The sequence below is a fragment of the Spinacia oleracea genome, chromosome 4 (genome assembly GCF_020520425.1).
Source record: "Spinacia oleracea cultivar Varoflay chromosome 4, BTI_SOV_V1, whole genome shotgun sequence".
NCBI lineage: Eukaryota > Viridiplantae > Streptophyta > Magnoliopsida > Caryophyllales > Amaranthaceae > Spinacia > Spinacia oleracea.
This window is the reverse complement of record NC_079490.1, coordinates 183,932,729-184,004,817: the sequence shown is the minus strand read 5'-3', so window position 1 is coordinate 184,004,817 and position 72,089 is coordinate 183,932,729. Positions and strand designations below refer to the sequence as shown.

The following is a 72,089-nucleotide window of genomic DNA, read 5'->3' as shown; positions in this document are numbered from 1 at the left end:
GAGCCCGGAATGATCTTCCATTCATCCGTCTCCTACCTTGGTTAAAGTTATTCCTCCTCTGAAGTAGATTGTGTAACATTTAAAACTAAGTAAATATAACAAAATATACATTAAATGATAGAAATGTTCAGACCTAAAGAACCTACAATAAAATATAAATTATTCATCCATGGAAACTAGTGATAACAAAATAATTACGGCCTGTTTGGTAGCCGGTAATAAATAGTGGAATGGGAATAAATCTAAGTGTTATTTGACAAGAAAAATAACATCATAATATCCATGGTAATGAAACCTTATCTCAAACTTTATGTTTTTCTTCACAAATTTGCAATCTCACCCAATACCACCAAAAAATAGTAATGGATGGTAATATAACTTTTTGAAGAAAACATAGATAATTTTAAGTGAACTAGCATTACCATGGGATGAATATTGATTTTCCTTACAAATTTACGTACAAATTCATTCTCATTTACACTATTTATGACCGACTACCAAAAGAGCTGTTAGTGCTTGGCAAAACACGACTTTTTTAATTGAATGAAAACTGAAAGTATGCAAAGACAAAGACAAAGATATCTTAACTTAGTCCAAAATGCATGAACCACTTGTCAGAAAGCTCCAAAGAGAGAAAGGATTACATAAATTCAAAAGCCGATTTCTTCAATTCTTATTACTATATAAGCATATTGATTTGTAACAGCTACAAAGTAAGATCTGTATTATTGCGAAATGACTGGCTCATGCTCAAATAGTCAAATGAAATGATCAACCTGACAATTCACAAATAAGCCTACAGTGGACATGAACATATGTAGGGCGATTGAAGGGTTAACTAAAAGAAAGGGCTGCACTTGCCCACGATCAAAGGTACTATGGAAATTGTTCACGTAAAACACAACCATCTACCAGCCGAAACGAAAAATGGCCGGTGAGTCCTGACTAATACCCATGATCACGGCAACTACATCACCCTACAACCCGCAATAAAGCAAGACAAAACATACACCAGATAAATTATCCACAAACAAAATATATTTATTCCTTTGATTCTAAACCACCACGATTTCATTCTTTCAACAAAAAATAAAAGGATTCCAAATTGAAAATACAGTAACACAAAAAACCGAATCAAACTAAGGCTAATTTACTCATTTCAACTGATAATTCACCAAATCAAAACACTATCGAATAATCCAAATGCAGAATTACACTAAAAACATAAGATCAAGAGAGAGAAAAGACAAATACCCTGCGATTATTCGGGAAATTATCATTGCCCGAAATCTTCGAAAAATTGTTCTGAACCGACTGATCATTCTTCAGACGAAAAGAAGAGGGGATAAATTCCTCAGCCAAAGGATTCAACTTTGATAAAATGTCGGCAAGCTCGTTAATATTCTTCTGAAATTCGGATTTCGAATCAGAAGAACTCTTATTAGTGTCAGTCTCAGAGTTCTGGGTAGGTGAGTTGCAATTTTTAGTGAACTGATCATCAGAATTCACAACATTTTGTGCAACAGCAGCCATTAAAATTGCAAATTAACAAAACCCCAGATAAAATTAGATGATAATTCGAAAAGGGTATTGAAGAAATTACAAATTCAACAACAACAAAAAATTACACCCCCGAAAAAAAAAAAATTGTGTTAGAGATAGAGGAGGTTGGATTCCTTTTTTCCTCTATTTTATTCTTGAAAAATCAAAGGAATTAGATTACAATAAAAAGAGACAATGAGCCATTTTAAGGAGAAGATGGTTGATGATGTTGATGATGATGATGATCAGAAAAAAAGGAATTTTAAGTTAGAGAGAAAAAGGAGGGGGAGAGTGAAGAAAAGATTCTAGGGTTTTTGGAGGAAGAAAAATGTTAGAAATTAAAAATAAAAAATAAAAAAGGGGGGGTTTTAATTAAATGTGGTTAATGTAATTGTAATTGTTGTTGCTGCTGGTGAATGGTGATGTTGTTGGTGGGGGCTGTTTGTGAAGGGGGAGAAACAGGTGGCTTTGGTGTTGGTCACACTCACAGACTATAGAGTTGAGAGACCAGGAGAGAGAAAGGTTGGATATCAGCCTCCTACTAGTACACTGTGGTGAGTGACTGAGTGGTGGTGACGTAGTATTTTACTTGCGACTTCAGACCAGCCTCCGTTTTGTTTTCTGGTGCACCGGAGTTGAGGTTGTCGCACTTTGTAGTGGGGTTCGTTCGTTGTCGTTTTGAGTTTTTTTTTTTTTTTTGGATCTGATTGGTTTAAAATGCGGGATAAGAATCTGGAAGCATGAAAAAAATTTATAGGATTTCACTTTGATAGTTGTTTACATCACTAGATTGTATGTCTAATGTAGTAAGTCGGTAACTATCTACTTCCTCCATTTTTTTTTAATTGCATCATATGAGATTTCACACTTGCCCATGCAATGTTTTAATCACTAATATCTCTCATTATACATTTTAAAAAATTATAAAAATTTGATAATTTGAAAGTATATTTTAAGACGAATCTAACAAGATCTCACATGAATATATTTTTCCTTACATATAAATTACAAAAAATAACTATATAAGAATATGTGAATAGTGTTAAAACCAAGATGGTGCAATTATTAAAAAATGGAGGAAGTATTACTTTGTATTTGTTGTTTTTTGTATTATAATCCGTATGTGATAAGCAGAACGCGCAGTAAAATCTAAATGAGTTCTTAAGCAAAATGCAAGGCAATAAATTAGTTAAATGTTGGTTCGGTCACTAATTCAGTTCACCATACAAAGTTTTCGGGTAGGGGTTCCATTACTACTGCCACAATATTTTCTGGGTTTGTAGTTACGTTTTTTTTTTTTTTTCTCTTTTATGATCCATGCATTTTCTTTCCTCCCATTACGTATCATTATCAATCAATCAATCATTCATCAATCTATCTATCTATTACTATATACTAAAAGACACACCATGAATGACAAGTGTCACGTCCTGGTGAATCCTTGCTATTTTTTTGGCTTTTTTCGTACTGTTTTTTTCTGTCAAAAAAATTTCGCCATATTTCAAAGAATGTTATCATTCTTTTCTTTTTTTGTATAGAAAATGATTCCTTCTATAATTGATATTTTTTTATCAAAGTTTTATCAATATATCTTTTGTAATTTCCTGTTTATTTCTTATTCTTTCCTTCTATATAAAATAATACAAGTATATATGAAAAAATAAATTATGATTTCATGTACTATGGCAAGGATAAAAAATAATATACTTATACTGATTTGAAGAATATATATGTTACGAATGGAAAAAAATCACAATTTTTTACTGTTTCTATAATATACATGGTAAGCTATTATGAAAACTCCGTAATAGCAAAATAGTATTTTGATTTTCATTAAAAAAAAATCAAAAAAGATCATTATACTCTTGGTCTATAATAGTCTATATATATACTAAAACAGAAGCCCCTAAAACCTAAGATGACACATGTCACTCTCACAATAAAAAAAAATCCCGCTCTTTTTTCTTTCCCTAAATAAATCGATTGGATTGTGTAATCTTTTTTTATTTATGACAACATTATCTTATTATTTTATTTACAATCACATAAGATATAAACTAAATTTAGATATTGCGTGATATTCCTACAGAAAATATACCAAATTCTAAAACTATAGATAATAAAATCTTTGTAATTTCCTTCTAAATCTTTAATTGTATTATTAATCAAATAATCATAATAAAGAAATAGCAAATGAACATCATTATAAGTGAAATTTATCCTAATATCCATTAAAAAGTTTATTTATATCTATATTACACTGAAATCATCATTATTGATGCTACTTATCTACTCCATACATATATTATCTATTTATTAGACTAAATCATATGTTTTCAATTGCTGTAATGAAACTTCAATATTTAGGGAAAGCTAGATGATTGCATAATTATGTAATTATGAATTGATAAAATTATAATTACTAAAATAAATATGGTAGCAAAAAGATCCTCAGTGGCAAGACTAGAAATATTATTATTTAGGAGAAAATACTATGCCGAACAAATTTGTTGAGCGGTTAGTGTGTGATTATTGTTAAGAGTTTATAAGCCAAGTTGTTAAGAGTCTAAGTTTGTTGTTAAGAGTCAAACAAACTAGATTAGATAATCCATTTTTGATTGGATATATAGCGGAAATGTATATAAGGGTTATTTACATTTGACTTGTGCATCGAGATTGAAGATATATTTTAAGAAACGAGAAGTTACAAATGCCTTTTTGTTTAGATTTTGTTATATTATTAGGATGCGTATTGTTTTTTTTTTGTTTTATTATCTCTCTCTAATCTAACCTTCATTTTGGAGGAAAAAGGTAAAATTGAAAATGTGCAGAGCACATAAAAGCTTCTTGAAACCCATTTTTATATCATGTATTGGTCAATAAATCAAATATTTAATTTCAATAAACTCCGTATGAAGTTCTATCTTTAAAAAAATTCTTAAAAGTGAATAAAATAAAATAAGTAATGCGATAATAAATTTGTTTATCTTCTAAAGGAAAAAACGGCCTCCATGCAAAATTCGAGAATTACAATTTTTAACATAGTCTTATCAATTTTTTAGTTATTAATTATATGAACATGTTAACTATAACATGTTTAATAAGGTTAGAGTCAGTTATAGATAAGGACCGTACAAAAAGGTGAGCTTGGGAGCGTTTTGAGTTAATAATTAAAAGTTAAAAACCTTTAAGACTAGCGATAATCCACTAATAAAATCAAATTTACCATTTTTTCTAACATTAACAAATTTTAATTAGCATGATCGAAAAAGATTTTGCATAATATTTGAGAGTTTAACATTTAAGCATACTCAAGAGAGCTAAATAAGACTCAAGATGCGCACACGTACATAATTACTTCGTTCGACCCTTTTTATTCTTTAAGCTTGGTATCATGGACACGAATTAACGAATTGAATAATAAAAATGGAAATAGATTCTTTTTTTCTTTAAAAGAATGCAGAATTTACTTTCATTATTATTGTCCATGTGATCGACAAGTAGCCACTTACTTATTTTGTGGTTGGATTAAGTAAAAGGGAGCTTGAAGAATTCGATGAATCAAAGTATTGGATGAATTAAAAGAAAATGATTCACTGAAATAAAAAGGATAATTAAACACGTGTTTTTTGTGATGAACAAGGATTGAAATGATAATACCTATTTCTCTTATATTTCATTCCTCTTAAAAAAAATTATCTATTCTACATAGTTTTCACTTTTCAGGGGACAACATATTGATTATTTCTTCAAGGGTAATACATGGAAGGTTGAAAACTATTGAAACATTTATTTTACAACCTATATAAGGTCCTTACATTTAGATCTAGTGTTTTATTATGGTACTTATGAAAATTTTGTATGTCTTCTCCGCTTAATCTCCATGCCATACAAAAAGGCCAGTAAAATAAGATAAATGTAACAGGTATATAATATTCCTAGCTCCAATTCTAAATTATTGTTTTCGTTACTAGAACGTGTATATTGCATACAATAATATTTCGTATATTATTTTGAGGTAGTGGTTAGTATTATAACATATTAATAAATATTAATTGACCATGTAAAAGAATCTATTAAGGCCCTATTTAGTTCACCTTACTTTACCTGATCTGATATGGTCTGATCTGATCTGATCTGAACTTATTTTTTCTGATCTGATCTAATCTGAACTTATTTTTTCTGATCTGAACTTATTTTTTCTGATCTGATCTGGTCTGATCTGATCTGATCTGATTCTTCATAATTAAGTTTAAACAAAAATCTACATTTATTAATGTTAAACGACTTATGTGTAAAATAAATGTTACACAAATTTATAATATTGTTATTATTTATTTGACTTTGCTCATGATTTAACTATTCCTCATATTAGATAAACCTATACATGATCTAGATAGATCGGTTATGATCTAGACATATAAGTTCTGATCTGGATATGATCTGTATAGATCGGTTTAGATCTAGACATGATTTGTACAGATCAGTTTTGATCTGGACATGACCAGTTCTGATCTGGACATGACCAGTTCTGATCTGGACATGACCAGTTCTGATCTGGACATGATCTGTACAAATCAGCTCTGTTCTGGACATGATCTGTACAGATCAGTTCTGATCAGGACATGATCTGTACAGATCAGTTCTGATCAGGACATGATCTGTACAGATCAGTTCTGATCAGGACATGATCCCTGTACAGATCATGTCTGATCAGGACATGATCTGTACAGATTAGTTCTGATCAGGACATGATCTGTACAGATCAGTTCTAATCTGTACATGATCTGTAAAGATCAGTTCTGATCTGGACATGATCTGTACAGATCAGTTTTGATCTGGACATGATCTTTGCAGACCAGTTCCGATCTGATCATAATCTGTACAAAACAATTCTAATATGGACATGATATTTGCAGATCAATTCTGATCTGAACATCATTTGTACAAAGTCGATATTTAGACCAATTATAATTTGGACATATCGATTTTGATCTGGACATGATCTGTAAAAATCGGTTTTGATCTTAACATATTGGTTCTGTAAGGATCGGTTCTGATGTAGACAAGATCTTTGCAGATTTGAACATGATCTGGACATGATCTGTACAAATTACTTATGATCTGGATATTTGATCCTATCAGTTCTAGTCTGGATATATAATGGTTCTGATCTATAAAAATCAGTTCTGATATAGACATTGTTAGGTTATGATACATATGACATATACATAGATCATGCGGAAAAACCATTAACCCAGGAAACATATTATTTACACATAATCATATAGCATAATTAGATGCATACTCTTTGTTGCGTGCCTTCCCTAGCTGCGCCCGAACCGAACAAGAACAAGTCTTTTAGGACTCCAAGTGTCGTCCCTCCGTAGAAAGTCCACAGCACGTCCGGATCCGCCTTAAGATTGACCAACTAGAATCGCCCTTAAGGTACTCAGAAAATTCGGCACTTTTGAGCAAGATGTGTGTTTGATTTTCTCTCAAAAACTCACTTTTGAATACTTGAAAACTTGTGTATAAATTATGAGCCCTAGGCCTTTATTTATAGAGTTATGGAAAAGGAATCGTAATCCTAGTAGGATGCGAATTAATTGGAATTAGAATTCTACACGAATTCTACTTAATCAATTTATCCAATAGGAATAGACATTTAATCATACACTGACTCTTGCAGATTCAGGAATCTCGCATGAGCTGAAACTCACACACACACGGCAGCCACAAGGGCTGCCCATGCGCGTGCGAGCAGCAGCCCGCGCAGCACGGCCCACGCATGTGCGGCCTTGTGCGCGCTGGGCTGTGGCGTGCGTGCTTGCTGGGCGATGGCCTGGCTTCGTGCTGGGCCTTCGTCCGGCAGGCCTCGTCCGATGCTAATTCGTACGATACGCTTCCGATTAAATTTCCATTTCCGGAATCTATTTCCGATACGAACAATATTTAATATTTCCGATTCCGGAATTAATTTCCGTTTCGAACAAATATTTAATATTTCCGTTTCCGGAATTATTTTCCGATTCCGGTAATATTTCCGATTCTGACAATATTTCCGTTTCCGGCAATATTTCCGATTCTGGTAATATTTCCATTTCCAATAATATTTTCCGATACGTACCATGTTTCCGTTTCCGGCAACATCTACGACTTGGATAATATTCATATTTCCGATACGATCCATATTTCCGTTTCCGGCAATATCATCGTTTCCGGAGTATTCATTTCTTGCCTGTGACGATCTTAGCTCCCACTGAAACCAAGATCCGTCGTTTCCGAATATTCATAGATGGAGTATTTAATGCCATTAAATACTTGATCCGTTTACGTACTATTTGTGTGACCCTACGGGTTCAGTCAAGAGTAAGCTGTGGATTAATATCATTAATTCCACTTGAACTGAAGCGGCCTCTAGCTAGGCATTCAGCTCACTTGATCTCACTGAATTATTAACTTGTTAATTAATACTGAACCGCATTTATTAGACTTGACATAGAATGCATACTTGGACCAAGGGCATTATTTCCTTCAGTCTCCCACTTGTCCTTAGGGACAAGTGTGCATTTCCTAATTCCTTTGTCGCTCGATGCTTGCTCTTGAACATAAGGTAAGAGTTGTCATCCTTATTATGTCCAGAGGTGTTCCTCGGTTTCAGAGTTCAACTGATCAAATAAACAGATAATCATAGCCTATGATTCATCCGAGCACGGCCATGCATTTCACAGTTTCTAGCTCTCCGAGTGGCCTTGTACAACTTTTAAGCATCTCATCCCGATTTATGGGAGGACAATCCCAATCTTGCGATCTTGAGATTAGACTTCGTTTGATAGGTGATTACCTGAGCGTTGCCTTTATAGCCTCCTTTTACGGTGCGACGGTTGGTCAACGTCAAAGCAACCAGTTCTCAAACAAGTAATCTCAAATCACTCAGGTATTGAGGATTTAGTGTCTAATAATTTAATGAAATTTACTTATGACAGACTTTCATCTCTTACAGTAAAGTTTCATAGGTCTTGTCCGATACTAGTCTTCCCAAAGTAAGTATCTATGCAAATGATTATGACATTGCCATGTCCACATAGTTCAAGAAACAGAACTACTAGTCATCTTGCATTCTAATCGTCTAACGTTTTCTATGCGTCCAATTTTATAGAAAACTCCGACTAGGGACCATTTTCAACCTTTGACATTCAAGTTCACTTGATAGACATTTCTTAGTCACAGGACTGGTCCTGACAGTCTATCTTGAATATATCGTCAAGTTGAAGGGACTCATCATTTAATAAACCACAAATTAAATGGAAAAATGAATTTCTTTCATTTATTGTGAATGATTAACCAATAATGTTTTACAAAGATTTAAACTCTAAAACTTTAAAACATTAAACAGAGACATCAAAGCCATTCTCCAATATGCTTGATTCCCATAGCTGCAGTGTGCGAGTTGTGCTTCGCTTGCGGCAGAGGTTTAGTTAATGGATCTGATATGTTGTCATCAGTTCCAATTTTGCTTATCTCGACTTCTTTTCTTTCAACGAACTCTCGTAGAAGGTGAAATCTACGAAGTACATGCTTGACTCTCTGGTGGTGTCTAGGCTCTTTTGCCTGTGCAATAGCTCCGTTATTATCACAATATAGGGCTATTGGTCCTTTAATGGAGGGGACTACACCAAGTTCTCCTATGAACTTCCTTAGCCATATAGCTTCCTTTGCTGCTTCATGTGCAGCAATGTACTCCGCTTCAGTTGTAGAATCCGCAATGGTGCTTTGCTTAGCACTTTTCCAGCTTACTGCTCCTCCGTTGAGGCAGAAGACAAACCCAGACTGTGATCTGAAATCATCTTTGTCGGTTTGGAAACTTGCGTCCGTATAGCCTTTAACAATTAATTCATCATCTCCACCATAGACCAGGAAGTCATCTTTGTGCCTTTTCAGGTACTTCAGAATGTTCTTGGCAGCAGTCCAATGCGCCTCTCCTGGGTCTGACTGGTATCTGCTCGTAGCACTGAGTGCGTACGCAACATCCGGGCGTGTACATATCATAGCATACATTATTGAACCAATCAATGATGCATATGGAATCCCATTCATTCGTCTACGCTCATCAAGTGTTTTTGGGCACTGAGTCTTGCTTAGAGTCATTCCATGAGACATGGGTAGGTAGCCTCGCTTGGAGTCCGCCATCTTGAACCTATCAAGCACCTTATTGATATAAGTGCTTTGACTAAGTCCAATCATCTTTTTAGATCTATCTCTGTAAATCTTGATGCCCAATATGTACTGTGCTTCTCCTAGATCCTTCATCGAAAAACATTTCCCAAGCCAAATCTTGACAGAGTTCAACATAGGAATGTCATTTCCGATAAGCAATATGTCGTCGACATATAATACTAGGAAAGCAATTTTGCTCCCACTGACCTTCTTGTATACACAAGATTCGTCTGCGTTCTTGATGAAACCAAAGTCACTGACTGCTTCATCAAAACGTATATTCCAGCTCCTGGATGCCTGCTTCAATCCGTAGATTGACTTCTTTAGCTTGCATACCTTTTTAGCATTCTTTGGATCCTCAAAACCTTCAGGCTGTGTCATAAACACAGTTTCTGTTAAAACGCCGTTTAAGAAAGCAGTTTTGACATCCATCTGCCATATTTCGTAATCGTAATATGCAGCGATTGCTAACATTATTCGAATAGACTTTAGCATTGCAACTGGTGAAAAGGTTTCATCGTAATCCACACCGTGGACTTGCCTGTAACCTTTCGCAACCAATCTAGCTTTGAAAACTTCAAGTTTCCCATCCTTGTCCTTTTTCAGTTTGAAAACCCATTTGCTTCCAATGGCTTGGTAGCCATCTGGCAAATCGACCAAATCCCATACTTGGTTTTCAGACATGGAGTCTAATTCAGATTGCATGGCTTCTTGCCATTGCTTGGAGCTAGGGCTCGTCATAGCTTGCTTGTAGGTCGCAGGTTCATCACTTTCAAGTAATAGAACGTCATAGCTCTCGTTCGTCAAAATACCTAAGTACCTTTCCGGTTGAGATCTATATCTTTGCGATCTACGCGGGGTAACATTTCTAGATTGACCATGATTCTCACCAGATTCTTCTAAAGATCTCTGAGTTTCATCCTGAATGTCATCTTGAGCATTCTCTAGAGTTTGTTGTTCGACTCGAATTTCTTCGAGGTCTACTTTTCTCCCACTTGTCATTTTGGAAATGTGATCTTTCTCCAAAAAGACACCATCTCGAGCAACAAACACTTTGTTCTCAGATGTATTGTAGAAGTAATACCCCTTTGTTTCCTTTGGATAGCCCACAAGGATACATTTGTCAGATTTTGGATGAAGTTTGTCTGAAATTAATCGTTTGACGTATACTTCACATCCCCAAATCTTAAGAAAAGACACATTTGGAGGCTTTCCAAACCATAATTCGTATGGAGTCTTTTCGACAGCTTTAGACGGAGCTCTATTTATAGTGAGTGCAGCTGTATTTAGTGCATGTCCCCAAAATTCTAATGGAAGTTCGGCCTGACCCATCATTGACCTGACCATGTCTAGCAAGGTTCTGTTCCTCCGTTCTGACACACCGTTCCATTGTGGTGTTCCAGGAGGAGTCAATTCTGATAGAATTCCACATTCTTTCAGATGGTCATCAAATTCATAGCTCAGATATTCACCGCCTCTATCAGACCGCAGTGCCTTGATCTTCTTGCCTAATTGATTCTCTACTTCACTCTGAAATTCCTTGAATTTGTCAAAGGATTCAGACTTATGCTTCATTAGGTAGACATAACCATACCTACTGAAGTCATCAGTGAAAGTGATAAAGTAGCTGAAACCACCTCTAGCATTTGTACTCATTGGTCCACATACATCTGTATGGATTAAACCCAATAGTTCATTTGCTCTTTCTCCAACTTTAGAGAAAGGTTGCTTTGTCATTTTGCCAAGTAAACATGATTCGCATTTACCATAATCCTCTAAGTCAAATGGTTCTAGAATTCCTTCCCTTTGAAGTCTTTCTAAGCGTTTCAAGTTTATATGGCCTAATCGACAATGCCACAGATAGGTGAGATCTGAATCATCCTTTTTGGCCTTTTTGGTATTTATGTTATATACTTGTTTGTCGTGATCTAATAAATAAAGTCCATTGACTAATCTAGCAGATCCATAAAACATCTCTTTAAAATAAAACGAACAACTATTGTCTTTTATTATAAAGGAAAATCCCTTAGCATCTAAGCAAGAAACTGAAATGATGTTTTTAGTAAGACTTGGAACATGGAAACATTCTTCCAGTTCCAAAACTAGCCCGGAGGGCAACGACAAATAGTAAGTTCCTACGGCTAATGCAGCAATCCGTGCTCCATTTCCCACTCGTAGGTCGACTTCACCCTTGCTTAACTTTCTACTTCTTCTTAGTCCCTGTGGATTGGAACATAAGTGTGAGCCACAACCTGTATCTAATACCCAAGAAGTTGAATTAGCAAGTATACAGTCTATAACGAAAATACCTGAAGATGGAACGACTGTTCCGTTCTTCTGATCTTCCTTTAGCTTCAAGCAATCTCTCTTCCAATGCCCCTTCTTCTTGCAGTAGAAGCATTCGGATTCAGAAGTGGGTTGACTGACCTTCCTCTTTGCAGATTTGGCGTCAGTTTGCTTAGTTGGGCTGGCCTTGTTGCCACCTTTCTTAGCATTCCTCTTCTTTCCAGATTTCTTGAACTTGCCCCCACGCACCATAAGCACATCCTGCTTATCACTTTTGAGCGTCTTTTCAGCGGTCTTCAGCATACCGTGAAGCTCAGTGAGCGTTTTGTCCAGACTATTCATACTGTAGTTCAGTTTGAACTGATCATACCCGCTATGAAGAGAATGGAGGATGGTGTCTATAGCCATTTCCTGAGAAAATTGCTGATCCAGCCGACTCATATTCTCAATGAGTCCAATCATTTTGAGAACATGTGGACTTACGGGCTCGCCTTTCTTAAGCTTGGTCTCAAGAATTTGCCTATGAGTCTCGAATCTTTCGACTCGAGCCAGATCTTGGAACATGTTCTTCAACTCACTGATGATTGTGAAAGCATCTGAGTTGATGAACGTTTTCTGCAGATCCGCACTCATAGTGGCGAGCATTAGACATTTCACATCCTTGTTGGCATCAATCCAACGATTGAGGGCTGCCTGAGTGATCCCGTCGCCTGGAGCTTCGGGCATCGCCTCATCTAGGACATACTCCTTTTCTTCCTGCATAAGAACTATTTGCAAGTTCCTTTGCCAGTCAAGGAAGTTTTTCCCGTTCAACTTCTCCTTTTCGAGAATTGATCGAATGTTGAATGAATTGTTGTTTGCCATATTAAAAACTACAATTGAAAAGAATAAACAAATAAATAACCATTCACAGTTTCTCTTAATAAACTTAAATTCTAGCATACATGCATAATTCAATGTTTATTAAGCATTTTATTCAAGTTATGTGTTCCGGCAGGTGTGAATAAAATGATTCCAAGATCCTAAAATCATTGAAGAACTAAGCACAGTTTGTCGACTTAATCCTAGAACATCTTAGGTAAGCAAAAGCCTTTTGCTAATAGTCTAGAAACTATTCTTGGTTGATAGGTACGTCTAAGAACTTATTAGGTAAACCTATCGAATTTGCCACGACATAAAAGGACTCCTTACTTATATCGTTGAGTTTCACCAAAACTAACATGTACTCACAATTATTTGTGTACCTTGCCCCTTTAGGACCAATAAGCAACACCTCGCTGAGCGAAAACTATTACTAGATTGATGTAAAGGATATCCAAGCAAGTGTATATTTTGGCATGGCACCTTTTAACTCAATTTTTAAGTTTGGAACTTAAGGCTCTTACTATGTTGGTTAGATTTTAAGTGAACTAAAATCCTTAATCATGCAACATAATCAAGCTTTTGATCTCATGCATTTTAAGACATATTTAAAGCAATAAATAACTTAAAACATGCATAAGATATTTGTGATCTAGTATGGCCCGACTTCATCTTGAAGCTTTGACTTCAAAGTCCGTCTTGAAAATCTCCGTGGGAGGCACCATTTTCTTCAAATAGGATAAGTTATAACTAATTACAACTATTTGATGGTACGCAGACCATATTTGAATTGAAAAACAACTTTGGTACTTTAGACCAATTACATTCAAATTAATGGTACGCAGACCATATTTTCTATCCTATTTGGGCCATACTAGTCACTTCATAACCTGCAAAACAGTACATATACAATATATACCATTCACCCATTCATTATCATGAATGGCCCACATAGCTGGTTAGTTAAACACATTATGCATCACGTAAACATTTGCAGCAATTAATCAAGGGCACCAATAATCTACCAATTATTCAGTCCTTATTAATTCTAATCGAGTTGTTTTAACCTTAAGGATTTGTAGACCTAATCAAGAGTTTATGACTAAAAAGCACTCCCACTCAAACCAATAAATTCATATGCTTTACTAATTTTAAACATAAAATTGTATTTCTAGTCTAACCGGAAACATACAAATTTAATTAAAATTTAAAGCTCATATAAATTTATAATTGAATCCAAAATTTAATTTAATTTCAGTCGCATTTAAATTAATTCATGATTTTAATTTTAGTAAAATAATTAGAATAAATTCCATTTATTATAATTATAATATTCAAAATTAAAATCCAAGAAATTAATTCAAATTATTAATTTTAAAATTAATTAAAATTACGTGAACTGAAATTTTCAAATTAAACATTCAAAACGATCTAATCGAAACGCAAACACCCTACGCGTTGCACGCCCATGGGCCGTACGCACACAGCCATTGCTGGCCATGTGCGCGCAGCCCATGCGCTCGTTGCATAGCTGCTGCTGTCCCATACGCAAGCCTCCGCACAGCGCCCACCGCACGCGAGCTATCGCTCGCAGCGCGCGCGCGTTACCGCGCTCGCTGGTGCGCGAGATCGCTCGCTGGTGCGCGCGAGCCATCGCTCGCTGGGGCGCTGCATCGTTTGCTGGTGCGCGCGAGCCATCGCTCGCTGGCGCGCGAGATCGCTCGCTGCGCGCGCGCGAGCCATCGCTCGCTGGTGCGCGCGAGCCATCGCTCGCTGGCGCGCGAGATCGCTCGCTGGTGCGCGCGAGTGATGCTGTGCGCAGCGCTCGTGGCACGCGAGCTTGCGCTCGCTGCGCACGAGGCTGCGCGCTGTTATGCGAGGCAGCGCGCGCTGTGGCGCAGCTCGCTTGCTGCCCACACGCGACTGCCTTGGCTCGCCCCTCGCCCATGCCCATACGTTCATTGCTCGTGGCACACGACACAAGGCAGGGCTGCTGCCTTGTGCTCGTGCACTACGGCCTTGCTCATTGCATTCGTGCCGCACGGGCGACGAGCTCCCTTGCTCGTCGTCGCATGCCCGCATTATACAACACCCCTTAAGGGTAACACGAAGCGTCCATTGCTTCGTGCGTGCAAGTTATTTGAACGAATCGCATAAAAATTTAAAATTTATATTTAAAATTAATGACAAATTAATAAATATTATTAATTTCATAATTTTAGGGCGAAAAAATCGAAAATTTATTATCCAATTGATTTCCGATTGTTATGGATTCAAGTCTAGGTCATAAAAATTTAAAATTTATCATAAATTTACAATTTTTATGGTGGTTTTTAATCATAGGTTTCTAATTAAATTACAATTAATTATGAAAATCAAATTAATTCTAAATTATTCTAATTTTCAACAAATTAATCATAATTACAAATTAGATTGCATAATTAACAAGACTAGGCATTCAAACTTGTTAAACATATGCAGTAGGTCAATCAAAAATTCAAGATTTATCAACAGGAATCGCAAATATTTAATTTAACATCTTAAATTTACGAAATTTTGCATCCGAAAAACTAAAACCTTCGAAAAGTCATAGTTAGGCTTCGAATTTGAGAATTCTGGGTTCGGCAGAAAAATACTATTTTTTGTCAAAATTTTAGAATGCCTTTTACATGCGGAATTGACACAAAAATCACTCAATTCGGATGAGTAATGAGGAAACTGCCGAAAAACTGCGTACATATAATTAAATAAACGCAATTTGCAATTAATTAACAATTACGAAAATTAATCACCCCTTTTAATTCTTGCAAATTTGTAATATTTAACCATGTTCATGCAATTTAGATTATGAAAATAATAAGGGGCTCGTGATACCACTGTTAGGTTATGATACATATGACATATACATAGATCATGCGGAAAAACCATTAACCCAGGAAACATATTATTTACACATAATCATATAGCATAATTAGATGCATACTCTTTGTTGCGTGCCTTCCCTAGCTGCGCCCGAACCGAACAAGAACAAGTCTTTTAGGACTCCAAGTGTCGTCCCTCCGTAGAAAGTCCACAGCACGTCCGGATCCGCCTTAAGATTGACCAACTAGAATCGCCCTTAAGGTACTCAGAAAATTCGGCACTTTTGAGCAAGATGTGTGTTTGATTTTCTCTCAAAAACTCACTTTTGAATACTTGAAAACTTGTGTATAAATTATGAGCCCTAGGCCTTTATTTATAGAGTTATGGAAAAGGAATCGTAATCCTAGTAGGATGCGAATTAATTGGAATTAGAATTCTACACGAATTCTACTTAATCAATTTATCCAATAGGAATAGACATTTAATCATACACTGACTCTTGCAGATTCAGGAATCTCGCATGAGCTGAAACTCACACACACACGGCAGCCACAAGGGCTGCCCATGCGCGTGCGAGCAGCAGCCCGCGCAGCACGGCCCACGCATGTGCGGCCTTGTGCGCGCTGGGCTGTGGCGTGCGTGCTTGCTGGGCGATGGCCTGGCTTCGTGCTGGGCCTTCGTCCGGCAGGCCTCGTCCGATGCTAATTCGTACGATACGCTTCCGATTAAATTTCCATTTCCGGAATCTATTTCCGATACGAACAATATTTAATATTTCCGATTCCGGAATTAATTTCCGTTTCGAACAAATATTTAATATTTCCGTTTCCGGAATTATTTTCCGATTCCGGTAATATTTCCGATTCTGACAATATTTCCGTTTCCGGCAATATTTCCGATTCTGGTAATATTTCCATTTCCAATAATATTTTCCGATACGTACCATGTTTCCGTTTCCGGCAACATCTACGACTTGGATAATATTCATATTTCCGATACGATCCATATTTCCGTTTCCGGCAATATCATCGTTTCCGGAGTATTCATTTCTTGCCTGTGACGATCTTAGCTCCCACTGAAACCAAGATCCGTCGTTTCCGAATATTCATAGATGGAGTATTTAATGCCATTAAATACTTGATCCGTTTACGTACTATTTGTGTGACCCTACGGGTTCAGTCAAGAGTAAGCTGTGGATTAATATCATTAATTCCACTTGAACTGAAGCGGCCTCTAGCTAGGCATTCAGCTCACTTGATCTCACTGAATTATTAACTTGTTAATTAATACTGAACCGCATTTATTAGACTTGACATAGAATGCATACTTGGACCAAGGGCATTATTTCCTTCAGACATGACCTGATCATATCGTTTCTGATCTGTACTTAATGGTTTTGATTTGGACATGATCAATTTGAATGTTTTGTTAATGTTTTTTATGCCTTAAATAATAGATTTTAATTGCACCAACAACAATATTATTTTTTATTAAATCAATAATAGTAAAAAAAATATTAAATATAATAACAATGATATAAACATATACCAACAACAACAACAACAATAATAATAATAATAATAATAATAATAATAATAATAATAATAATAATAATAATAATAATTTGGTCTGATCTGATCAAATCTGGTCTGGACTGATCTGATCTGAACTTATTTTTTCTGATCTGATCTGATATGAACTTATCTTTTCTGATGTAATCTGATCTGATCTGGTCTAATCTGATCTGATTAAATCTGAAATAAGTAATAAGGTCCTGAAATAAGGTGTACTAAACAGGGCCTAATACTCATTAATTATATTTTTGATATTACATGTTCAAAATTGTATTTAAAAATCGCGTATCTTTAAAAAAATGAAATACGATTCCTTTTAAAACCTTCTACTTTGATTAGTTTATAATTTAAAAGTTTTAACTTTTCAAATAAGATTCTAACAAAAAAATACACACAAATCGGTGATATAATGTGATAATGGAAATATTGTGTAATATGTTAGTGATGTTGTCATATGTTGTAAATGTCGAAACACAACAATTTATTTTCAATTATATTATTGTTGATTTGTAAAAATATGCACATTTAAAATAAAAATAAAAAATAAGACCTTTTAGATTTCCAAATTAATATAAACTTAATATTTGAGCTTTTTGTCGTGCAATTGCACGGGTACTATACTAGTTAAAAAATATATATTAATATAATATTGTACGACTATACCCAAACAAAAATTTATTTATTTCTTTTCTATTTTATGTAAAACAAGTGTTAAAAAGTGGTTCAACAAAATTACTTATAAACCCGAAATTCAGTTAGATACTCGGTCTAAAAAATAGAGTATTATAACTAATATGGTTATCAAATCTTTTCCCTAACACCATGAAACTATCCAGCTACCGTAAAAATACCGCCACCAACTTCAAAGCCTCAACTTGCCGCAGCCGGTTCTTGACCCCACCGCCGCATGCGCCTGAAACACATAACTCGTTGGCTCCTGGGCGGGTTTTTTTCTTTTTGCGTATCGAAATTTTTGATTCAACCCAAATGTGATTCCTCTTGACATTGGGAAATTCATGAACCTCTGACCAAATAATTCAGATACAGACTCACAAATTAAACTTTTGATGAATAATTTAACCAAAATATGCCTAGAAATGTCATAATTGTGAAATCTTATCAAACTACCGGTTCCGATCATATTTAACAAAAAGTTCTCATCTTTTTTCATCATTAGAAAATCACAACAACCCAGATACAAACTAATTTTTTTTAAAAGTACATAAATTCATCTAAAACATGCAATCAATTGACCACCAAAAAACTTCAAAAAAAATCACATCTTTTTCATCATTACCCATGGACAAAGTGTCTGGCAGCGTGGGGATAGAGTCATGGGTGGTGGTTAGAAAGAAAGGAGAAGGGACTGCAATGGTTGAAGCAGCAACGACGAGAGGAAGAAAGTGCAGGCATGGACGACGAAAATTCAAAGAACTCAAGTGATTGTTGATGCGGACGACGGTGGTGGTTTTCGTTGGTTATTGATGGGTGTCAGAGGTGGTGAAATTGCTCATATGGGGGAGAAGAGAGGAGTATTTTTTAAGGTAATTAAATAAAAACAATTAAAGTTTAATTTATTTTTTTGTGAAAGTGACCCTGTTAGCAGGTAAGCGGTCATTTGGTGCAATAAGAGATGACAGGGTATAAAGGTTGGATTATTAGATAATAATCCATAGGTTGGATTATTAACAGAAAATGGTCGAAAGGTTGGATTATTAAAAGCATTTTTTCCTTTGTTGAATTATAAACATGACTTAACGGAAGTCAAATTAGGGGTAGTTGGTGAACAGTATGGGAAAATAAGGGTATATTATGTAATTTGAAACACGCGGGGGTATTTGGTGCATTTCGTGAAACTTCAAGGACATTTCGAGAAAAAACTCGTTAATTAAAATATACACTTTGACTGACACGTAATTTTAGAAGAGTTAGTTGAATTTATTAAAATAAGATGAAAGTGGGGTAGTGGGTGAAATATTTATTGTAGTAAAAAGATGATATGAGTAAGTGTGGGGACACAAGGAGAGAAATATTAATATAATTGGAAGTAGGGACCATAAACATGTAAAAAAAGTGTATCTTTTAATTAAATACGGTCGATAATAGAAAATGTATATGTTAATTTAATACGCATGAATCATAATAGAAAGAATATATTTTATTTTATTTTATTACGGAAGGCCAAAAAATTGACTTATTTCCATTAATGTTTGGAATTAGGCGTATGAAATCGGATCAACGGATCGGGTTTGGGTCGCACTCATCGGATTCGGGTTGAAACAGATTGGATTGGAACGGATTAATTTTGTAACACCCTAATAATTTCTTGCTTTTATAAAACCATCTTCCAACTTAAAATAAAGGAATTACTAAGATATTACCGCCACCATGATAACGTTTAAGGCTATTTACCAGAATTACGCAGCGAAATTTAACTAACTTTCAAAACACATAAATAGTTAATGGCCTCCATACAAATCGGAACCATTACGACCCAGACCAAAACACTTAAATATCCATTAACTAACAATTAAATAGTTTATGTAGTCATGACTATAGAAACAATAGAGTTTATAAATGCGGAAGAGAAAATATCTCTCAAACTCAATCCCATGCTCGATAACTTCTCCCGCAAGTTATCTCTACAAACCTGTTATTAAAAATCTACTCCCAAACAATGCAAATGCAATGATGGATCATCATAGGTTCATTAAGACAAAGACCATGACCAAAGGAAACATGAAACATGAAGCACGAAGTCAGCGAAAGTTGAGTACGGACAAGCTAGAATGAAATCTTAGGCTAACATGCTTCACTCAACAATATAATAATCCACATGAAAAAGCCATTTAATAAACAAGTAATCCTGGAGACAAGACTCGACACTTGACACGACTCTTGACCCACAGATTAATTAAGAATTAACTTCGAACGGGTAAAAGAAAGTATCCAAAAAGGAAGGGTGTTGGGAGCCCACCAAACACCAAAATAATAAATGTCGGGTCATACCGACGGAATTCCCGCGCTTAAAAGAAAGATTGAAACAACGTCTTGTATCATTCAAAGGAGTACAAGTCTTCCGGCAAGTATCGAGGTATATACGTTCCAAGAGTTTTGAAGCTCGTTCTAGTTGCACTTTACGTTAATTAATAATTTATATACAAGGTGAACTCAAGACACAACAACAAGACATAAAATACAAGCAACAAAACAATGACACTTCATTTTAATCCTTTAGGACTTGTGACCAAACACAGGACTCAAGTGATATTACTCCCATTATTCCTTCTCAATAGACTATTGAGATAACCCGACAGGGCCAGGTAACAAGCGAAGTCCTTAGTTCAATTCACATAGAATTCCCAAACATACCCTACACACGGGGCAGTATAAATAGTGCAACAAGGCACGAATACTTGGCTCAAAGTATGCTAGACATTACGTAAAATAGCATAAACATAATCCTTGAAGTGAAACACCCATACATGCATATAAACTTGAACAACATGCTTGACCTAATTCAACGATTATACATAATTACAACATGATTGTTCACATAAGATTCATAATTCAAGAATATTCAATAACATGCTTGTTCACAACATCAAACATGAATCCAATAATAATCCAAGTCACATGATTCACAAATAATAACATCACATAGTCCTCATGTAAATGGTGGTTACCCTAGGGATGTACGTACCTCGAATATCTAAATACGGAGGCCACTTTGCGAATCACGACTCAAGGCTAGAAATCACCTCCTATAATTAAAATAATAAACTTAGTTATTATCCATGTTTACTAAATTTCCAGCAACTTTTATAAATTCTAAAACCTTTGATTTAGTTAGAAATTGATTGCCCATAATTAAAATAGTAGTCTCAATTGAAAAATTAAAGTCCTAGTACGAAAATATTAATATTTCACCTTTAAAATCCTTAAAAATGACACTTTTAAGCTTCGAATTAAATCTGAAAATTATATTTGATTTCCATAATTGAAACTAATGTTAAATTATGTAAATAAATCATCCATTAAATTGGGATTAAAACCCTAACCCTAATTAATCCTAAAAATCACTTTAAAACATTAAAATCGGCACTTTATTGAATACACTAATCTAAAATTTATTGTACTTCAAAATAAAATGTTCCTCAATCATCTAAACACATAAATCCTCGACTTCGGTGTTCATAACCGATCCCAGCAGTTTAACAATCAAAAATCAATAATAATAATATAATTTTACCAAACCGACCTATAGCACGGTACAATCACGAATTGAAAGTGATTGGGCAAAAGGAATTACTCTGAACAAAATAATACACACAACCGAGTGTGTGCGCGCGCGCGGGAGGTGTGCGACGCACGACAACAAGCAGGGGCAAGCAAGGCTCGGCTCGGCAACAACGCACGAGCGAACAAGAGTGTGCGAGTGAGGGCTGGGCGACCAGGGTCAAAGCAACAGCAGCAGCGCAGCAACACTCGGCAAGGGGTGCACGAGTGCTGTGCGACAGGGCTGGAAAGCGAGAGACGAGAGAAGAGTGTGTGGGTGTGCGAGCGATGCGCTTTTCGAGAGGCACGAGCATCAAGCAATGAGGGGCGAGGGGCGTGAGTGCTCGAAGGCACGAGGCACAGTGAGCAACGATGCTCGGCTGATGCGTGGGTGAGGGGAGACGGGCACGAAGAGGAGAGAACACGAGAGAGAGCAAGGCAAGGGGAGGAGAGAGAAAATTCTGAAATAAGTGGGGATCATTAATGAGGAGGGTTGTATTTATAGGTTCCTAATCCCTGCAGCTGGTGGGCTTAGGCTCAGAGGTTTGACATTGGGCTTTGCACAATTGGGTTTGGTTTGGAATTTAAAGCTTAAAATCTCTGTTGGGTTCACTAACTGAATGAATCGGGCTTTGAATTAATTTAAACTATTTAAAATAAGGCCCAATAAATTCCCGAATTAAATATTAAATTCATTTAATTCGTTTCGGGTTTCATAAAATAATTATTATTTTAATTAAATAAAAATACATTTAATCATTATTAAATGCAATTAAGTTTCTAAAATTCGTAAAAAGCACTTTATAAATACCTTAAAATATATTTATAGATTCCGAAAACTACGAGGTATTACAAATTTGGCTAACGGGTCGGATCAGATCGGATTGAAAACTTAACGGATAGGATCGGGTCGGAGTTTTTATGCACAGATTCATATCGGATCGGATTGTAAACGGGTCGGATTGTAGTCGGGTTGGGTCGGGTCTGATCGGATCGGATTGGAACATGACGGATTGTTAACGGGTTTAGCCTGACTATAACGGGTTCGGATTTATATCGGGTCGGATTCATATCGGATCAGATTTATCGGGTAACGGACTAACACGGGTCGGATTGAAACGGATTTAGTCGGGTTACCTCAGACTCGGTTTCATATCGGTTCGGGTTATTATCGGACCGGGGTTATTCGGTAGCGGGTTGGAATCCGAGTCGGGTCCATTTGGTTCCAAATTATATAATTATAATTTCGATGACTTAATTAGGGGACGAAAACGATAACTAACTTTTAAAAGTAATAAGAATTTAGATCAGTAATACGAAGTATAATTTATTGAGTATATAGTATATAACTTAGTTTAATACTACATCCGTTCCTGAAAGTTCTTAATTTACGCCTTAAATCTACATCAATTACAAGTTTCATTTGAGCAGAGTATATAAAAGTAGAATGAAGTACAAGTACACCGTATAACTAATAGTCATACGCTTAGTTGATGTGCAACATAATTAATGTTTTCTTATGGGTCGTGAACGGTTTGGGTTAAACGGGTTCGGATCGAAATTGGTTCGGATTAAACGGGTCACGGGTTGAAACGGTTCGGATTAAACGGGTCACGGATTACAAACGGATCGTATTTTACGGATTTTCCTCGGGTTGGAACTGATTCGGGTTCAAACAGATCGGGTCATAAACGGATTTTAGATCGCTTTGGTTCGGATTAAACAGATTCAGATTGTCACGGATCGGTCTGTTATCGGATTCGGATTTTAATCGGATCAATATTAACGGGGTGGGTCGGATTCGGGTTGATATAATCGGACCGGATCGGATATCGGATCTTAGCTCGCGGGTTCTAAACGGTCATGATTTTAAACGGTCGGACAAATCCATCGAATTCACCGGGTCGGATTGAGAATTGACACCCCTATATTGGAATCAAACAGAGCAGCAGTAGTACTGTTTCCTAAGACTTCCGTTGTGAGATTGGTGACCACAAAAACAAGAAAAAAAGAAGAGCGCACCCCTTATTATTATTCGTGGCTTCAAAGGACACGAATCATAAATTCATAACCTTATCATCAACCAAAAAGAGCGCACCCCTTATTTCCTACTCTATTCAGCTGGAATAAGTTACAGTGATAATAATATTATTAGGATTGAAGTTAAGCAGAAATGGGTGCGATAAAACTATTGGAATTAGCTCTGTTTTTGAACCTGTTTTCAAACCCTGCATTATTTTGTGGGAAAGAAAAACCTCAATCATTTCCACCATCATGTAATCGAATCGAATGCCCGAGTTATGATTTGATAGAGGAAGGAAATGGGTTTGAAATCCGTCGTTATAATTCATCAGTTTGGGCGTCTACTTCCAAAATTGATGACATCTCTCTTGTTCAGGCTACCCGTACTGGCTTCTTGCAGTAAGTTTTACTCCGTTTTTTTTCTTTTTTTTTTTAATTTATTATTTTATATAGTCATTGTTGATAAATATGTTTGCACTTGTTTGAAATGGGAAAAGAACATAAATGACATTATTATTGTGATGGGGTGTTTGTTTTGTTTAGAGGTGTAAGAAAGGGGTAAAGGGATGGGTAATCTAATCCTAGAATGACATTTCTCTTGTTTGTTCAGACTTCAGAGGGTATGAGATTATTTGTACAACACGTAGGAGATACATTATACTCCTTTTATTCCCCCCAAAATATTTCCCTTGGGGTAGCAGATGTTTACGGTTTGAACAATGTGACAATTGATTTCGAAAGAAAAAAATAAAAATAAAAAATAAATAAATACTCCCTCCGTCCCAGGTTAGTTGTTACACTTACCTTTGCACAAAGTTTTAGGTGATAAGTGGTTGTTTGGTTATCAATTGTTATTTTATTGAAAAAGTAGATGTGATAGGAGTTAGTGGGGTATTTTTTTAATTGAATGAGAGAGGATGTGGGTACAAAAATAAATTTAGTGGGAAGAGAGAGACAATATAATAATTGTGGGGTCATTCCTTATTTAGAAGTGTAACAACTAATCTGGGACGGACGAAAAAGAAAAGTGTAACAACTAATCTGGAACGGAGGGAGTAATTAGTAAAACATACGAAGTATTTTGTAGTTTCATTCAATAAATTTATGGGTAGTAACGATCTAACCTAATGTTTGTTTCGTTTTCGGTATGATGTATGAGTTTAGAATGAGTAAAGCTAATACCTAGTGCTTGTTTAAGAAATTTAGGTCCGGTTCTTCTGAACCTTTTTTTTTTGAACTGAGTGAACTGAAGTGAATTGAATTAATTAAGTTAAAAAAATATAGGGTCTTACTAGTATTTATGCATGGGATGAGCGCGTGATATACTTTATATAAATATTGTATTTCTTTAAAACAAAGGTCATATGAACTTATCAAAAAAAATATGGAAAATATAGTTGCTTAGACAATTGATATTGATCATTCAATTGATCATTCATTTGATAATTTTCAACTTTTGGATTGATCATTCATTTGATATTATACATCTTTGAAAATTTAGCTATATTTATCAATTATGGTTATGTTTTGGGTAGGCTATTCAACTATATTCAAGGGAAAAACGACGACAAGAAAAAAATAGAGATGACAGCACCAGTGATCACCCAAGTCTCCCCTAGTGATGGACCTTTATGTGAATCTTCATTTGTGGTGAGCTTCTATGTTCCAAAGGAGAACCAGGCAAACCCACCATCTTCCAAAGGGCTGCACATCCAGAAGTGGGAACCAACTTATGTTGCAGTCAGACAGTTCGGGGGTTTTGTCTCTGACTATGCAGTTGGAGAGGAAGCTGCGATATTGCAGAGCAGCCTTGCAGGGTCGAAATGGGCAGCTGCCATCGAAAAGAGCCAAAAAGATAATCCCAAGACGAGTTACACCGTTGCTGGCTATAATTCTCCATTTGAAATTTTCAATAGGGTGAATGAGATATGGTTTAATTTTGACATGGACAATGTTGCTGATATGTGAATGTGGTGATCGTTGTAGCTACAACAAAACCGGGCTCTGTAACACTCAAATTAATACTCTTATATGAGAATTACCTTCTGATGTCTTCATCTGCTTGCTGCTTTTAAGCTTCTGTAGTATACTACAACGCACTAGATTTTCTTTCGTCCATAATTCAGTTCAATTGTTCAACTTGTTCCCCCCAACCCCCGTGTTTAGCTTAAGTAACTTGCGTTCAAACTTCTCAAGTTTCTCATGGGACTCAACTCAGGTTATGACCGTACCTTAAGTTGGTTGTATGTTGGATTTGTTATAGTCGGTTTCTAGGTAACCCCCCTAACAAAACAGTTTGACTTCTCATAACTTGCGAATCTGCGATAGTGAGCAATATCAGTCGTAGATTTATTATGATTCTGAATGTACATTTGTTGGACATTTTTATGGTTATAAATTTATAATATCAATGGTTTCTGACTAAAATTTCTTTTATAGATCAACCTATTCTTGATTATATGTGACTGGTGTAAAGGAATCATCATATTCATGCGAGTTCATATATCATTGTCACAGAGAGACCATGAACATAACCTACCAATTTACGCGATAAAAGTATTAACATTAAAAAATCTGACATTTCTTTGTCAGTAATTGAGATAATGAGCCCAAGTATTTTTGAAACTGGAGTACAATATTAACAGTTGCCCCTATTCAACAAGTAAATTGAAATAGGACAAAAACGGAGTACCGTTCCTACCAGGCTAAAATCTAACTAGTGCTAGTCTGCTACATTAAAAATCACATTATCAGAGCTGAACATTCGTAAAAGTCTGAATAAAACTATCACTGGCCGTACTCTCATAATTTACAAAATTTTGGTACTCACTGTCAGACAGGAAAGCTTCATTAAAAGGAACACTAACCTGTCTCATATTTCCTCCTACTTGCATATTGTCAACCGCATGGTCTGAATCTAAAACATACCCTGTCTGCTCGGAAACATATCTTGTCACAGGCTTGCTGCCTGAAAACATGCTACATGAAACCATTCTTTGAGTGGGACGGACACAACTAGAATGAATACCAAACATTGAAGAAAATGGATCAACATTGCCATTATCAGAATAATCAACGGTACTGAATGAATCTCGTGTACTTTCACTGGTGAAAGATGCTTCATCTGAACTAGTGAAAAGAGACCAATCACTGGTTGTGGCATCAGAAAACTCCATGAAATCTGCATGAGTTTCCGCAGCTTGATTAAATCTTCTATTGTTGGATTGGTGAACATCTTTTCCAACTTTTGAAGAATTATGAGTTTTAGACACAGAGGGCCTTGAAGACTTGGCAGCTTGTTGCTTTCTACCGCTCTTTATATAGGCCCTTGGTGGTCGAGGAAAAGACCTGTCCAAACAAATTAAAGTTCAAAAACTCAAATATGGCAGAGCCATGTAGTCATGATGAGTTGTTGCTGGAGATTTCACACGTGATATTGTGAATGATTCTACGGAGTACAATTCTACAATGAAATTTTAAAGAAGATAGTAGCTTCAACCTTAATATCAGAGTCAATCAAACATTTACAAGAAGTTACTAATGATCTGAGAACCAGATGTCTCAAAATATCAGAAGTTTCCTCATATGAACTTCTAAAAAATCTCGAAAGCAATTACCGAAAGATTTTTTTTCCATTTATAAAAGCTTAAAAAATACTGCGTATAATTGGTAGCAAATTTATGAAGAAAAACACCAAGTTTGAGACTAAATTTCATTACCATGGACATCATGATGTTATTTTCTTACTAAATAATACTTGGATTTATTCCCACTCCCACCATTTATTACCGGCTACAGGCCGTTAAGGTAATGATTGGATTAGACTGTAATATTTCATAATATTCAGACGATACTAGATCATTACCTTATGATATAATTTAAGAGGCCATTCTTTCGTTAGAAAACTCACGCAAGTCTCAATGGAAGGCGTTCAAAAACTTAGCACAGATCCAATGTCAAGTGACATTTGTCCAAGGGCTCAATGGTCTCAACTCCTAAGTGAAACTCCCAAATAGTACGCTTGGAAAATTAAAAAAAAGGCCATTTGATCTACATATTATGGACTTTACATCTCTCTTATCATCCAAAGCAGGAACAAAACTTAAGGTGGAAAGAACAAGGAATAAAAACACCACTCATGGACAAGGTTTCCATCTAGGGAGTGTTCTGTTTAGTGTAAAACCTTTTCCTGGAAAATAAGTTTCCCCTTTCCAATCTTTTTCCGTTGATAGTTTTGGCAAGGGGCGTAAACAATTTTCCAATTACTCTCTCAAGGGTGGAAAACATTTTCCATTTGAGAGGAAGATAAACCACTTTTCTTCCCCTTGATCCTCACCCATCTATTCCCATATTCCTTTTCTCTACATAATTTCTTGTAAGGAACCAAACAAAGGAAAACTAGTTAGGAATTGTGTTTTTCCTTGGAAAATATGTTTCACTCAAAACGCTTTCCAGAAAACCAAACGGAGCCTTAATGTTCTAGAAGAACTTCTGAGACAATCAAGATTCAAGAAAAACAAACGTATGGGATACTAGTCATATAACTTTCAATTTTTCCTTCTTTGGTTTTTTGTGTGTGTGTGTGTGGGTGGGGGGGGGGGGGGGGGGGGGAGGGGGGGAAGGTGCATCTGTCTCTATTGAACTTAGAGTCAGAATAATACAGTGACCAAGATTTTTGTCACAGTCAAGTAAAGAAGAAACCATTCGGTTGTAGTTCTGCCACCTCTCATTGAAGGGAAGATTCAGATCAAAACAAGTACCCATCACACAAATAAACCAACCAAAAGTTCTTTTACACGAAAATGCTAGCGTAGAAGTATTACCTCATGTAGAACAAGATATATGCTCCTTCTGACATCACCTGGCTCATAGGCACTGGATTTACCTGTTGACAATCATCATGAGTACCGGAAAACAGAATAGCATAACAAAAGCATATAGTATGGTAGCATTGATTCACTTTTTTGGTAAGCCACATAATTTAGCCAAACGATTTAATACCCTAGCTGCCTAGCATATCTCATTCTGCCAAGTACATCAATTTCTATCGGAAGAGCAACTATGTCTCCCCCCCCCCCCCCCCACCACCACCACCACACACACACACACACATTTTTGTTGATGGTGGAGGGTGGGAGCCTGGGGGGGGGGGGGGGGGGGGTTGAGGGATTCAGAGTGGTCCACTGATCAGAAACAACTACATAATTAACAACTAAGACGAAAGTCCCAACTGTCACATACGAAAGTACAATATGACAAATGAAAGCATTCACGCATGAGAAATTTATTGCTGCTGCTGTTTCAGTGTTTTGAATCCTTAGAAGGAGAAGTACAACAATGAGCTGCGGATTGAACCATAATAATTCCAACTAATCATACCCTCATGCCCGGTGACACTAAAATAACATGGGTAACCTACTCCCTCCTTTCTTAAAAGTTTTTCTTACTTTCCGTTTAATCATGTTCCAGAAAATTCTTCCCACTTTTGCTTTATTCCATTTTTGTCAAAGAAATAATATCATTTTACGTCGGCCAACTATATGGGGTTAGTTTTTTTTGTTGCACTTCATCTCTCCCTCATAAAGCAACCACAAGGACCCACTTACATTACTTTATCAATTTCCCTTCGTATGTGAATCTACAGTTAGTATGAAGACTTTTATGGAACGGAGGGAGTAAAGAGAGCAAAGAGGTTGCCGGCCCAGTTTCACGCAATGGTTCATGAAACGATTACTAAAAAGATATACTTGTATTAGATAACTTTACGCACAAAATGAATAGGACGAGAAACTTTGAATAGACATTAAGGAATAAGCCAGTATTACCACTGTGTCATCTATCCTGAACCAATTCCCCTGAAGATCCTTCACGTAAGATACATAGTGCCCTGAAAAAGATGCATTTAATGTATCCACATGCACAACTACACCATAAAGCATGTAAAGCGGAGGGCAGTCGTTTGTGCCGGTCATATATGGGACCATGTCCAGCATCTCTGGAAATGTTATACATTTGTTAATCTTGCCATAATTGCCTTCCTGCATAAGGAAAGCCAGTATTTTTTATTTACGAAGCATAACAAGTTCTCAAGATCTAATAGTTTACCTATAGGCTAAGGAAAAAACCACATAATCAAGATATGTAGATAGAGCACTTGCATGATGGCCAACTGACAGATAAGCAACAGAGAGCACATTGACAATGATTTAATATTTTTTCCAGTTCTGTAATTCACAAGAGGCCACAGATATCAATTTTAAAACCTAACAACGGATGAAGCACAAGAGGCCCAGCCTTGGTTACTATTCTATCCCCTTCAGAAATGACGATGCTGATAGCCAGCATATGTGCATCAATAATATTAAAAAAAATAAATTAAAGGCTTTTAATCAGGCGCATAGGAGGCTTTTTATAAAAGAAGTTCAGGAAAAGTACTCCGATTCATAAAATAACAAAGCACGCTCTTCTTTCATGCTGATTATTACTTCCTTTGTTTCTTTTTAGTTGCTAAGCTTCAACCATTGATATCTTTAATTATCAAAAAAAGAATTGTAAAAAGTTGATCTTAGTAAATATATACATTGAGACGAATCTAACAAGACCCCACATAACTATGTTTTTTCTTCGGTATAAATCACAAAAAATAGTAAAAATAGAGTATGTGAAAAGTGAACGTGGCAAAAGAAAAAGTAACGGGAATAAGAGCAACTATGAGTCTATGACCAGTGATCTTATAACAATCCCAACTATGTCGTTTGTCTTTCCAAAATGCTCTGGTGTGACTAGAGACCGGTTAAACAGGTTCAAACGTACTTTTTTTTCTCTTCTCCACGTTTCTCCTTTTCAGTGAATACTAACCCTTCATGAATACTGCAGCTTCCCCACCCCAACTATTACAACCTCTACCTCCCTATCCTTGCCAAAGTCAAAAGTGTTTGAAATTTGACATTGGCAAAAATAATATATCAATCCTATTTCCATGCACGCATTCTCTATCAAATTTTGATGTTTCTTCGCTTGACATTTAAAGAGCAGATCAGCAGATGACGGTGATGTGTACGGTGAGGAGTTGCAGTTATGGAACAATGCTCCCTACTCTCCAGTCCATCAAGGTAAAAATATATCTCTCTTAAAACTGTTATTGGTGGTAGACTGGTAGTAGTTACTTATTCCTAAACACTCTTGATTTTACCCATTTTGACTGCTGCCAAACGTTGAAGAGTATGCTCTGTGTTTGGATATGATTAGAATTAGAATGCTCCGTATTATTTGATTGATCCTGTTTGTTGTGCTTATTGAGTCTTATTATTCCATATTTTGGATCCGTATAGCTTGAATAAGGTTGGTGATTGATACAATTATAAGTTTCTTCGTTCTATTAATAGAAATTTTGCCAATAACTACTTAGAGAACTAGTGACCTTGTTCTGAACCACTTTGCAATTACTATTGCTACTAATAACACTTTCCGGTGGATTGGCGTCATAATAGGCTTTTAAGCATTTAATGAGTCAATTAATGAAAATTACACACACAAAAAAACCCCTAAAAAGCTTCTAATCAAAAGTAATTTTTCTATTCATTTCCCTTCTATCCTCTATCTCATCTTTCTCTCTGCTAATTGCTTATTTTATGGGTTTCCTTTCCATAATTTTATAAGTTGACCCATTAAATGCTTAATAGTCTAGTATGATATCATTTTCAGGAGAAATCCAACGAAAACTGATACATGTAGAAATATTAATTTTAAGTGATTCAAAAGGTAGGTTTTTTTTTCCCCAAAAGGTAGCAAGTAACAAGGTCACTAGTTTGCTAGCTAGTATTTGACAAAATTTCCTTAACCAACACAACTGCTTCATAGAAAAAGTTGTTGATTGCTGGATTTCGTGGATTAATGTCAGCTGTGGAGGCAAGGGAAGGGGAAGGCTACAGGAGGAGTGAGAGGGAGGGTTGAAGGAAAAAAAGAATTAAGGGGAGGCAGGCGCAGTCCAATTAGAGAATGTCACGTGTCTTGGTGACCTATTTAATAGGTTAATGCAGGTCATTGGACATTTTTGAGAAGACAACCCTATTTCGAAATATTATGAGAAGACCAATTATCAAAGTTAGGCTTATTCTTGTCATTAAAAACCACAAACAAACTTAGGATGCTCAAAAGACTACAAAGGGTATGCTTTCCTAGATCCTGGTATTATTAAATGAAATCTAGTCCTCTTTTTCAAGGATTTCATACAGCTTGAGCTATGCTACGATGTGAGAAAAGCCTTCTACAATATGTCAACAAAAATAGGAACATTCATAGTATCTTAATGGTAAGATATTATTAAATGACACGTCGAAAGGGGAAAAACATAAAATGAAAGCATAGACTAAGATGATTCAGAGTGGAGCAAAAACCTGAAATCTCTTCAGGACAATTGTAAGAATGTTGGGGGCCTCATCAATGCTCAACTGCTTTCTGGCCCGCACATAAGAAGCGCACCTTTTCATGAAAATGTGTGGATGTTACTTGATAATTAAAGACAAACTACTCAGTACTACTGAAATAATTTACAGCATCCAAACCATTAATAAAGAAAATTTGTCAAACCTTCCACATCTGTACATGTTCTCCCCATCCAAATCTTCAGGAGTGGTGAACTGAGTGAGTGCATCTTCCAGTGATTCAACCCATCCAAAGATCTCCAGTGTCAGATCCATAATGTTCTCGTATCGTTCTGATTCTTGGTGACATCTCAAACATGCAACCTGTTCATCCAAATTGAAAAATATATTTGTTATCACATAAAAGTGGCGCATAATATTAAACATAATAGCCCGAAATTTAAGTACACTGACTGCTGTAAGTTTGGGAACATCAACACCAAAAACCAACAACATTAACGAAATTTTCCTACTAGTTTGACAGGTATTCTATACCATTGATCTAAGGCGCCCACCAAATGTCTGCTGCACAAGTGTTGTTTCCTGCAAAATGGGGTGAACCTCGTTCTCGCCACCTGCTTCCTCTAGACATATTGATTGCATTGATGCAACTAGAAGCCTAAAGAAAGAGCATGAACATCAATCAGAAACAATAGATGTAGAACAGCCTTCGCTTTCTTGTTGGATTACATTATTCAACATAACAATTGTATCCTATCTTATCTAAATTGCTATACAAATTAGCACAATAAGCAAAGCAAAGGCACTCAAAAAAGAAAATGCAATTACAATTTATAAACCTTAAAAATTCATGTGCATCTTCCTGACTTCCATCACCTATCTGGCAATTTATACTCCTTATGTGCGACAAAATTCTGCTTGGAGACAAAGGCCCTGCGGCGTCTCTTAACAGAAACACGTGTTGCTCAAGTTCACACATTAAGCACCACTTCTCGAGGGAGCCTATTATGAACATAGAAAAAAGGATAGTTAGGCACCTGAAAATTAGTGGTCATCACAAAACCTACTGTCAAATAAGCAATAAATTCTCTTACAGGTTCTTGAATGTGCTCGGCTCAGCAGGTAGGCAACAAGAGGTTTTGTGCAGGTTAAACACTGCAGCACGGCATTTGCATAGCAACTGCACGTTGAAGTAAAACAAGAATTTAGGTCAATAAGTTTTTTGTTATAAAGAAACTAAATTTGCCATTTCTCTTTCAAAAATAACTGAAAAACTCAGCTACAGGTTACAAAAGCATTCAGGATACATTATCTTCCTGGAAAAAGTATAAATCAGTTGGTATCCATCATTTCAAAATTTGAATCATCACTCGTATCATTATTCTGTGTTAGAGAAACTTCAACAGTCAATCATATTATTCAGATGAATTGAATTTGAATCACTAGAATTTCATAAGACTCCAAACTCAATCAATTATCATCCCACTTCGTTTTGGGTTTGGGTCTAACTACCCTCTCCATGGAAAATTAATGCACTTTTCAACCCTACTGGCAACTACCCACTAAATTGCCTAAATAGGCAAAATAGCCCACCACCACACCTTGTACTCCCTCCTTAATCTGTAATTCTGTATGCCAAACCAAATGGGGAGAGTATTTTGAAACGAAGGGAGTACCACTTCGCATATACCACAATTACAATATTAGGGATTCATCAAAACAAAAAATTTTAGCTATTATATCTTCATTTCTATAATTGTGATTTAATAATTGACAAAATTGTAGTAGTGAAAGAACAGTGAGGCGCAATTTAAGAGCAGAATATGGAAGTCCAGATGCTTAATGAAATACAACAACAACAACAACAACAAAGCCTTAGTCCCAAAATGATTTGGGGTCGGCTAACATGAATCGTCGTAGGAGATCGTCATTGTCACCAATCAAACCAGAAAGGAGCAGGAAGTAAAAAGAAAAAAACAAGGAAGAGAAAGTGAAATTAATGAAAGTAGGATAAGAGAAAATGTATATATATATATATATATAATAGAAGAAATATTGTAAGAAATAAAAATAAGTAAAATTTAAAATAAATGAATAAGTAAAATAAGTGCATTTCAAAATAGCATGTGGAATTAAAAAGATTTGAAAGAATTTTAAAAATAAAATAAAATAAAAGTAAAATAAAAATAAAAATACAAATAAAGAGAATAAGAAACATTGAAGTTGTGTAAGTCAAATGAAGTCATCAATGTATATTCTCTCCCTCCACTCTGTCCTATCGAACGCCATATTTTCCTCAATCCCAAGAAAGCTCATATGGTGCTCAATCACCTTCCTCCAAGTTTTCTTAGGTCTTCCCCTACCCCTTGCAATTCTATCCCTTTGCCACCCTTCTATCCTCCTAACTGGGGAGATGCTTAATGAAATGTTTTTTAAAAATAATTTTGACTATGAGCCATTTTAACAATGACTATTTATCTCTGCCGCCGGCGGAAACAAGTATCTTAGGTTTGGAGAGGTCAGAAAGTACAACTTGCTGAAATTACCGAGTACTTTGAGATTTTAAGTGTCCCTCTCCCCACGTCCTGTCATTAATTTAACACAACCAATTCTAGTGAAGCAAAGAGTCTATACATGTCCTACAACACAATAGGAGGTACATCAACTCAGCCAAAATAACAGCCTCGCAATTGCATTGATTCCAATGCTCTAGTCATAAAATCAAAATGCATGTTAAGTTTATGATAGCATCTCAGATCCCTTTCTTGTTCGAGACCTTCTGTCAATCAAAGACTAATTAAGGGACCAGAGATATACCTGTTTCCGCAATTCAGAAGACCTCTAGGCCCCAAGTCAAACACCTCAACTTCAAAGAACTTCGCAAATTTTTCGAAAGGAAATAGCACCTGACATGTAAATAAGTGGAATAATCAACATCAATCTGTTTAATAAAACTACAATGCGAGTCAATTGTAATTTGTTGTTTTGAGACATTTTGAGCAGTTATCAGTCACTATGCCTTTCAACTGACCTTCACTTTCTTATGACTACCAAAATCCATTTCAGAGGTAGCCTTTCCGGACATCTTTGATAACTTTTTGAGGCCAATGGATTTCATTGACCCGATGCTTGTTATACCATTGGTTTCATGTGTGGAGGTGGAATTTCCCATTCCAGCAACTTTTGACAGAAAAACAAACAAAAAATATTAAAAAATTAGCAGAAGACAATGAAAAGGTGATCATACCATTGTTGATCTTTGTACAAATTAGATAACAGTTTACTCCCATATTATATGGTGGATTAGAACTGGGAGATATCAGGTAGGAAACATGAGTTGGGTTTATTGACTTATTGATGCAGGAGCTTTGATAACTCTGCTTTGATGGCTGAATATAAGAGAGTGAAAGAATTGAAGAGAAAACAAAAAAAAAAACAAAAAGAGAGGGAATAAGGATTTTATTGCATTCATGAATCATAATTACAAATGACTGGACCATCTATTTATACAACAATCATTAGCAAAAAGAAATAAGTAATCAAGAGATGTTCAAACTAAAAATTATATTATTGCTACAACAAAGTCAACGTTTGACTTGTAACAAACTTCCCATATCAGTTATGATACTTTTCTTCTATTTCTTGTACTCAAACAAGAGGTAAAGGAATTTGATTTTGTACTTCATCTAAGGCCCTGTTCGGCAAAATTAGCGGTAGCGGTTAGCGGTTAGCGGTTGAGTAGCAGAAAACTGTTAGAGTAGCAGGTAGCGGTGAACAGTAGCGGATAACAGTTAGCTGTCAAAGTAGCGGCTAACTGAAATGAGTGTTTGGTAAAAGTAGCAGTTGATATTGTAAAATAAAATAAAAGCTAGAATATTGTTTAAAACTTTACTGTAAATTTGCCAAAAGCTACCCTCTACCTTAAACGCTACTAATTTTAACGTTTGACAAAAGCTAACCAAACATTACCTCTAACGCTAACCGCTACCTAAACCGCTACATTGCCAAACACTTACAATTTTTACAAGTAGGGTCTTGACTAGGTCAAAATGCTACCGTTACCTCAAACACTACCGCCGAACACGCCCTAAACCAAAGATAATACTGATTTATATCTCCTCTCCTTTCCCCTTAATATCCTTTCCTAATTTCACTCCTTTCCCCTCAGTGAACTGGACGACTATAATAAGAGAGAAGAAGAAGAGTGAAGGTGGTAGGGAGACACATTTGCGACAAATGCGAGTGAGAAACGTGGGAAGAGTTCGGACTCTTGGTGTTGTTAATGCAAGAGAGGGTTGAAGATGGTGAAGGATGGTTATATGATAGTGATGATTCCAATTTCGCACAGAGATGGAAAGGAGGTAGAACCGTAGAAGGGCATATTAGACGTAGAACGTAAGAAGTTGTCTACCATGTTTGGAAAGATTAAACAAAGGGGAGAAGTGTAACAATTTTGATGAGTGTTGGTTTTCGGCTGCACAAGTTTTGAGATTTTCTTTTTTAGAGATTTATTAGGTTTTAGATTACATAAGGTTTTACACCAAAGTTATTTTACCACTTGAGGGTCACTTTAAGAATTTCAAATAACTTAGCACTACTTTGAGAAATGACATTAAATTTTGAGTTACATGATGGATCATTTCCTAAAATCAGGCAATGTTCAGCTCGAACTTCAAAAAAAGAAGCATGTAGCATAGTTTGTAAAGGAAAATTGGTCCATCATAGTGAATAAGATGGTTATAATAGTGTGAATGGGTTGAGAAAAGGTAGCTTTGTTAAAATTAAAATTAAATAATTATGATAAGATGAAAAAAAAAAAACAATTCGTGATTTATAAATAAATAAAGTTGTCTTAAAGTCCCCCATAAACATTCACAGTTTGCATGCAAAGAACAAGAAAAGCTCTCAACTACTGTCTAAATAATTACTAAATACAGAACAAAAGAACTAAGGGATTTCTATCCAACATCTGCAAACTACAATTATTGTGTATGAGAGGACATCAAATCTGGTTGGTAAATACCTGGTTCACTAGATCCATGTCCCTTCCTCACTTTTTCCAACTGTGCTTGTTCTCTTGCTACTTTAGGCATTGACTTTCCAGATTCGACACTCTTGCAGCTTGAGACTGTCTGTGAGAAAGTGTTCCTCCTCAAAACTTCTTCACTACAATTAGTTGCTTCTCTGATTGGCGTACTGTACCCTGAAGCTACTTCCTTTGCATTCATGCTTCTTTCACCTGAAGATAATACGTCCATTGTCTGGCTTTTGACTCCATCCTCCAAGTTTGTGGAGTCCCTACCTCTTAACTGCGCCCAATGAACTTACGTGTTTGATTTTCCAGAAATAAATTGCAACTAGGAGATAAAAGAAAGGGAGGTGAAAAGTTAATAAAAATATGTAAGAACTGACCTTATGCGGCCTAGTCGAAGCCTCTTTTGAAGGATCTCGAATACTCCTCAAGTATGCGTCACTTGAGATAGGTGCTACTCTAACTTTGCTATCTGGCATTTTCTTAGAGGATTTGCGTGAAACTCGCTTTTCTAAGGTTGCCATCTCTTGTTTTGACATCTGACAAGCTTCTACAGAAGCTGAAGTATCAGCAGCGGAAGCACCAGAAGAATTGGCACCAAGGAGCTGTGATGAACAGCCATTGAACTGATGAGATGCACCTTTGTGACTAAAATCCCTCCCAATATCAGTTTCTTCTATTGAAGCAGACTCAAAAGACGAATAAATATCATCGGGAGGCTGGCATTGTTCTTTGTGACCTTGCCTCCAATGAATTATCTGACACCTTCCAGAACTGCATTCAGATTAACAATTTAAAATCAAGGTCTCAGGAAAAGCCAAGTCAAGAAATTGTCACTTAGACTCAGCAGTCTTTAGTTCCTGACCACCTATAACAGGCACATGGATAGTTAAATCTTCATGTCATTTTATTATTCTCTAGTACTACACACAATTTAAGTGGAATCAATCTACAGCTAAGAATCATCGTGAAGGGTGAAGACTTAATTAGTTGTACCTAGTTTCAGTATAGAGAGCCTCTTTATTTAGATAGACTTGGTTCTATCTAAATTTCAGTCTTAGGGCTTGGAGAGCATATCTCTATTTTGTTTTCTTCATCCCTGTGAAATTCATACCCTATGTGGCTGCGCTTATAATTGTGTTGTGCTATATTATTCAGCGTAGTTCTCGTGATGTCTTTGCATATTGTTCATATCATACTCCTAGTTTACTGTTTCGAGATAATGGTTAAACTTTACCTTTTCACACTTTCCAATGTAAATGCTTGGACATTAATATCTCTAATTTTGTATTCGTAAAAATTATAAAAAGTTGATATTCCGAAAGTACATATCGATAGGAATCAAACAAGACCTCACACGATTATATTTTTCCTTACCCATAAATCACAAATGATAGTCAAATTGAAATATGTGAATAGTGTCAAAAGTCAAAGTGTCCCCATTAATATGAAAAGGAGGAAGTATGCCCTATGGTTTGAGATTTGGGGAGTTAACATCATATCCTTTTTATTTTACCCACAAACATAGGATAACACAAACCCCTTGAGTTTTAGGTCACAGACTCACTAATACAAAACATACACATCACATGATGCTTTAATAGTTTTGAAATAGTATTTGAATTTTATTATAAAATCCTTAGAAGCAAGAGATATCCTTATGAAATCCTTTTAATAAATACAATACCATCCCTTGTGAAGAGTTCAATGCACTAGATCAGCACATTTGTCAAGAAAATTCTACCCAATGCAATACGTTACAGTTACTAAACCACATAACCCACTATGCCATCCACTACATCCAGCACGGGGTCTTGTCTATATAAAGATCAACTTATACAGAAGTGTCAAAAAAAAAAAGGAAACTTAGGACTTGTATCAGATAGCTTTAAGATAATCAAAATTTAAGAGGCATTCAGCTTGCAGCAATCCTATACTTGTCAAACAAATTTCTAAAAGCGTTACAATGTGGCATTTTGTTCCCCTTAATTCTCTTCATTTATCAGGCAGTCCCACTACAAAAATAACGGCATGTCGAGAGAAAAATGATCATCATCAGATTCATGGAAAACAATCCCCTTTTATGCAACACAACTCTAAAGTCCAAACACATAATATCTTCTCAGTTCTCACGGTATAATGTGTTTTCTTTTGGCAGGAAAACAAGGACAAGAAGATCAAGAAATCCCAAATTTTAAAAAATGAATGGCAGTCTCTTAAACAGGCTATATGAACGTACCAGTATCTAACAGACTTGCATTTGGAGCAGCGTGTTGTAGCTGCGCCGTGGCATCTGGCACACTCCCAAAAAGCAGTAGTTGGAGGAGGAATAACAGTGGTTGTTGCCATAGCCTCTGGTCTAAAGGACTCTACGAATGCCTCTTCAACGAGCAAATTTATCCTCTCCTTTTTATTTGAAGCCTCACTCCATTTTCCAAGTAAGATGTACAAAACCACCGGTAGCACAACCAGGACCAGGAACAGGGCAGGTATATCAGCTTGCCTTGGCTGAAGCATGTCCTCTTCAGCATACTCATGTCCAATTATATATTCAACTGCTTTACGAAAGCTGCTCTCTTTGAGCTTTGCAAGTCCAACAAATCGTCCTTCGCCCAAAAGGACTAAGATATAAAACCATTAGTTAATATTCTCTTAGTATGCTAAGAGTAAAGCTGCCCCCAAATCGCTTTTCTACAGTCAGCCTCAAAAAGTATGAACAATAAACAAACACCAGAATAGCAGCACGATGTACGTTCTTGCTCACCAGACAGCTCCTAGTCACGTATGTCTTCACACTCCCCAGACAGCTCCTAGTCGCATATGTGTTATTACTCTCCACACGGCTCCAAGTAGCATAGTATTCTGAAACTGACAACACAAAATCCGGATCAAAACATTCGCCTTAGACATATTATTAGGCGCACAACCAGCACTAACAACAACCAATTCTCTTTTTTTTGGCCAAGCAAATGGTCTCAGGAGGTCAACACACATCCAACACTACTCATCCACAAGAACAAGCTAGCTACAGAGCATGTAAACCGCAGAAAAAAATTCCAATAAAGTCTGAAAATTGTATGCTAGAATAACAATGCAGAACATGATGTAAAATCTAAAATTGTCAAATGCACATACACCATTTCTCCATTTACTCATAAAAGAGGGGGGAAATTAAGAAAAAATATAGAAACCTATGATTTATGACGAACAGTAAAGCAAACACATTTGGTCATAACATATGCATTTCACATTAGAAGAGAAAGATTCACAGATCATACTTTTCAACAAAATAAATCCCCAATTAATTCAGCAACCTAATTTGCTGAAATTTTTATGAAACAGAACAAAAATCAACTCATTTTTCACAAGAAATGCCCATTAAAGGTCCAGTGAATCCAATAAAATAATTTCTAGATTTGGACATCTGAGAACAAGTCTTCAAGATAACACTAAAGTACACAAAATTCAAAAAAAAAAAAAAAAAAAGGTAATACCTTAATAAAAATGCAATAATGGTGCGACTATTGTGAAATGAGAAGGTGATAATTGAATTTGTGGCTTCTCCTTGAACTGAAGAGATACTTTGATTCTGCTGACGGTAACAAAACAAAACCTTGTGTTTTTCTCTTTCTCTTTCTCTTTCTCTTTCTCTCTCATCCAAACTGACTGAAACAGTGTGTGTGCTCCTTGCTGCTGTAGAGGTTTGTTTTTACACTTGAAATTTTGTTTTTATTTTCCAGTTGAATGTCTTTAAGATTGGTACCAGAATTCAATCTCACCAAACACGTGGACAGTGCTGATTAACTGTTTCAGTACTTTCCTCGGGTGCAACTTGCTCTCGAGGTTAAATTTTTAGAGGGCTTAATTCGTACGGGAAGGGATAAATTGAGATGGTAAAAATGCATCAGATTTAGATCGGTGGATAAGGGAAAGAGATAGATAAAACATTGAAACGTACTCCGTATTTGTGTAATTTCTACTACGTGTTCCCTTTTTTTTTATTGCTCTATAGTTAAATTTTATTTTATTAAAAATTAGGTATAATTTATGCATATAAGTTTAGGGTGACTCTATGAGTATGGGGATTTTTATTCGACGTCCTAATCCGTTAAAAACGTCCTCATTTATGGAGTGAAAGTACGAATTTGTCCTTTAAAATCAAATTCACCCCCTCCCCCCTTCAATTCACCCTTTCCTCCTTCACTCACCTCTGCTCTTTCCCTCCCTCCTTTCTTCACAGCGACATCCACCACCCACCTCGCAGGCACGCCCCCCTCGCATTTCTCCGGTCGGGTTTGTTCCACCAAAAGCTCGCCGGTTTTCCGATATTATCTCTTATGTTTTGTCCATTGAAAACCCGAGCGCCGTCGCACGAGCAGTCCCCTATCGTCGGCTCTGCACTCCCATCGCGCTCCCCTCTCGACGGCGCTGCACACCGGTGTCGCCACACTGCACTCCCCTCTCGTCGGCGCTGCAAAGAAGCCCCACTACACCCCTGTTTCGCGGCGGCGTTCGAAGGTTTCAAGGTTAATTTCGCAGCTCACCACTCAGTTTCTCGCAGGTGGAGCTGTCAACGAAAATGGCTCCAAAGAAGAGGCCTACGTCAACGTCGTTGCCTCCTCCATTATCGCCGGCGTCGAAGGTAGTTTTTTTTTTTGATTTAATATTTCTCGGCCGCGCACACGAATTGTCGGGCTTCCATGTTCGCTGCGCATTGCCTGTGCGCCGGTGACATGTGGGTCGTGTAGATCTGGTGCACCACTCCTGTAACACCCTAATAATTCCTTGCTTTTTATAAAACATTTTCCAACTTAAAACACAGGAATTACCAAGATATTACCGCCACCGTGATAACGGCTAAGGCTATTTACCAGAATTACACAGCGGAATTAACTAACTTTCAAAACATATTAAATAAATAGTTAATGGTAATTAAAACAAGTTGGAACCGTTGAGGCCCAAACTAAAACAAACCGTTTGAAATCCATTAACTGAAAATAGTAGTATTAGTCATGACTATAAATAGAAATAGAGTTTATAAATTACGGAAACATAAACCTCTCAACTCGAATCCCATGATAACTTCTCCCGCAAGTTATCTCTACAAACCTGCTTATTTAAAAATCTACTCCCCAACAATGCAAATGCAATTTATGGATCATCATAGGGTCATTAGGGCAAAGGCCATGACCAGAAGACATGAAGCACGAAGTCAGAGAAAGCTGAGTACGGACAAGCTAGAATAACATTCTATCATAACATGCTTCACTCGACAATTAAATAATCCACATGAAAAAGCCATAAAGTAAACAAGTAAACATGGAGACAAGACTCGACACGAGACACGACTCTTGACTCACAGATTAATAAAAGGTAGCTTCGAACGGGTAAAGTAAAGTATCCTCAAAAGGAAAGAAAGGGTGATGGGAGCCAACCATACACCAAAAATAAGTCGAGCTACTACCGACAGTCGGGCCATACCGACAGGAATTCCAATGCACAACGGCATAAAAGAGAATGAAACGACGTCTTGTATCATTCTAGGAGTACAAGTTTTCCGGCAAGACTCCCCCCATTGTTCATACTAAAGGTATATACGTTCCAAGAGTTTTGAAGCTCTTTGAGTTACACTTTACGTTATTAGTATATTATGTTCAAGGCGACTCAAGACTCTACTCAAGACACAACATACAAACAATTAAACAATTAACAATTCAACAATGACACTTCATTATTTTACTTCTTTAGGACTTGTGATCAAACATAGACTCAAGTGAAATTGCTCCCATTGTTCCTTCTCAAAAACACTGTTTGAGATAACCCGACATTGCCTATTAACAAGCGGGGTGTGCCCTTAGCACGAATTGTCCTTAATTCAATTCACATAGACTCTCTAACATATTCTACCCCTTTGGTAGAATATATATTGCTCACTGGCAATATTCGACTGGCTCAATAATTATGCTAGACATCTTGTACTATAGCATAATAATAATAATAACAACTTGCATGCGCACTACTCATACATGCAAACCAACTTGAACAACATGCTTGACATAATTCAACGATTATAAAAGTCCATAACATGATAGTTCAATAGAATCTATAAAGCGTAATTCAATTCATAACATGCTCGTTCACATAGATTCAACAATAATAATAACATGCTCGTTCTTCAACATTAAACATGAATTCATAATAGCATATTCATTCCCAATCATCAAACATGAATTCATAATAGCATATAAGTTCACATGATTCACATTCAATACACTTCACAAAGTCCTCAAGGGATGGGTGGTCACCCTAGTCTTGTACGTACCTGGAATACCTAAGTACGGGGGCCACTGTGCGAATCACGACTCACTAGAAATCAACTCTTATAAAACAAATAAGAGAACTAAATTATTATCCATGTTTACTAAATTTCCAGCAACTATTTAAGAAACTAAAACCCTTAGTTTAATTAGAAATCATTCATTAATTGGTAATTTAATAGTCTCAAATAGTCAACTCAAGTCCTAGCATAAAAACATTGACTTTTTAGCTTTAAAACTCTTAAAAACCATCCTTTTAAAGCTAATAAACATTCTGAAAATTTTGATTGATTCCCATAACTTAAATTGTCATTAAATTATGTAAATCAATTGCTTAATTAATTTGAAACCAAAACCCTAGCAATAGTTTAATCCGAAAACATGTTTTGATTTCAAAAATCAACACTTTATAAACATATTAAATCTGAAAATCATAATTTAAATCATCAAAACCAATCTCTTTAATTAAAACACAATACTAACCCAAGACGGTGTTCATAACCGTTTTAATTAGTCTAAACAATCCAATAATTAAATTTAATCACAATAATTAAATCAATTTAAAACTGAAAATTAATATTTTTGAAAACATAATTTGATTGTCCCAATTCAACAACACACACGCACACAACAATTAATTGTGTTGTGTGCGTGTGCGTCGAACAATCAACGCAACAACACAACAACACACGCACACGCACCGCAGCAGTGCAGCGCGCAGCGAGGGGCGACGAGAGGGACGCACGCGAGTGCTCGGCGAGGGCAACAGCAGCAGCAACAGCTCGAGGCTGGGCTGCTGGCTGCGAGGGAACGCGAGGCGCGCTGGGCAAGGGAGAGAGGGCACGCGAGGTGCACGCACAGCAGCAACAGCAACGAGTGTTACACGCTGCGGGCTGCGACGAGGGCGAGCGGGTGAGGCGAGCGAGAGAGAGCAAGGGGTGTGCGGTGCGCGTGAGGCGCGACTGGGCACACGAGCGCAAGGACACGAGCAAGGCACTCGTGACTTGGGGCTGAAGCAAGGGCGGACGAACAAGAGAGAGGGAGGAGAGAAAATTCAGAAATTTTAGGTTGGGGATCTCATGAAGGGGAGGGGTATTTATAGGTTCTCATCCCTTCATGGGTTAGGTATTAGGGTTTAAAGTTGGGCTTGCTTTTTGGGCTTAGTTGAATTTAATCCTTGCAAGCTTTGTTGGGTTTAATTAAAACAAAACGACCGGGCTTTAAGTTTATTAAATTCGTTTTTGAAATACGACCCAACAATTCCCGATAAAATAAATTCCTTGAATTTATTTAATAAAATACGGTTTTCGAAATGATTAATATTTAAATTAGTTAAAAATAAAAAGCGCATTTAATTCTCATTAAATGAAATTACTTTATAAAAATACAACGAAATGCTTTATAAATATAATAAAATATATTTATAATTATAGAGAAATACGAGGTATTACAACTCCCATGTCACTGGCTCACGTGCTTTGCGTGGCGGACATGGATGCCCCACAATTCGTGTGTGCGGCAGGGAAAATGAGTTTTTGAATATATTTTTTTCATTCTTTTTTTAATTATTGTTGTTTTAATTTTATTTCTGTTTATACTCCCTCCGTCCCTTAATACTCGCACAGGTTTGACCGGTGCGGAGTTTAAGACATTTGAATTGACTTATTAATTTAATGGTTGCTAGTTGATAGTGGAGTATATTTTAATATAGTTAGTGGAAAATGTGTAAGGGGTGGGAAGTGGTGAGTGGGGGTGTGGATTTTTAAATAATTTTTTTGTAGGGAGTAGAGGTGTAGGTGGGGTAGTAGGTAAGTGTGAGAAATAATATAATATTGGTAAATATTTTCATTTAGAGAAGCGGTGCAAGTATTAAGGGACGGCCCGAAAAGGAAAACGGTGCGAGTATTAAGGGACGGAGGGAGTATTATTTATTTATTTTTGTTAATTTTATTATTTTTCGATTTTATTATTTTTAATTTTATTATTTGTTTTTCTGTTTATTTTGATTGTTCAATGTAATTATTTTAGTTGATTTATTATATTAACGGAAAACTAAATATAATCCGTAGTTTTATTTGTAAAGAATTTTTTTTAATAAATTTTAGGGATTATTATTAAATTATTAGCGTTGAAAAATAAATATAAATTATAGTTTATATAGAGTTAAAAAATATATATACGTCATAGTTTATATGAAACGAAATATTAGTTATAATATGAAAATTTATTATTAAATTATTAGCGTTAAAAAATATAGTTTATAATTTTAGTAATATAATTAAAAAACTATTAGCGTTAAAAAACATATAAATTTTAGTTTATATAAAAAAAGTACAGTTTGGTAACAAGTATACGTCGCGCTAATAGTAATATCTTATTGGCAAATGAGTAACGTAATATTGAATCGATTTGAATATATATTTTAATAAATGAATATACAAATCTAATTAATGGAGGAATTAAATTTTAATGAAAAAAAACCTAACATATGTCACGTTTAATGGATAATAGCGACTTACGAACACCGACGTTGAATATTATGAGGATAATGTGGATAATGTGGATGATGTGGATGATGTCGTTGTCGGTTCTGGAGTTAGGCATACGAGAAGTCGATGTTAAATGCTTCGGTTAGGAGAGAGAGAGATGATTTACCATTGTCTGAGGAGGAGGTGGAGGAGGAGAACTTGGAGGACTTCACTACGACTTTGGATAAGGCTTTAGAATCCACCTCACCGCCACCTCGTTCGTCACATGGGTCGCAGGGTTTCCCGCCGCAACAACATTATGAGGAGGACGTGGAGGATGTGGATGGGGAGGAGGACGTGGATGCGGAGATGGATGTGGATTCGTACGATGATGTGGACAAGGAGCATGAGAAGAGTGACGGGGATAAGGAAACGCATGTCATCCCACCTCGTGTCGTGCAGCGCAAATGTGATGCTCCTGTTACTATTCAACGACTTAGAGGGAAGTTTATTTGTAGCTCTGAGGGTAGTACGACTACCACTGGACATTGCCGTAGAGATAGAGATCAGAGGGCGAGAGACACTTGGTTAGTTACTGACCCGATGGGTGGAGTTCCTTCAGACGGAAGCATTATTCCTAGCTACCCGGCTCACGTTGCGACGTGTTTATGGATGGCACTTCAGATCGAGATAAATTGCATTGCTAGAGTAGATTAGTGGTTTGTAAGTGGCTTTAGAAGTGGTTTCGTGTAATTTCTATTGATCTGCAACAAAAGCTATTTGCTACTTCGTTGAGTCATTTTCCGTTGATCACGGCACCCCACATTGACGCTCCTTCGATTTCTGCTTTTGTGGATAGGTGGAAACCAGATACGAACACATTTCATCTGCCATTTGGAGAGATGAAGATCATGTTGCATGACATTGAGGCGATACTGGGGATTCATATCGATGGGAGTGTAGTGAGTTGTACCTCTGATGACTAGAGCTTACCTTTGATTAACCTTTTCTTGAGTTGCTTCAGGTGAGCGATGAGGCGGCCCTTAGAGAAAGGAAAGCGCCTATATGGGAGCAAAGTTGTGTGAAGATTGCCTCTATTATTGACAGTTTGCAGGAGATGGGTAAGGACCCAGGTTGTGAGATGGTTGGTTGGTTGTTGACTACTATTGGATCTTGTTTGTTTACTGATAAGAGTATGAGTCGGATTAGCTCGCAGATCTTAAATAATCTCGATCATCTGGATCGTCTACAAAGTTATTCTTGGGGTTCGGCTTGCTTAGTTTTTCTTTATCGCCAGCTGGGTATGGCTTCACGATCAGAGTCACGAAGTATTGGAGGTTGTCTCACGCTTCTTCAGGCCTGGATATTTGAGCATTTTCCTGGTTTCCGACCACGGTCAATCAGGAAGGATTTAGGATCTGATGATCCTCGAGATTCGAGATGGGTTTTTGTTGCTAAGAGTAAGGACCAGACTAGATTGGCGTCGTTTCGTGCTCGATTAGATAAGCTGACACCAGAGCGTAATACAACATTTATAATTTGGTGTTTACAATGCATATTTCTTGTGTTTTAGATTGTTGTATAATACTTTGATGTTCCTAGGTTTTGTGGACGTCTTTTGGCGCCAACCCCGCCGCTCAGAGTTCGAGGACTACTTACATGGGGCCCATATGTTATCGTGATATCAGTGAGATGTATAACCCTGATCGGGTCACTCGGCAATTGGGTTATGGGCAGCGTGTTCCGCATGATGTCATTTTCTTTGGCAAAGCGGACATGCCACCAAACTCGAGGAAGTATGAGGTGGAGTTCCAGGACTTGTCTCATATTGACAAGTTGTGGAAACGTTTCGGAGCCGATGGTTATGTTGTAGCTTGATTAGAATACTTATGAATTGCATTATAAATTGTGACCATGAACCACATATTTATAGGGTGGAAATAACGAAGTTTGAATTCTACTAGGAATCGAATGACTAAATCCATTAGAATTCTAGTTAAATAATATCATTAGAATTTTACGTTTAATCAAATACCTAAGTATTTCAGATTTAACAAAATATCTAATTTTGAGTAGAATTAGGAAAACGCGATTACTTGCTAACGGAGTAATCCTAACCGGCCAAGGATTGGTGTAGCATGCAAACCCCCCCCCCCCCCCCCAGCGCAGCCCGTAGCACGCAGGCCCACGAGTGGCGCTGCTGCTTGCTAGGCTGGCCCAAGGGTGTTGGGCGCTGGCAGCAAGCACGCAGCCCATTTGGGCGTTGCTTCTGCTCGGCCTGCCTTGCTCGGCCTGCTCTGTGCGCGCGGTCTTGCTGGGCGCTGGGCATGCCTTTGCGTTGGGCCTTGCGTCTTGCAAGCTCGTCCTTCGATCGTTCGTACGTCGCGCTTTCGATTCGTTTTCCGATTCCGGATTTCATTTCCGATTCGAACAAATATTTAGTATTTCCGATTCCGGAATTTATTTCCGTTTCGAACAAATGTTTAATATTTCCGATTCCGGCAATATTTCCGATTCCGGTAATATTTCCGTTTCCGGCAATATTTCCGATTCCGATAATATTTTCCGATGCGTACCATGTTTCCGTTTCTGGTAACATCTACGACTTGGATAATATTTATATTTCCATCATGATCCATATTTCCGTTTTCGGCAATATCATCATTTCCGGAGCATTATATATTTTTCCTTTTGACGATTTCAGCTCCCACTGGAACCGAGATCCGTCGTTTCCGAATGTTCATAAATAGAGTATTTAATGAATAATATATTCACTTAAATACTTGATCCGTTCACGTACTATTTGTGTGACCCTACGGGATCAGTTAAGACTAAGCTGTGGATTAATATTATTAATTCCACTTGAACTGAAGCGGCCTCTAGCTAGGCATTCAGCTCACTTGATCTCACTGAATTATTAACTTGTTTAATCAATTAATTGTAATCCCCCGTAATTTTATAAATTTTATTAATATATTTTAATGTATAGTTAATTATATTTAAATAGAATTTACGAGTTTTATTAATAAATATATAATTAACGTATATTTGTTTTATTACATTTTAAATATTTTTAACGATTTATGAAATCAAAAGTAATTTTATAATTTTACGTTGAAAAGAAATCGAATTACGAAAACACGATTGAATTTAGAAAACAATCCTATTCGGTTTGACTCAAACACTAAAACCCAAATCCTAATTCTAGGCCCAAATGGGTAAAGCCCAAATCAATAAACCCAAAATAATCCTCCTTCCTCTTTTCTATTTCACGTAAAACCAAAACCAAAACCCTTTCTTTGCTTTAGTTCCACGTGAAGTGCGTTGCTGCCCCTCTCCTTGCTTCAGGCCGCCGTCAACCACCTCGCCTGACCGCCGCCTGCTTCTCCATCGTCGTCCCTCTCCTCGCTCTCCTTTACCACCGGTAACTCCTTCATTCTTTCTTTATCTCTTTCGTTCCTCTCTCCTTAATAAATGGATCTGTTATTTTTCTTGCCTTTGCTCTTCTTGCTCAGCCACCACCAGCACTCACCACTTGCACCGCGCAACCAGCCTCGCCGCACCGTCGCTGCCACCGTGCATTTTTATTGCGCCGCTAGCCAGCCTTAACCTTCTCCTTTCGCAAGCAACAGTGCAGCTCTTCGCGAGCCTCCTCGCCGCCGCGCAACACCACCTTCGTCAACCAGCCATCCGTCGCCGCCGCACCATACGCCGCTGCCCAATCTTCTCCTCTCCTCCTTGATTTCGGTTGTTCTCTAAACCTAAGTTAATTAACGAATTTAATTAAGTTTTAATAATTCAAATTATGTTCTTGAATTTAAATTATACATTTTTATGTTTTAATTAGAATTTTCAGATTTATATATTATGTTTAAATAATAAATTTAATTTTCAGATTATATAAATGCATTGAAATAATGATTTTTATTATTAAAAGCATGAATTTTAAGTTTTAAATCATGACAGGATGATTGTGGATTATTGAATTTATTGTTTCGATGTTCTAAGAACGTAGATTGGCCTTGGCAATGTTTTTAAATAAGTTATATTGCTGAAAATTTAAAGTACGATGTTTGCAAAGAGTTTTCAACGAATTTCAATCACTAATTCAATAATTTTTATGCTAGGAAATCAAATATTCAAGTTTTGTTATTGAAAAAGAATTCTAAATATGTTTAGGATGTAGTTAGAATGTGTTATTATAGCTGTGAACGATTAGAAGTTGATTGGGAATCCTTGTTGGTTGTTTTTAGGCGGAGAATTCTTTGTAGGCGACTTTTGAATTATTAAAGTGGTCTTGCTGTTTGTTTACACAAGGTACGTACATACATGTGTGCTTGGAATGTGTGCTAATTGTTGAAACCATGTTGAATTTGTTGTTGAACTTGGCTATGTTGATAGTATTGTTGAACTTGGTGATGTTGATATTATTGACGAACTTAGTCAGGTTGAAATTGCATGTTTAATGCTGTTGCATGGACATATTGATCCTATATTGCATAATGAGAATTATAACATGTTAGTATGGATGATTGATGCAAACATGTTTGATTGGGAACACTAGATTACTTTGTATATATTGATTCATATTAGTTGATTGTTGTTCCCTTTTAGCTTTTCACTACTTTATGAGGGCCGAGGACCTTGTTTAGTAAGTTGAAACCTTGTACCCATATAGAGGGGTTAATCAGTATTAAAGGAAAGGTTGGATTTAATTGGAATGAGTCTTGTTTGATCCCTTTATGATCACTTACTTAATTCCAAGATAAAAACAGTTGTGAATACATGTGGTTTGTATGCCTTATGTGATTGTTGAGTCATAACAGGGTTTTAATTTGTAAATCATGTAAAGTGAAACTGAGTAGCAATAGCTTTAGACTGTGCACGTCTAAAGTGACGGACAAACAGGAGTTGGGGTTCATGGTGGTAGCCCATGGCCTTTAATTCGGACCGGATTGATCACCGTGTCCTATTTTTATTCAAACGTTCCTCGATATCGCAGGTCACTGAGGTTACGGAGTCGCGCCCGTACCTCGTCTTCCTTAGTGAAGCCTCTAGCTAGAAAACTCGGTCCATTGTCTATTTCAACTAAAATATTATTATTGTTATAAGTCTAGCCTAGTCTAGTCAAGTATGGTCGTCGAATTATCATGTTTTGTCTGCCCTTAATTATGTTCATTAGTATCATGTTAGGGTTGTTCGTTTGATAGAATCATGTTAGGATTATTATTGATTTAGTATGTAGTACTCAGCTTTGCTGATTACGTGCTTTTGCTTGTGCATGTTGATCATGGCTATGCCTTATTGATCCTGTGATGAACTGATGACCCAATCTTTGGTGAGCAGTCTCTAAGGATCAATAAGCATTGTCCATCTGCAGGTTTGAAGATGATGCATCATTGGGATCGGGATTAGAGAGCTCGTGGTTATATTTGTTTTATTAAGTGATTTGGTTTGTTAACTTAGATTTGAAAGTTGTCGTACTATTCGTATTTCCTTATTTCCGTTAATTGGTTTTGGACTTAATATTATTATGTAATCGATTATTTATGAACCTAAAAGTTAGTTTTATGTTTTCCGCTGCAAAAATTCTGAATAAGCCGATACGTTTTCACACGGGCGATAATGCCTTGATAATTCTCTACGTTTTATATAAAAAGGTTATTTTAGAAAAGAGGGAATTGTCGGGGTGTTACATTAATACTGAACCGCATTTATTAGACTTTAGCATTGAATGCATACTTGGACGAAGGGCATTATTTCCTTCAGTATATTGGTTGTGTACAAGACCTATTGATCTTTTATTTTATTTCATTTCCTTCCATTTAAAATAAATTCGACCATTTCATTTTCTTTCATTTAAATTAAATTCAATTGATAATCAATTATTAATTAAATGATTATCATCCCTCAATCAAAATAAAAATGATTATCGAGTAAACTCAAGTGACATTTCTTAAATGCTCTTAGGTCAAGTGAGATCTTGTTCTCTTCACCTGATATGGTCTGATTTTTCTAATTTCTAGTCTAGTATGGTTTGAATGTTTTTTGTGTACAATTTTCTTTTTCTAGTTTGGTCTGTTCTTAACTGGTCTGGTTTAATAAACAATAAGAATAAGACGAATTGAACAAAGTCCGAGCCTTTGGGCTTTTAATCAACCTTTACTCATTTTTGCAATCATTTGAGCCTGATTTGGTCTGATTTTTCTAGTTTCTGGTCTGGTTTGAATATTTTTTGTGAGTGCTTTTTTCTTTTTCTAGTTTGGCCTGGTCTTATCTGGCCTTATCTAATAAACAATAAGAATAAGAGCCTAATAGAACAAATCCCGAGCCTTTGGGCTTTTAAATTAATCTTTACTCATTTTTGCAATCATTTGAGCTAAGAACTCGATAGATCAACAATCGTATCCTTCAATCATTGAATCCTAGGTTGTAGAGTGCAAAAAGATAATGCTCCCTATATTCCTAAATATTTGTAACAGTTTGAGTGCATACTTGCCAAACCACTAGTTTGACCTCAATTATACTCTATTTGTCCCAAATTAGTTTTTATACTTTTCATTTCATCTGTCACCGATTAGTTTTTACACTTCTATCTGGGAAAGACCCCACAATTATTTTAATACCTCTCTCTTTCCACTACCATAAAGTTAGGGTCATACACCCTCTCACATTTAATTAAAATATAATACATCTATCTACTTTTCAATAAATTAATACCCCACTATCTCCTTTTATATCTACTTTTCCAATAAGATAATATTTGATAACCAAACAACAACTTATTTCCTAAAACTAGGTGCCTTGATAATTATGAAAACTAATTTGGGACGGAGAAAATATTAAATTATATTTGAGTAAGAACTATATTAAAAAAAATATTGTTTAAATACATCAAAACTAATCAAACAAGTGAACAACATATTACACAATTACATTTGTTTTTTTATATATGAACAAAAATGTTGTCAAACTTAATGCATAGATATTGCACAAGTCAAATTATTGCAAACAAGATAATCTAACAAAAAAAATATTTCCTCCGTATTTAATTAAAGGATAAAATTCTCATGATCTTTCATATTTAATTAAAAGATACAGTTTCTTTTTTTTGGCATGTCATAGTCTCAACTTTCAATTATATTAATTTCTCTCTCTCTCTCTCTCTCTCTCTCTCTCTCTCTCTCTCTCTCTCTCTCTCTCTCTCCTCTCTCTCTCTCTCTCTCTCTCTCTTATGGTCTCCACACTTACTCACATCCTCATTTTACTACAATAAATAATTCATCCACTCTCAATTTCCTACAATAAATAATAACTCAATACCCTATTTTTATCTTATTTTAATAAATTCAACTCACCCTGCTAAAATTACGTGCCGGTCAAACTGTATTTTTTAATTAAGTACGGAAGGAGTAATTAAAAAAAGATTAAATTATTTTTTACCACCTAAAAAAACCTAAAAAATAAAACTTACATTTTACCACCTAAAAGTATTTAAAACTTGTTTTTTACCATCTAAAAATTGAAAAAATAGATGAAAATGTTACGTAGGGGGCACAATAATGGTAATATTTCTGATATGTTATATTCTTCCATGATTTCATGTATTTAAATCTATTCTCTTCCACTACTACCTTATTTTCCATAGTTTCACATAATTTTTCACGAGTTAAGATCAAAGTTGGGGTCCAACCTTTCACACTTTTCACCGTTTGGGACCCGCACTTTTTTTTCACCTTTTGGAATCTACTATTCATTTTCCGGACATATTTAACCAAGGCATTTAAAAAGATTAGTCCCTTTAGTTAAAAGTTTAAGTCCTTGAGTCAAAATTCACTTGTCACAACTACAATTATTTGCATTGTTTTTTTTATGTTTGCTCAATAGTCAATGATGAATTAAGCAATTACTGATATTCTCACTTCAATTCATTCTTTGATCTCGGAAAGCTCAAATAATTTGAAGATGTTTGAAGTTGTGTACCAGGTTTTTTGATTTTGTTCTTTCTTTGTTGATGCTTCAATTTTCAACTCATGATAAACTCAAATAATGAAGTACAAGGTGGGATACTCACTTCTCTCTCCGTCTCCTTTAATCTTCTCCATTTTTGTGAAACTATAATTAATTTTGCTTTGTGGATTATTTTGTTGTGTTCTTTGATTATTTTGATTAAGAACTATAACTCTAAGATTTTGACGTTATGGAAAATTCTCAAACTAAAAAAATCTTCAAATGTTGGATTATGATTTTTTTTTTTTAAATTTTAAATTAATTGCACTTTAATTTATGATATGGCTATTGTAAAATAAATTTTAAAAAAATTATTTTAAAGGACATCAACCTTTTATTAACCGGTAAGTTAACGGTGGGTTAAGTGGTCGGAAAATTAGGATGAGGTCCCAAAATGTGAAAAAAAAAAATGTAGGTCTTAAAAGGTGAAAAAATCAAAAGGTTAGACCCCAACCTTTATCTTAACTCAAATTTTCACCATCATTAATTCACAAAATTGATAACGGAAAATTGAATTAGGTAGCCACACATAAAAGTTTCATCTATTTTTTCGTTTTCAGGTGGTAAAAAACAAGTTATAATTTGTTTAGATAGTAAAAATACAAGTTTTAGTTTGTTAGGTGGTAAAAAATATTTTTATTTTATTTTTATAGGTGATATAAAAAACAATTTATCCTAAAAAAAAAAAAAAGCACGTTATACACGTGTGGTAAATATCCAAAAGACCAACCACATAGGCGCATACACGACACTAGTCTCTTCATTCCCACTCTGCGCGCAGATGCAGAAGTTGACTCACCCCAAAACTCCCTAGATTTTATCGGAAAATCTTTGACAAAGGATTTATAAATTCATAAATGAGTCAAATTCTCAATCCCCGAAACCCCACGAATCTCTCTCCTCAAAAAATCCCACTTCTCATGGCCACTTCCGCCGCCGCCATCGACACCAAAAAACCACCGGAGCAGCCACCGGGCACCAGCTACTGGACATGCAAAAAAAACGATTTCTTCCCGGAAACTTCCTTCAATTCATTCTCAGACTACAAATCAGCCCTTTCCCAGATTTACCCACGTCTCAAGGACAGGGTACTGAGTCGTTCCTCCGACTCGTTCGAACTCGTTGAGTCGCAGAAAGAGAGTGTGAACCCCATGAAAAAATGCCTGACATGGTGGGACCTTATATGGATGAGTTTCGGGTCCGTTGTTGGGTCGGGTATTTTCACGATTACGGGTCAAGAAGCACATAATCATGCAGGTCCAGCAATCTTAATATCCTATGCAATTTCTGGGTTTTCTGCTTTGTTATCTGTTTTTTGTTACACAGAATTTGCTGTTGAAATCCCTGTTGCTGGTGGTTCATTCTCTTTTCTTAGGATTGAATTGGGTGATTTTATTGCTTATATTGCTGCTAGTAATATCTTGCTTGAAGCTGTTGTTGGTGCTGCTGGTTTAGGGAGGGGATGGTCATCTTATTTTGCCAGTATGATTAATAGTAACTCCGATTTCTTGCGAATTCGGATTAATTCCTTTTCCGAGGGGTTTAATCTTCTCGACCCTATCGCTGTGATTGTGCTGTTAATCGCGAATGGTATAGCTATGTCCGGGACTAGGAGAACGTCATTTTTGAATTGGTTGAGTTCAGTGTTGAGTGCATTGGTTATTGTTTTTATAATCATTGTAGGGTTTATGCACTCAAAAACTGAGAATTTAACACCGTTTTTCCCATATGGGGCTGAAGGAGTGTTTCAGGCTGCTGCTGTTGTGTACTGGTCTTATACAGGGTTTGATATAGTTGCTACCATGGCTGAAGAGACTAAGAAACCATCTAGGGATATTCCAATTGGGTTATTGGGATCAATGTCTGTTATAACTGTGATTTATTGTTTGATGTCATTGACATTGACTATGATGCAAAAGTACAGTGAGATTGATGTGAATGCACCTTACACTGTTGTTTTTGACAAGATTGGTATGAAATGGGCAAAGTATTTAGTGTCTGTTATTGCTCTTAAAGGGATGACCACCAGTTTGCTGGTGGGTTCTCTAGGACAAGCTCGTTATACGACACAGATTGCTAGGGCACATATGATTCCTCCATGGTTTGCTCGTATTCATCCGAAAACTAGCACTCCTATCAATGCCACATTGCTTGTGACTATTCTCAGTGCTGTTATTGCCTTCTTTTCGAGTTTGGATGTTTTATCTAGTGTCTTCTCATTCAGTACACTCTTCATTTTTATGCTTATGGCTATGGCATTGTTAGTAAGACGCTACTACGTTGCAGATGTTACGCCAAAGCAAGGGCTATACAAATTTCTTGGATGCTTGTTTTTCATTGCAAGCTCTTCAATTTGCTTGACAGTACTGTGGAACGTAAAGCACAGCTGGATTGGTTATACTGTTTGTGGAGTGGTTTGGTTTGCTGCTACTTTGGCATTGCAGTTACTGCCAAAACAGCGAACCCCAACGATTTGGCAGGTTCCATTAGTCCCATGGTTGCCCTCATTGTCGATTGGGATGAATATATTTCTTATAGGATCATTGGGTTATCAGGCATTCCTAAGGTTCTTCATCTGTAGTGCAGTAATGCTACTGTATTATCTCTTTGTGGGTGTGCACGCGACTTATGATGTTGCTCATAATGAAGTGACGGAAAGGAAGATTGAGGAAGCAAAGGAGGACAGCAATCAAGTGAAGCTCTAATGCAAACCATTTAGGCAATTTATGCTCTCTCTTGGTATTTCATTTTATTCTTAGAATCTTCAATTCATTTAGGGAGTAAATAATTGTATAGTGCTCTTATTAAAGATCATTTACAGAACAATGGGTACTTGGAACATTAGGTTTCTTTTATGAATAATTTCAGAGGCTGCTTTACCTGGAAAGTGAAGATGATAATATCTTTCATTTCACTCCGAGACAGTAAAAATATGATTGGGATAATAGGACAGTCATAGTCTTCAAGCTAATACATCATCACAGACGAATCTAAATCTAAATCTGAATCTAAGGCTATTACTATAACTACAAAGAAACGCTTGGAAATGGTAAGAAACCATTTTGCTCCACAACGACAAACCGAACAGGAGCCCTCAAGAACGAGGGACGCAACGGACTTATTTCTGGCCCTTCTTTTTCCACAAGTCCCCCAGCATCCTAATACCAGACCCCTTTTTCTTTCCTCCCCCGAAACTGTCATCTGGGTCTTCAAGGTAACCACCAAACCCAGTGATGGGTGGTGGCTCGAAAATGCTGTTGAAATGATTATCCATGGAAGCACACCTCTCAGAAATTCGTCCTTTTGTCCCTACCCCACCAGCTAGCACAGAAGCAGCTGCATCAGCTGCCTTCTTCCATTGATCTGTTTGCACCTTCATCTTTTTCATCTCAATCTCTAACAATTCCTTTGCTGCTTCCGCATCAACTAGTTTTTCCTTTAACTGCACTTCTTTTCCTCTGCTTACTTGTAAGTCCTGTTCTAGTTGTTTCACTTTTGATACCATCTCTTCTTCTCTCTTACGACCCAAGTCTATCTCTGATTTTGCATCATCTAACTTCTTCTTTATTGTCTCGTTTTCTTCAATTACAACCCGTATTTCTTTCTCTTTTTCATCCATCATGGCTCTCATTTGATCTATCTCCTCATTCTTCTTATTCTTAGAAGATGCTTCATCACATAATGAAGGCTTTTCTGGTTCTGATATTGAAGATTCTTCTGACTTAACAGAACAGTGGCTCATTTCAGCCTCCTTTGGTTCGACTAACATTTTCTCTATCGGGACCTCAAATACATCGGTTTCTTGATCAACATCTTCATCTCCAGGCTTGTCCCTTGAGTAGTTCTTTGGGATAGCTGCAACAGCAGTGGGCTTTGCTGGCCCAACAACTTTTCTGGTTACACCCTGCTGCTTCTTGGTGCCACCCTTATGTAGTTCTTCTTGGGCCTGTTTCTTTGCATCTTCAGCAGAAGATAACTGGTCTTTCAGATTCTTTAACTCATGCTGAGCTTGTACCAGTTGAGTTTCTAGATCAGTGATACGGGTACCGAGTTTCTTGGGTTTAAGCGGCTCTGATAGAGTCCCCCTCAGGGATCGATGGTCCCCAAGCCTCGGGCTTCTTTCTGTGATTGGACGATGATGAAGAGGATCAGAATCAGAGCTGGAAGTTCTAAGATGTCGTGAAGTTCTAAATGTAGGTGATGGCCTTTGAGGCCCTTCCGATCCCCTGTTCAACACAATACAATCCCCAAACATTGATTAATACTCTTACCATCAATATTGCTGGATTGATAAATGCTTTACATGAAAAGTTAGACATCTTACTTGAGTCTCGGCATGTCTTCTGTATTGCTAGGTTAAAATAGAAAAGCAAGTTGTCCAGGATTGATCATGTACTGTACCAACAAAAACAGGAACCAACTTGTAAAATATTTCTCAAAGGGCCAACAAATATAAAACTCTTTTACAAGAAGTGCCTTTTCTTTACACAATGGAGTGTTGCTTGTTTTTGAAAAGTGCAAAAGTAGAAAGCATTGCTCCAAAACAGTTTTGGTCCTCAAAAGATGGCAATCCCCTTTAACCCAAAGCAACGAAAGTAGCTGAAAAAGTGCTACTCACTTTCTCAGGCATCAATGGCCTTTTATCACACATTTTTCAACTAGTATATACTCCCTCCGTCCCAGAATACTCGCAACGGTTTGACTGGACACGCTTGCCAATGCACAACTTTGACTATCAATATCTTCAATTTTATATTATAAAATATTAATATTTTGAAAATGTATATTAAGATGAAGCCACCAATATATTATATGCTAACACTTATTTTCATATACTAAAGATAAAATAGGGTCAAAGTGAATTATGTGAATAGTGCAAAAAGTCAAACCGTTGCGAATATTCCGGGACGGAGGGAGTACTGCAGATTATTTACAAATGATATGCTTAGCTTAGTACTGTATTATATTTTATTTATGAACACGGCCTTGGCCTACCATCGCCTTTCTTGAAAAAGAAAGTGAGCTAAGAAATATACTACTGCCTGTCAAAAAAAAAAAAAAAAAAATATACTACTGCTCCCTATCAATTTAAAGTGACATAATCTATCTATTACTTATATACTAAAAGAGACACAAGAAATGACACGTGTCATTTCCTGGTGAAATTTTTTTCCGCCAAAAACTCTTTTCTAAAAAGACATTTATTTTATTCTTTTTATTATTATTTTCTCTTCTTTTGTATAAATGTTTATGTATGGAAAAAAAATATAGGATTATGGAATATGGCATTATTAAAATTTTGGTAAATTTTAGTCAAACTGTCATGTCAATAATAGAAAATATTCTTACTCGATATTTTGGTCAAATTAGCATATTAAATATATCAAATATTTTAGTCAGATCATCATATTAAACATATAAAATATATAATACGTAGTATGTTAAAATATGATAAAATGAGTACATTCGAGATTATTAATTACGCAATAGATTTAAGGAATAAATAATTCAATTAAAATTTTTATAAAAAAGATGGTCAAATAATAATTTTTAAATATCCGTACGTGCACAGGATCTAATCTAGTATTGTATTAAATATGGGATGTTCAAAACAAGGTTAGCAATCCTGCAATAGTAATGAATTGGGTGAAGGTGTAATACCCGAATTGTCCTTATTGTACTATTATTACTTGATTTGGAGCAACAATGAAGGGTCTGCTCATTCTTCCTATTCAAGTGCTATAGGATGGAAATTAGAGATGCATTCCATCTTTAAATATACTCCAATAACTCGAGTTGAGGCTGCACATTGTGTTGGAATCCTCTCCATTTCTTTTCATCCATTTCCTTTCTTATTTTAATACGATGACGCCTTAAGCTAGTTTAATAAACAATTTCCAAAAACCACCCTATTTTCCTCCTTCATGCATTCACAACCGTTTATCTATGAAATACTGACTTGTTTTCCTTATCGGATCGTCCTTTAATACTTAACCTGTTTCTAAAAATGAAAATATTCTAACAATATTATATTATTTCTCACTCCACCCCTATTAAACCACCTACCCCCTACTCCATACAAAAAATAATGGCAAATTTGTTAAAAAGGACCTTTTATAACCCAAATTTTGCGAGAAAGGACCTTATATAATTTTTTTTGTGAAATAACACCTTAATGTAAATTTTTTTGCGAGAAAGGACCTTATATAATTTATTTTTTGTGAAATCACACGTTAATGTAATTTTTTTTTGCGAAAGACAACCAAAAGTAAATTTCCGGCATTGACTGAGCTTTTCCGGCCATTGACTTGCACGTGAGAAGCACGTGTGGCATTATTTTGCTTATCACACCCAATTTTCCTCCAAAATTCTAAGCTTTAAAACCTAAAGTTGAAAAAAAAAAACCGAAATAAAATCAAGTTTGAAAATTCAAGAGTCGGGAAAATCATTGTGTTTAGCTAATGTAAGCCACACGTGCTGCTCACGTGCAAGTTAATGGCCGGAAAAGCTCAGTCAATGCTAGAAACTTTCCTTAGGTCCTTTCTCGCAAAAAAAATTACTTTAAGGTGTGTTTTCACAAAAAAAATTATATAAGGTCCTTTCTTGCAAAATTTGAGTTATAAAAGGTCCTTTTTGGCAAATTTGCCAAAAATAATTAAAAATTCAACCCCTACTCTCCCCCAACCCCACCTCTTAACCCACCTCCCACTAACTACATTAAAATAATACCCCACTATCAACTACTACCTATTAAATTAAATAAGTCAATTCAAGTGCCTTAAACTCTGTGTCGGTCAAACCGGATCGAGTATTCCGGGACGGAGGAAGTAGACTAGAAAGAGAGGATACCCACTCGCAATGTAGCTACAAAGAAATAATTTGCAATGGAAGAAGTATCGTTTTTCTTGAAGAAAAAAGCGTCTATTTTATCAGCAATTCAAGCCCTCCCAAAGACTAGACACTTGACATCTTCTATCCTAATCCCTGCTTCCCTCCCAAAATAATCTATGTTATCAGTACAAGAAAAATTGAATTAGCATTCAAATTCAACCAGTAATATGGCATTGATTTCTAAATCTGTTAACCACGGAACAAAATAAATAAAGTAGGTAGAAATTGCATGATACTCCCTCCGTCCCTTGATACTTAACTCATTTTGACCGGCAAAAAGTTTTAGGCAATTTAATTGACTTATTAATTTATTAAGTAATACTTGTTTTTTTTTTTGGTGTTAGCACCCGATTTACCCTTATGGCTAATTCGGATTCGAGACGAGTTTTGGGTGGATAGATTCCAGCCCCCCTTATTGTTGCGGGGATCGAACACAGGGTCCTCCCCACCTATTAAATAATACTTGTAGTTGATAGTGAAATATTTTTTGATAGTTAGTGGAAAAAATGTCAAATAAAGGGTTGGGGTGGGGTAGGTTCAATTTTTTGATGCTTTTTAAGGAAGTAAGAATATATGTAGGTAATGGTTAATGAGTGTTTTTTTTAATGACACAATTATTTAGGTACGTTTGCCAACGCACGATTTCAAACATTAATGTATTCAATTAGATAAGAAAAAATTATAAAAAGTTGATATTTAAAAAATATTTATTGAGACAAATCTAACAAGACCCACACGACAATATTTTTTCTTAAGTATAAACCACGAAAGGAAGTCAAAGGAACTTGTGTGATAGTGTCTAAAATCAATTATGTCATGTAAATAAGAACGGAGAAAGTATTAGTAAAAGCATGTCATTTATAGAAACGAGGTGAGTATCAAGAGACGATTTTTTAAAAAAGGTGGGCGAGTATAAGGGGGCGGAGGGAGTACTTTTTGTAGTGAAGTAGTCTCATTGTCTCGAGTCTCAACCCCCATAATTTAAGTACACAACCACCTTTCATTCAAAATCCTTGACAAATATAGCTAGACGCCTACACCATTCTCAAACGCTCCTAATTAATAGTAAATCTTAGTAAAGATATTCAAAAGGTCTTGCGCGCACAAGGTGTACAATAAATTTATTGTACACCAAGATAACTTTTACCCATTTTTTTGTAACTTTAATCTAGTTTTGATTAACTTTTATAATAGTAAAAAAAAAGTTGATAGAAATGGTTAAATGATTAATTTTATACATTATTAGTAGTTTTGAAGAAATATGTTTTACTAAAATGAAAAAAAATATCACTAATAAATAGATAACTTTTACATATATAAGCTTAACTTTTAAACATTTTGAGTTAACTTTTACTCCGGTGTACAATATTTATTGTACACCCTTTGTAAATAAGAATTTGTGAAAGCTACTAGATACAGTAACGTACTCATTTGGTAGACGTTAATAACTAATAAGTGACAAGTTGGCAATAAATCTAATACTCCGTATGTTGACCAATTTAAATGTAATTATTTCAACAACAAAAATTAAGCTAATATTTATGGCCATGCTTTGTACAAACCCAAACATGGCCAACATTTTATTTTCCGAGTACATTTCCGTTACCACTCAATACAAACTTTAAACCATGGTTATTAAAATCGCGATTCAAATCGTAGAATCTTACGATTCTAAGATTTAAGTATTGTCAACGATTCGATTTACAATTCTACACGATTCTAAACTTTTTTCTTGACTAGCGAAAACCCCATAAATTCAAAACACGTTGAAAAAGTTATTAATAGATAAATATTGTTAATTATTCCTTATTTAGATATTGAACAACTATATTTAAATTATTAACTTTTTTTACCTATAATATAAGCATTTTAAATGAATTTTCAGAATAAAATCTTGATTATCTTGTTCGTAGAATCTTACGATTCGATTTTACGATTCGATTCTAAGTGTCCCTTTCGATTCAAAGTTGAATCACGATTTTGATAACCTTGCTTTAAACTATCGAATTCTCCCTCGTTTAATTGTAATTTGTATTGCCCAAGTCATTCACACCAAAAATAAATTTAAAGAATATACAACCTTCAAACTAAAATGGATATTAAAAACAAAAACACTTATTTTGGAATAAAATTGTTTTAACATGAATTCTACATACCACATTAAAAACGGATAATAGGTTTAATATAGTTAATTATGCACATGGACATTCATAGGGCATAACAGAGATTCACGGAGAAGAAACTGCAGGAAAATGGTCAACTTACCAATTATTTAATTAAGAAAAAACAAAATAAAAATCCATAAAGCAAAAACTGGTAAGCCAAAGATCTAATCCTCTTTTGAATAATAGACCTTTAAATTAATTAAAATCTTAAAAATGCTTTAAAAAGTAAAACCAAAATGCAGATAAAAAGTAAAACAAAATGCAATCACTTTTATAAATTCCATTCTCCCGGATCTTTAATTTTACAAACCCCTTATGAAAAAACCCGTCAGTGTTAATGATGTAATTTGAACCAGTAATGTAATAACTAAACCCGAACCGCTACAAAAGGCGATAAAATTGAAGGACAAGAACAAGACAAATCATCAAGCATGAATATGATGAACACTCAAATAAACAAAAGGAAAAAATAAAAAAATAGAGCAAACAAACCTGATAAAAATGTGGAAGATACCCAGATGGTAAATTTGATAACGGAAAAAGCAAAGAATTGCAGAAGAATTGAGAGCAGAGAGGAAAGAGAGAGAGTGAGTTTGAATTAAAGCAGGTGAGTGGGTTAGAGAATTGAGAATGGGAGAGTAGAGGTCAGAGGAGGAGACAATGAGGTGGAGTAATTAAATTTAAATGACCCCAATATTTCTTGGGAAATTAAACTAAACTTTAGTACTGTGTCTGTTTTTTTTTGTTTTTTTGGTTGTTTCGTCCTTAGGGCTAATCCGGATTCGGGGCGAGTTCTGGGTGGATAGGTTCCAGTCCCCTCTCAATTGTTATTGCGGGGATCGAAGAGTTCTCCCTACCAAGTTCAGCCCCAACCACCACTAAACCAACAGACAATTGGTAGTACTGTGTCTGTGTATAGTAGTACAAAAGGTCTTGGGCGCACTAGTTGTACAATAAATTTATTGTACACCAAGATAACTTTTAACCTAGTTTTGATTAACTTTTATATTAGTAATAAAAAAGTTGATAGATAAACATTTTAAAAGGTTAAATGATTAATTTTATATATTATTTGTCATTTTAAAGAAATAAGTTTTACTAAAATTAAAAAATTTATCACTAAAAAATACATAACTTTTACATATATAAGCTTAACTTTTAAGAATTTGTGATAGCAGTATCTCACTTCTCTACTATTCTTGTCCTTTTGTCCACTTTCAAAACTTCATTCTACCCTTTTGAATTCTTCTTAAGGAGAGGACGTTACTCAGTTACTGTACTGTATTTATTTCAATAGCGGTTGGTTTTAATAGAGATGCGTCACATGATTAATCTGTACTCAAAATCATGTTTCCGGAATCACTTTAAACATAAGTCACGTATATCATATTTAATCACATGAAATTGTCAAAATGGATAGTGTTTTTTCCATATTGTAATATGACTGGTTGTTAGACCGTGCACTAGCACGCACGATCCCGAAGATAAAAAAAAATTATCTCTGGAAATGTTATGTAAATAATGAGTCTAATTACTCTATTAAAATAGTTAAAAGGATGAATAAAGTAGAGAATAAGAAATATATTTTCTTGTTTCTATGCTACATTTCCCTATCCCATAACACATAAGACGAAACCCTCAAAATGGCCCCAACTTTCGAGCTAGATTCGACGTTTTTATTTCAAATTTTGGCCAACAATGTGGTCAATATTTCACTTAATGCGTTGAAAAGTCAAACAAAGTACTAAGTATCGGCAACAATGACAGTAATTAATAAAACAATTACAGTATTTTAATATAACAATGACATTATTTATGCAAACGATGACAAAACTTATATAATACTTTGTATACATACTTTTACCCATTCATTTAATATGCAACACTTTTACCTATTCATTTAAGTGGTCCCTTTTCTTCTCCTATTTCATTTCATTTCCTTTTTTTGGGTGATTGTGACAGTATTTTAATACAACAATGACAACGCTTATATTACCGTTGACAGATATAACAAGTTAACATTTTTACCCATTTATTTAAGGGTGGGTCATCTTTTCCAATTTCTTTTGTTTTACTTTTTTTTTTTTTTTTTTTTTTTGTGTGGGTATGAACGGACCTCGGACCAAGACATGTCAAAAAATGAAAGTGTATCTCTTTTTAAAATACGACCGTTTAAGAAAAATATATCTCTTTTTAAAATACCAAAGGAGTATTTGAGATGAGCGCAAAATCAAGAGTTGACCGTAATTGGGTCTCAGGTTCAAGTTATTGCCATAATGGCTTGATTTCGAAGCAGTTAATGTAGATTATTCATGTTGACATTTGTAAGTCATCTGCTGAGGAAGAAATAGGAAATACCATGACAAGTTTACTTGAGAGTTGAGACCAGAAACTTAAAGCAGATCCACATTGCAATACCAGATTGCCTTGACAAATCAATCATACACCTCGAAAATGATTTACAATAACCATTGTTTATTAAATGGTAGAGAAGAAAAAGAAAGGGCAAAAAAGAGGGGAAATCACAGGGCACATGAATCGTTTCAAATATCATAAAACCCAAACAAACCTATCACTTGCTGAAATCTGCTCTTTATAGTTTCCTATTACATACGTGTGTATTGACTTGTTTTTTTCTCCTGTTGATGAAGGCAGGATGGTCGAGGGGTACAGGTCGGGAGAAGTGTAGAGAGAACAAATACAACCATAATTACTAATTAAACCTAGTGCCATGCGACTCCCTGAGCAGTTGTTCTAGCTCGAGCCTCAGCTAGCGAAACAGCCATTGCCAACATCATCTGTTCCTCAAAATTCTCAGGAACTATGGGGCCTGGGATGGGAGACTGGAAGCCACTATCTGTAACATATGGTGGAGGGAGTAGGTACTCACCATGATCTGAACAACCACTGCCAGAACCAACTACATAAGGAGGCAGAAGTGGTGGTGGTGGTGGTGGTGGTGGCGGCAGCACAGCAGCCTGAATATCCTCATTTGACTCATCAGAGCTAGCATAAGTGGTCCCAGCCTCAGCAACCTCTGAGCCATGGTCAAACTCCCAGTCTTCTGCTACCACCCTTCGATCATGCAAATTCTTGAATGAGGCTCTCTCAAATGAGTACTTTCTTTGAATATTTTTTCCCCTCTTGGAGTTCCACCTACGATACATTGGTGGAGGTGGTGGTGGCGGAAGTATAACACCCTCACCTTCAGAGTCATCTGAGTTAATGTAGCTAGTTCCCACTTCAGCAACTTCTAGTGCAGGACTAACCTCACATCCTTCAGATATCATACTTGAACTACAAATTTGCTTAGAGGAGCATTCTGCGTGTTTTCGTTGTGTCTTCTTCATCCTCTTTGAACTCCTGCTACTGCTTGGAAGCATGTCTAAACGTGATACTGGCTCACTATAGTGGGTGGAAGATTCTCCGGTTGACTGTTGGCGTTCGGCAAGGGCTGCAATTGCACATGCAAGACCACCAGAAGGGGATGATGATGATCCAACAGCTGGTGCTGTCACTGGTGACATGTAGTGATCTCCAGCTGTATATTGCTCTGGCACTTCATCATTAGAAAGTGAGTATTCCGCTCTTCCGTTCTCCTAGAATAACGTGACGAAAAGGCAATCAGAACAGAAAAAAGATCAGCAGGTTTGAAGATACTTGGGACAAACTGCCATGCAGAATGTAGTATGCAGCCTCCATAAAGGAACAAAGTTTTTCAAATCGATCAACTACTATATTTGGTTATTTACTGCAACATAAGCTTTGGAATTGGAAATAACTATTTTCTTACAGGAAAACAAAAACTATTTTCTCCTAGACGGCCTTCTTCCATCAAGGATCCAGCAAGAGTTGCCCCCAAATTGTTAAAAGTAAGATAGCATAACTAAGCCCTTCTTTCAGACCCTTGTGAGAGAAATCAGATAAATGATTAAACAAATTGCTGTTGGGCCTGATCAAGACTGCTTCAGTTGAGACAAAAGGCAGCAATGTTACCATTTTTTTTCTTTTCTTCCCTTTTGTGTGTGTAAGGTAAAAAGAGTAAGCCATATAACAATAACTTATGCAGATGCTCTAAGTTCATAGAACACAAAGGTGGTGTCAACAATGTGAACTATGGCCATACATACACCCAGAAATATGAAAAAAATATACATAATTACATAATAGCAGCGAGATCATACAAGAAGTCGAGGATTTCAGTTATTCTCATACTGAAGCATGCATTTTATACCAATAATTGTTTTTAAACATGAGTCTTTTCCCCAAGACAAAAGAAAATATAGCCATTTCTACAAATTCAGAGAGCACAGAAATACTTATGCTCATCGCCAACACTTTATGAGACCTTGTAGAAAACACAAGAACCTCTAAGGGAAAAATAACTGAATATCTTATGAGTTGTCAAAATGTGCAAAATTTTAATTCAAACTAAAAGTACTACCTCGCTCCTTGAAGATGTAGCGTAGAAACAAGAAAATATTATTATCAAGTGTTTGTGTTACATTCTTATTGATGTGAATATTCATAATACCAACTTTCCAGAAGTTTTTAATAGAGTTATAGAAATTAATGGTCAAAGGTGCATATTGGAGACCGCATAAAATGCAAATGGGTACATCTTCAAGGAACATAGGCAGTACCTTAAACCCTGTCTATCAAGTGAGAACCCCAACAAAGAGCTATTGACTTAGTTATGATAATGCCACTACTTCATAATTACATTTAAGACAATTAGGCAATAAGATAATTCTTGAAAAGAAATCTTTTAAAATAAAAAAAAAGAAGTCACATAAGATTGTTTTTGGCAGACTCTTCACTTCGGGATAATTATGTGCTTTTCATTTGAATCATAAGATGGTGGATCTATTACTGTACATTTTGATAGGTGAGCTTGATTGTGTAAGATGACGGAAACATTAGATTATTGCATGCAATTCATAAGTAAAATTATTACCTGTATAGAAAGCCAGATAGCTTCCATAACCATAATATCTTCAAGATCCAGGTCAAATTCATCATCCCTGCATCAAGATCAACATATCAGCAGGACTTATAAGGGTACAAAAGTTGAATACTATTTCAGAATCGATTTCGAAGCAGAAGCGAACTGCCAGAACACCCCAACACTACTAAAATTAAGAAAATACTCCATAAGATTCCAGAACAAAAATTAAATCCCTCTTTGCTACTTGGCAAACAAATAGAAGTTTCGAACTTAAGAAAGATACCCTAAATAATGGCAATGAAGGACAAATGCTGACAGCCCTTCTTTGCGAATGATACCAATAGAAGAAGTTTCACGCTTTACAAAGGTACCTTACACTTTGTTTGGATAGCAAGATAAAAGAGAAAGGAAGGGGAGGGGGAGGGAAAGAGGGAGCTTGTTTCCCTCCCTTTCCTCTTACGGTCTTACCCAGACAAAGTGCTCAATAATGTCAATGAAGGACAAATATTGATAGTGCCACCAGGAGGAAAATGACCTGGATGAGTTCACTCGTGGTTTTCAACAGATTCTAAGGGGTAATTACAGTTTACATTATGATGATCTGATATTTTAAGCATTCTACAGGAAGCAGAACAGCAGAAAATAGATATCCAATAAAATATACAAAACAGAACTGGCAATTGATATGCGACAAAGGACAATTCTTTTAATTTAAAACGGTGTGGATGGACACCAAGAGTTTCAAACTCCAGGCTTCAAATAATCTGGTCAAAGTTGCATTACTGCATATCTCACAAATAATCTTCAAATAACTATTTCATAATTGTGCCGAAAATAATTACTTATCAACTTTTATTCAAGCTTCGAAATAAAATGGATTAATAACTAAGTTCATAGAACACACCTTAATAACTAAAATAGCACTTCCTATTCTTCAGAAGAACCACTTTCTAAATATTACTAAACGATGCCTCTACGAAATGCTTTCATCTCAGACACAAAAAAGGGAGCCACAAGGCTGTGTTAATTCATATCAGGTAAAGATTCCGGACAGAAATACAGATCTTAGTGTCTGATACAGAACATGTGAAAACTTGGGACCCGGGCACTATCCTATATTCCTATCTTAGAACACATAAGGGGACACCGCATTGATGAAAATAATATATCCAAATTTCAATGCACACATAAATACACCTACCAACCACATATTTAAGTGACTACTCCAAAATAACAACTTCAGGTCTTAGCAAGTTCTGGATTCTGGACTGCAACAGAGGGAGGGAGGGAGGGAAGGAGAAGCTCAGCCGCCACACCAGGGCTCTGGAAGCATCGAGCAAAACTAATGGTCAATCATCACCAGAGAAGGAGAACACTACCATAGCTCGACCACCACAACAGAATAGCCTCTTACTTCTCCCTGTAAAAGAAAATCCCCAAATTCTTCTTACTTTTTATGGTGGATTTCATCTTGAATTGACAAATCTAGGGATTTTCTCTCAAATCCTAGATCTAAAAAGCCATCAAGTTTAGTAATTGTATGGAAATCTAGAAGGCCAATCTCATCCAGATGCACCTCCCCTCTGACAAACTTCTGGTTGTATCCGCAGTCGTATCCAAATGCCAATCATCGTACCCAACCCGTATTACATACCTGAATGCGTGTTGGGCCGTACTGGTACACTGGCAAATACACCGTGCTTGGGTAACACAGCTACAAAGACATGTACGAAGGCACTAGTTCTATTCAAAAATGAAAATGAAAATCAAACAAAATTTCAACATGTAATAATAAGTAAATTTCAACATGTAACACTAAGTCACTTACTATACATGACGTACTTAGGAAATTTTAACAATTAAATATTATTGGGTTTTGCGGGGAATCTCCCCAAAATTCCTCTGCAACAGGTTGAGTAATCACAAGGGCTTAAATTGTGATTCCTTTTGACCACTTTTATCACGACCACATAACACCACATGTTCTCATTACTAGTCACAATTTTGGTTGTTCTATCGTCACCTCATTTATTATAACTTTGAACAGAAATCATATCTCCCTAAAGGCCTAAATCAACCATCTGCTGTCACCCTTCCCTGAAACCTATCCCATTTACTCAAAAGAGCAGACAAGCCGCTCCACCAGCAAAAATAAACCAAACCAAATTGGAGAGGTTCCTTCAAATCGTTCCACAAACATTTTTTTTTGCTAATTGATATGCCACCAGCTGTATCCTCATTGTCCAGGATCGACAAAGCAATACAAAAAGAATGATTACAATCAATTCAAGATAAGCAGAAATGCCCCATAGTCAAATGGAAACAAAAGCTGTCTGGACTGCTGCTCATTTGTGTAGCTTGAATTAATTCCTATTATCTGCTCAAATTGCCGTCATTTGTTCCCTAGATTGCTTGCTGGACACAAGCATGATACATTACCAGACTCCAAACATCATCTCATTCAGCTTATGTTAATGAAAGGGGCAGTAAGTTGTTGCATAGCAATAGCCAGGCTCTAAAACAAACTCATGATTCAGAAGTCAACACAACATAAAAGTACATTGTATCTGTGGAAACTTGGTGCAATATCATCAGTCTTTTAGATTGACATTCTGATAAGACAGGAGCCTACTAGAAGTTTATAAAATTCAGGGTCCAAGCCTACTGTAGATGTCTAAATAACAGAAAAAGTTCTATTGGGATACTATTCTATAATCAAGTCATGAGAAGTTCCAAAAAGGTAATATCCAAGCTGTCATTGTAACTTGAAGCAAAATTTCCAGCTCTTAAAAAGGATGGAAAAAAGAACTACAACATTCATAAATCGATAATGTGTGTGTCTTGGAAGTGATAAAGTGGGGAGGAACAAGTTCTCATTGAGCCCATTGTAAATCCAACAGCACAAATCCAACAAGAGCTACAAACAGTTCACTAGGAAGGTTAGAAGAGTTCATGTATGAAAACTGGAACAATCCAAAATAGAACTTCACATCCTAGTCGATTATCAAAGTCTATCCCAAGCATATTCTGTTTGGCTCTACTTAAAATAAGGTTTTTCCTGCAAGGATAATGACGATGTTTACTAACACTATAATGAGTCCAATCACTTGTTCACCATCGTACGCTGATACCTCTGAGATCTTTCAATTTTGGGAGCATTATGATAGTAGATTGTAGCATTACTAGCATAAGGCCTTATTAATTTATGACTACAAAGAAGCGGTCAATTTATAGCCAGATAAACGGTTTGCCTACAATTTCAGCAAGAGAAATAGCTTCTTCACCCCATATCAATTATCAACTATTATCGCCAATCAATTGTTCCCATATGCGTAGGGGAATAGCTACCAAATGAACTCTAAAATAGAAGAGGATGCCAGCATACATTTCATTCATTCTTAAACTACTGAATATAAAAATTTGAGAAAGTGTGAAACCAAAATTTGGCTAGTTGCCCAATGAAGAAAGTTCAGTGCTCGCTGGGAATTTATGACTATCCCGACTAATTTTGCTCCATGTCTTGCAAGCATGTGTGCTTCAAGGACGAAGATTCCTCTGGCAGTGATTATGAGTATTGAGTAATACTTGGCAAATAGATAATTTTGTTGAATGTAACTTGCCAACGAGGTATTATTGCTTCCCTCTAGGTATAAGTTGCAGATGCTTCTACAAGAAAAATCCACTCTTGATATGCAAAGGGATTGACATCTCATACAATTTATGCTTCCATAAAATATAGATATAAATGTCCCTGAACATTCTCCCTCAAGTTTCGCATATTCCTCGATAAATGGTAGCAGCTGAATTCTTATTTTTCGCGGGACACCATATAAGTGTCTCTAGCAACAGTAGCATAATAGAGCTACACAAAGGACAGGTGACTGCCATCCAAAGCCATTGTCAAATTGTGACAAGAAAATCATACATGTGCATCCTATATGGATTTAGAAATATATTAGAAAATCCATATACATATTATCAGGTATTATAAACATCCTTTGACACATTAGAAAACTCATTCAATACAAAATAACTGAACAGAGTCACAGACAGGTAATCATCTCGATGGCATATCATTTTCCACTCTTTCCACCATCTCAAGGCATATGTTTGATTGAGTTCAGAGCATTTGCCCAATAATTTCCCGTCCATTCTGATAGAATTTATGTTCAACAACCTTATTGGCTTATTCTAGCTTACATCGCAGCTATATTTGTTTATAATCAACC

At 36.0% G+C, this 72,089-nt stretch overlaps 6 protein-coding genes across 9 annotated transcripts in view; 2 read left to right on the top strand and 4 right to left on the bottom strand.

The window, feature by feature from the left end:
* Positions 1-2,048, bottom strand: part of LOC110805689 (polyadenylate-binding protein-interacting protein 9) — an 8,767-nt gene extending 6,719 nt beyond the window's left edge. Inside the window, exons 1-2 of one of the 3 annotated variants that reach the window (XM_022011317.2) lie at positions 1,255-2,048; positions 1-58 (exon numbers count right to left, since the gene is read on the bottom strand). The exon at positions 1-58 is cut by the window's left edge and continues 53 nt beyond it. In XM_022011317.2, coding sequence (XP_021867009.1) covers positions 1-58; positions 1,255-1,533 — 337 coding nt within the window. In that variant the 5' untranslated portion in view covers positions 1,534-2,048. The remainder of the gene's footprint in view (positions 59-1,254) is intronic. The other 2 variants (XM_022011329.2, XM_022011325.2) reach the window with 2 other exon arrangements.
* A 21,575-nt stretch (positions 2,049-23,623) lies between these two features.
* LOC110805716 (uncharacterized) lies at positions 23,624-25,702 on the top strand. The gene is made up of 2 exons (XM_022011342.2): positions 23,624-24,044; positions 25,181-25,702. Exons 1-2 carry the CDS (start codon positions 23,797-23,799, stop codon positions 25,611-25,613), a joined length of 681 nt encoding a protein of 226 aa, XP_021867034.2. The 5' UTR covers positions 23,624-23,796; the 3' UTR covers positions 25,614-25,702.
* Positions 25,703-26,204: 502 nt separating this feature from the next.
* On the bottom strand, positions 26,205-40,768 carry LOC110805709 (ubiquitin carboxyl-terminal hydrolase 15). 2 transcript variants are annotated; one of them, XM_022011335.2, is made up of 14 exons: positions 40,556-40,768; positions 39,301-39,929; positions 37,442-37,835; positions 37,053-37,338; positions 35,061-35,209; positions 34,847-34,935; positions 33,124-33,209; positions 32,869-33,031; positions 32,564-32,687; positions 32,235-32,392; positions 32,042-32,126; positions 29,471-29,683; positions 28,469-28,530; positions 26,205-26,993 (listed from the first exon to the last, which is right to left on the bottom strand). In XM_022011335.2, exons 2-14 carry the CDS (start codon positions 39,576-39,578, stop codon positions 26,396-26,398), a joined length of 2,685 nt encoding a protein of 894 aa, XP_021867027.2. In that variant the 5' UTR covers positions 39,579-39,929; positions 40,556-40,768; the 3' UTR covers positions 26,205-26,395. The 2 variants fall into 2 exon arrangements, with proteins under 2 accessions (XP_021867027.2, XP_056699188.1); XM_056843210.1 differs by having other exon boundaries at positions 39,301-39,923.
* Positions 40,769-54,597: 13,829 nt separating this feature from the next.
* Positions 54,598-56,743, top strand: LOC110805722 (cationic amino acid transporter 8, vacuolar). The gene has a single exon (XM_022011347.2). It carries the CDS (start codon positions 54,714-54,716, stop codon positions 56,559-56,561), a length of 1,848 nt encoding a protein of 615 aa, XP_021867039.2. The 5' UTR covers positions 54,598-54,713; the 3' UTR covers positions 56,562-56,743.
* On the bottom strand, positions 56,732-63,593 carry LOC110805733 (interactor of constitutive active ROPs 4). The gene is made up of 3 exons (XM_022011359.2): positions 63,405-63,593; positions 58,181-58,251; positions 56,732-58,082 (listed from the first exon to the last, which is right to left on the bottom strand). Exons 2-3 carry the CDS (start codon positions 58,192-58,194, stop codon positions 56,975-56,977), a joined length of 1,122 nt encoding a protein of 373 aa, XP_021867051.1. The 5' UTR covers positions 58,195-58,251; positions 63,405-63,593; the 3' UTR covers positions 56,732-56,974.
* Positions 63,594-65,315: 1,722 nt separating this feature from the next.
* Positions 65,316-72,089, bottom strand: part of LOC110805741 (E3 ubiquitin-protein ligase DA2) — a 9,531-nt gene continuing 2,757 nt past the window's right edge. The window contains exons 7-8 of the mRNA XM_022011371.2: positions 67,870-67,936; positions 65,316-66,511 (exon numbers count right to left, since the gene is read on the bottom strand). Coding sequence (XP_021867063.1) covers positions 65,636-66,511; positions 67,870-67,936 — 943 coding nt within the window. The 3' untranslated portion in view covers positions 65,316-65,635. The remainder of the gene's footprint in view (positions 66,512-67,869; positions 67,937-72,089) is intronic.

Excerpts from the sequence above, each read along its gene's own strand:
- LOC110805716 (XM_022011342.2), top strand. The coding sequence starts at position 23,797 with ATGGGTGCGATAAAACTATTGGAATTAGCTCTGTTTTTGAACCTGTTT. Across the intron at positions 24,045-25,180 it reads ACCCGTACTGGCTTCTTGCA|GCTATTCAACTATATTCAAG; the intron begins GTAAGTTTTACT and ends TGTTTTGGGTAG.
- LOC110805709 (XM_022011335.2), bottom strand. The coding sequence starts at position 39,578 with ATGCTTCAGCCAAGGCAAGCTGATATACCTGCCCTGTTCCTGGTCCTG. Across the intron at positions 34,936-35,060 it reads GTAGTCATAAGAAAGTGAAG|GTGCTATTTCCTTTCGAAAA; the intron begins GTCAGTTGAAAG and ends TTTACATGTCAG. Across the intron at positions 32,688-32,868 it reads GATGCACATGAATTTTTAAG|GCTTCTAGTTGCATCAATGC; the intron begins GTTTATAAATTG and ends CTCTTTCTTTAG.
- LOC110805722 (XM_022011347.2), top strand. The coding sequence starts at position 54,714 with ATGAGTCAAATTCTCAATCCCCGAAACCCCACGAATCTCTCTCCTCAA.